This window comes from Trichoplax adhaerens, genomic scaffold, assembly GCF_000150275.1.
Source record: "Trichoplax adhaerens TRIADscaffold_28 genomic scaffold, whole genome shotgun sequence".
NCBI classification, from domain to species: Eukaryota; Metazoa; Placozoa; class Uniplacotomia; order Trichoplacea; family Trichoplacidae; genus Trichoplax; species Trichoplax adhaerens.
The window spans coordinates 550,571-612,292 of record NW_002060969.1 but is presented as its reverse complement, the minus strand read 5'-3'; the positions used below and the strand labels follow the sequence as shown (position 1 = coordinate 612,292).

At 32.7% G+C, this 61,722-nt stretch overlaps 8 protein-coding genes across 8 annotated transcripts in view; 5 read left to right on the top strand and 3 right to left on the bottom strand.

The window, feature by feature from the left end:
* Positions 1–4,709: 4,709 nt before the first annotated feature.
* Positions 4,710–13,227, top strand: TRIADDRAFT_61842 (uncharacterized protein; the record flags this gene model as incomplete). Its single annotated transcript, XM_002117776.1, has 19 exons — positions 4,710–4,847; positions 5,291–5,323; positions 5,464–5,505; positions 5,941–5,982; positions 6,173–6,214; positions 6,457–6,495; positions 6,585–6,641; positions 6,758–6,808; positions 6,903–6,959; positions 7,447–7,488; positions 7,706–7,747; positions 8,418–8,456; positions 8,652–8,681; positions 9,223–9,270; positions 12,148–12,196; positions 12,468–12,587; positions 12,747–12,834; positions 12,922–13,010; positions 13,148–13,227. The coding sequence occupies 19 exons, from the start codon at positions 4,710–4,712 to the stop codon at positions 13,225–13,227; spliced, it is 1,128 nt and encodes a 375-aa protein (XP_002117812.1).
* A 1,194-nt stretch (positions 13,228–14,421) lies between these two features.
* TRIADDRAFT_33096 (uncharacterized protein) lies at positions 14,422–15,996 on the bottom strand (the record flags this gene model as incomplete). The annotated part of the gene is made up of 4 exons (XM_002117725.1): positions 14,422–14,531; positions 14,626–14,704; positions 14,846–15,017; positions 15,869–15,996. Coding segments are annotated over 4 exons (489 nt in total), but the record flags the coding sequence as incomplete, so codon positions are not given.
* Positions 15,997–18,808: 2,812 nt separating this feature from the next.
* TRIADDRAFT_61840 (uncharacterized protein) lies at positions 18,809–23,777 on the top strand (the record flags this gene model as incomplete). The annotated part of the gene is made up of 13 exons (XM_002117775.1): positions 18,809–18,966; positions 19,226–19,318; positions 19,352–20,679; positions 20,814–20,871; positions 20,946–21,025; positions 21,115–21,178; positions 21,377–21,555; positions 21,631–21,676; positions 21,770–22,001; positions 22,091–22,183; positions 22,279–22,388; positions 22,464–23,051; positions 23,162–23,777. The coding sequence occupies 13 exons, from the start codon at positions 18,809–18,811 to the stop codon at positions 23,775–23,777; spliced, it is 3,645 nt and encodes a 1,214-aa protein (XP_002117811.1).
* A 4,146-nt stretch (positions 23,778–27,923) lies between these two features.
* On the top strand, positions 27,924–28,974 carry TRIADDRAFT_61839 (uncharacterized protein; the record flags this gene model as incomplete). Its single annotated transcript, XM_002117774.1, has 3 exons — positions 27,924–28,180; positions 28,332–28,726; positions 28,889–28,974. The coding sequence occupies 3 exons, from the start codon at positions 27,924–27,926 to the stop codon at positions 28,972–28,974; spliced, it is 738 nt and encodes a 245-aa protein (XP_002117810.1).
* Positions 28,975–30,885: 1,911 nt separating this feature from the next.
* Positions 30,886–34,820, top strand: TRIADDRAFT_33057 (uncharacterized protein; the record flags this gene model as incomplete). The annotated part of the gene is made up of 14 exons (XM_002117773.1): positions 30,886–30,991; positions 31,688–31,788; positions 32,368–32,419; positions 32,544–32,661; positions 32,914–32,992; positions 33,094–33,201; positions 33,347–33,404; positions 33,522–33,595; positions 33,781–33,867; positions 33,993–34,041; positions 34,128–34,225; positions 34,301–34,453; positions 34,584–34,686; positions 34,756–34,820. The coding sequence occupies 14 exons, from the start codon at positions 30,886–30,888 to the stop codon at positions 34,818–34,820; spliced, it is 1,251 nt and encodes a 416-aa protein (XP_002117809.1).
* An 8,768-nt stretch (positions 34,821–43,588) lies between these two features.
* On the top strand, positions 43,589–47,094 carry TRIADDRAFT_61837 (uncharacterized protein; the record flags this gene model as incomplete). Its single annotated transcript, XM_002117772.1, has 9 exons — positions 43,589–43,643; positions 43,748–43,963; positions 44,397–44,855; positions 45,399–45,575; positions 45,741–45,917; positions 46,073–46,243; positions 46,346–46,516; positions 46,582–46,749; positions 46,919–47,094. 9 exons carry the CDS (start codon positions 43,589–43,591, stop codon positions 47,092–47,094), a joined length of 1,770 nt encoding a protein of 589 aa, XP_002117808.1.
* Positions 47,095–48,304: 1,210 nt separating this feature from the next.
* On the bottom strand, positions 48,305–57,375 carry TRIADDRAFT_61836 (uncharacterized protein; the record flags this gene model as incomplete). The annotated part of the gene is made up of 32 exons (XM_002117724.1): positions 48,305–48,356; positions 48,842–48,957; positions 49,024–49,086; positions 49,205–49,244; positions 49,503–49,603; positions 49,753–49,860; positions 49,937–50,114; positions 50,219–50,364; positions 50,485–50,562; positions 50,634–50,711; positions 50,817–50,952; positions 51,033–51,138; positions 51,234–51,303; positions 51,368–51,529; positions 51,608–51,754; positions 51,998–52,269; positions 52,388–52,671; positions 52,747–52,991; positions 53,096–53,401; positions 53,486–53,542; positions 53,640–53,757; positions 53,875–53,938; positions 54,023–54,197; positions 54,327–54,491; positions 54,679–54,750; positions 54,866–54,981; positions 55,124–55,382; positions 55,466–55,751; positions 55,926–56,009; positions 56,101–56,194; positions 56,337–56,606; positions 57,213–57,375. The coding sequence occupies 32 exons, from the start codon at positions 57,373–57,375 to the stop codon at positions 48,305–48,307; spliced, it is 4,611 nt and encodes a 1,536-aa protein (XP_002117760.1).
* A 1,787-nt stretch (positions 57,376–59,162) lies between these two features.
* Positions 59,163–61,722, bottom strand: part of TRIADDRAFT_61835 (uncharacterized protein) — a gene marked incomplete at both ends in the record, with an annotated part of 5,269 nt that continues 2,709 nt past the window's right edge. The window contains 13 exons of the mRNA XM_002117723.1: positions 59,163–59,255; positions 59,363–59,680; positions 59,765–59,839; positions 59,923–60,014; positions 60,117–60,174; positions 60,259–60,358; positions 60,420–60,478; positions 60,547–60,611; positions 60,684–60,745; positions 60,848–60,924; positions 60,991–61,055; positions 61,181–61,290; positions 61,447–61,519. Coding sequence (XP_002117759.1) covers positions 59,163–59,255; positions 59,363–59,680; positions 59,765–59,839; positions 59,923–60,014; positions 60,117–60,174; positions 60,259–60,358; positions 60,420–60,478; positions 60,547–60,611; positions 60,684–60,745; positions 60,848–60,924; positions 60,991–61,055; positions 61,181–61,290; positions 61,447–61,519 — 1,247 coding nt within the window. The remainder of the gene's footprint in view (positions 59,256–59,362; positions 59,681–59,764; positions 59,840–59,922; positions 60,015–60,116; positions 60,175–60,258; positions 60,359–60,419; positions 60,479–60,546; positions 60,612–60,683; positions 60,746–60,847; positions 60,925–60,990; positions 61,056–61,180; positions 61,291–61,446; positions 61,520–61,722) is intronic.

Genomic DNA, 61,722 nt, shown 5'->3' with positions numbered 1-61,722 from the left:
ATTTTGTAACATTACACATAATTGATGAATTTTCGCGTAATAACTTAGACTGGTAAAATTTGTAGAAATTCCACGGAATATGGTGCAATTTTAAGTTAATAGAGTCTAGGTTGGCTCAGTTTGTCTATGCTCGTCTAGGTACCGGTACCGAGATCATGATTCTTCAGTCAGAAACTGCTAACAGCGTGATACCCATAAAATCTCATTAATATTATTTGATTGACTGATGATAGTCCGATTGCAGCTAGATAATTTTTGGTAATTATAAGACGAACCTAATTTGTGTAACAAAGCGAAGTTTACAAGAAACTGTAGTTCTTTTTTTATTATTTTTGAAGATACTTTAGCAAAAAGGATATTACACAAGAATATATTCGTCGTATAATAGTTTTAATTTCCAACTAGCCGATTTCGCATTGACTTTAAATCAATCATTTAGTTGTTCAAATCACTCATTAATTAGCATATCGTATCGTAAATTACAAGGTGTTAACTAAAATTTCTAGGGATAATCTTCACCTGTAGGACCGCTCTAATATTACTTGAACGATTAGCAAATGCCGATAAATATTAATAAAAAGTGTAAACTTAGTGAAGGGACCCGCTTCCTATCATAATTTAAAATTGAGTTCATATTGCTAAAATGACTATTGATATTGGCTACAGTACCTTTCATTAAAGACTTCTATGATTATTGCTAGTAATCAAATGCACTCAAGTTTATCGATTAATTGCTGAGTTTATCTTAGACACACTATAGTGCTACTACCTTTTATTTACAAATGTTAATTAAGGTTACTTTTAGTTCACATTTAATATACACCAATAATTCTGTACACTGCGCATTATTACAGAGCATCGTGTCTATAATATTTTAGATAAGTACTGATGTTATCATTTCTTTGAAGAAATCTTATATAGCTGCAAGTTATAGAATAAAAATTTTTCCTGGTTGTTATAGAATTAGAACTAGCTTCGAGAGAACTTTAAATTTACCCAAAATATGATACTATATCACTATTTATTTGATAATGTAGTTTAAGGCAGTAGTATTTCATAGATACCAAATAGGAAGCATCACTTCTGCAATTACCTTCAAAATTTATTCTACACGTGTTTTCCAAAGAAACTATTACATTGATATTATGCTGTTTTCATTTAGAATATGTCTCCTAATTTACTTTGCGGAACTAACAAAAATAGATCTATTTAGCTAAAAATAATCGTAAGTAGTGAGAATACAAGGACAATTGAATATCTTTTGATGAGACTAGTAAGCATTAATTATAAATTGGAGTATCTCAAAGTAGGAAATAATTATTGTAAGATCAATGTTTAGATAGAAGCATAAAAATATAATTATTGTATACAATTAATTATGCAATTTCCGGTCATAAATACACTTTCCAAGTATTGGACAACATCTCGCATTTCAGCGGAAAATGTGAGTTGCCAAATGATACTCAAGGCAAGGTAGAACGATACCTTCAATAATTTAGCACCGATAGATTGATCAAAACATTAACATTAAGCTATCTTACCAAAATATTTACTAAATATGGTCAATAGTATCAATATCGTTATTTAATTATTCCTAAATCAATCATTTCCTATATTAATATCATATTATTTATGTATGTAAGATATTTGATTTGCTAAAGATATTATTGCCTTACAGTTTTAAGCAAATTCATTCACAAATGGATTAAAATAGAGCAGCTGGTTACCGTTGTTAGTAAATATTTCATGTATATTTTAAGCAATAGCTTATGTCGTATATTAGATTATGATAAGCTATTAGCACAATAACAATGACTGTAATATGATAAATATCACTTGCAGATTAATTATTTATCCATCACTAACCCATACTACGCACCTTTAAAAACTTTCGACTTTTATACTCTTTGTCCGACGGATTGTACGGTGGAGTATCTGTATACACACTTTGAAGTATACCCACGTCTTTACCTACACACACACTCCGGATCTACAGAAAGTACAGTACTATACAGTGCGTCAGTGTGTCTTTAATTAACAATTTCGAGATTCGCACGCCCGTATTGGCGTTAAACAGTATATCAATCTCTTTTTATACTTAATACCGTATGGTTATAATAAACACATTGTTTCGAACGCATGCATTTGGCGTTTTACTGCATATAACTTTTTATCATATCATTAATCCTGCATAATTATAATAATTTAGCTGGTATACGGTACAGAAAGCACATTACAGTGCGCCTTTAATTAATACTTTGAGATTCGCATACCCATATTTGGCGTTATACAGTATATCACTCTCTTTTTATATTTAATACTGTATGATTATGATCTGCACTTCGTTTCGAAAGCACACATTTAGCGTTTTACTGCATTTAACCTTTTTTCATACTGTTAATACCGCCTTGCATGCCCATACTGTAATAATTAATTTAGCGGTTTTACTATGGATCAGAACACAGTATGCATGTACATATAATATACTACGGTATCGCACCGGGTATGACGTAGAGGCGTCGCTAACGCACAGTGTAGGTTATAAACGTTTTTCTAATGGATGAGAAGTTTGGTGTTACTTTGTTTAGATATAATGTTTGGGAAACATTATAACATTTGCAAATACCCTAGCGTCTTATTATACACGTATATCAATTAGCGTCAATAATGATCTTAATGCAAGATGCTGTAGGTGCTATTTATAGACATTAGTGATTAGCGTTGCCTCATTCAACTGAATTTAGCGGTACGCTGATATTTGAATGAAATACTCCAATACCAATATGTGTTGAATAATAATGTAACGACCATCTAATCTTTGGTAAACTGTTTATCAAGAAGGATGCTTGTCTTCTATAAATTGAAATTTATAATTGATAGGAGCTTTATCGGATGATACTACAATATTACAAATAAATTAATCTACTAAATAATGTGTACCGTAAGTCTGATTTAAAAGGACTTCGATTCATGTTGTTCGCTAATTTAGCATCACATTTATTACTGTAGTATTAGAAAATACTTTCGATACAGGAATAATTGGATACTAAATTTAGAATTCGTATTTCCGTATTGAAATTTTAGGTAATCAAGTAAAGTCATCTGGTATCTGGGTATTCTATTATCCGTAAGGTATTTGCTTCATTCTAAGAAATTTAAATTGTATGTAAAATCCTAGTTCAATAATAATAATTATATTTATCAAAAGCTAGCTACTGTCTTCAAATTTGCAAGGCTTGATTTATTAGATTACATACCGTAATTAATTATTTAAAATAGCAGTACTATCATCGCTTTGTTCTTGAAATGCAGAAATGCTAAAGTATGCGAATCCTGTAAATATATTTCTCTCATTAAAATAATATACATCATCAATTATAAGTTGTATTATCAACACTTCCGTTAAAAGATTATCTATCGTATTTATGAATCGTTTGTAGGGACAATGAAGGTATATATATATGTTAACTTTGCTTTGCTTTTCTAACCGAAATTATTCCCTCTGTGCGATCTTGGCGACAATTTATCATTGCAATCGTGGCGCTTTTTCAAATTTCCTTGAAGTGGAAACTTTGAATACTCGTTAAGGTTTGTACTTGTTCGAATTTTATATAGTAGCTTGTTAGAATATAGAAACAAGGGCTTTGAAATAGTGTACCGCAACAATATTGCGATGTTTCGGAAGGTTGAGAGTTTCGCATTAGTCACAATAAAGTACAATAGAATAGTTAACGGAAGAGTAATCTTTATTGAGCTAGTGTAAGAGAATAGTCGTGTAAGATTATCATGCGAGTAACGATGTGACTAGTCGAACAACTATAATGGTGTAGAATAGGTAAAGCGTGCAAGCTTACGGTGTAACTGCCAGAGCTACTAATGAAATAGGCAAAAGAAGATAGCTTTTATAATGTTAAGAGCACAGCAGGAGGAAATTACTTATAGACACGAATGATTCATAATAATATGCTACTTCTATGTAAGTGTAATGCTACGGTATAATCTAGCTAGAGTCTAAGAGATTTCCACAGTGTAAATTGTTAAATACTAGTGCAAACTCCCGTCGCTTTGCTGACGGTTTACGATAATGTGTTCATTTAACAGATAGTATTACCATTTGTCGTGGACCTGTCAGAGGTTCAGTAACTTTATACCGTGTACTTAGAAGTACACACTATAAATATGATCGTTTATTAGAATAAAGAAATGTAGATTCTGAAATTGCTTCGCTGTAATATTAGATTTAAGCGTGTTTATAGACATAATTACCGTAAAACTATAAGTTACAGGTTGATTATTTTATGCTTAACCATTTTATTATTCACGATAGATAGCGATTTAGAAATAAAACTTCGTCAGTTTCTTGACTCAACATTTGTTGAGTATATCGTCACTGTATGAGTACAATATAAGTTACGCCTCAGACTGCGTTCAAAATTCGTTTTCAAATTCAATTAGTTCAGAAATGCTACAATATATGCTTGGAATAACATGCCTGATGATTTAAAGTCTGTATTATGATCACTTTATCCTAACCGCTATCAGATTTGGTAATCTTATATAACGACCTTAAAATATTGCTTGGATATTCTTTCTCTGTTATTACTAACTCAATTGCAGCAGTAACAAATGCTCCTTCTTCTATGATAGGTATAGTAACAAAGTAAAAAATGAAATTAAGGAGAATCTTATTAATCGCAGCGGTATTCATCATGACTACTGCCTATTGCGATAATGTCAATAATGCCAAAATAATTAAAGAAAACAGGGCATCATCAATCACAAAAGGAGGCTCAAACAATAAAGATTTGCATCCAATAGTGACTAAGCTGAATGGAAAGAGCCTAGTTGTGAGTATTCTCAATTAAAGTTTCGATTTAAAAGGTAGTTACAATAGAATCAGAAATTTGCTAGAATAATTAATAGCTTATTATTGTGCATAGTGGGACCATGTAAACAATTATAATGAACGAGACAACTGATTCATTTTAAAATCTGTTGAAATTGAAGGCTTGTTTATTCAGTTTTTTAAGCAGATTGTTGCTTAAGGTTAAGAATGAAACCGATAACATTGTATATTAACGTACGCTGATGATGTTTTCACATCTAACAATGTCGGGACTAACAATAAATATTCAGATTACAATTAAAAAGAAAAATTTGTGGTACCTATTAATTAGGTTTCGTAGTCTTCAAATGATCACGATACGTTTATACAATTCTCACCAAAATCTAATAAGATGCATTATCAAAATTTTTAATAATATTTCATTAATATTAAAACTAATTTTAGAGAAGTAAGCCGCCAGTTTCTAGGAACAAAAAAGTAAGTTTTGATAAACAATATGAAAATTTTAGTGTAAAGAATTCGGATTTCCGCTCAATTTTATAGATTTATTTATGTTAAACGATACTTAGCAGATGCTTGATGGATAAATACATTATTAAAAATTATTTTTTTTGTAGAAAAAAATTTCGACTTCGCTTAGCCCTTCCATCTTCATGCGTGTGAGTGCACACTTAATAAAATAAAAATTCCATAGATACTCTACTTTAAAATCTGTGACAGAATCTATGATGAACTCCATAATAAAAAATCGAAGTTATGGCTAATACAGTGTAGGTATTCACTTAGAACTCTATTCGGTGAAAATTACTGTAGATACTTGAATCTTTATACCAATTTCGAACGCTTTATATAATCAGAATCTGTAATAATAATAGCGTTCAGTGTTCTAATGATCTTTGTTTGGTAATAGAATCTCTGACATAGATCTTTGAAACCTGCAGGCTTATTGATATGTTTGAATTCATTATATATCGTTAATACGAATATAGTATTAGTAATTTAGTATCAATGTTCTTAACGCGTTGCCAAACGCACGTACTAATAAAACGATCACCACTAATATACTATAACATTAAATAATTATTATATCTTAGAGAGATGATCCGTTGCTATGGATATTGTCCGTCTATCTAAATGTAAGTACCTGATAGATCCCAATTGAATGTAGCCCTTTGACCTTAATAGCAGATTTAATAGCTGTGCTTAATTATTCTATGTGTTTATTCCTACAACAAATTTCTATCACAAGTGTTTGTATGTTAACTATTTCGATCAAGGCTTATACTTTGAATGACACTGTTAACGTTTCGCTTAATGTTATAATAGCAAAATCGGCCACTACCACCTTTAAAACCAATCAAGTTGCGTGTAAGTACTATGGACTATACATATTAGGATTCTATCAAAATTACAGAATAAGCTTACGTTATATAGCTAAAGCTACTTTTTGATTCATAGTGGTAAGAACCGCTAACGATTTCTTTTCGTGTAAGCGCACACGCTAAGAGTCCTATGTAGCATCCTATATATGCTGACGCAATAAACTAGCTGATATAATTTCCATTAAAACTTGAATCTAACTTAACGTAATAATATGCATATTCTGATAGCAAGATCCCACTGATCCTCCTCCTCCTATTTACTTTCGGGTAGGTACGATGTGGAAGACATACTCGTCACATTATCGTACGTACAAATTTACAATCTTATAAGTTGTATCTAAAATACTTTATTACAGCAAGAGCCGACATCGCCACCTCCATCGCCTTCACAAGAAATACCTATCTACTTTAGAGTAGGTGCTAACGCTGTACTCTACATACAGTATAAAATAGTTACTTATGCTATTAGAATAAATTAGTATAATTATGCAGGTAGTGCCTCTCCTGATTATATTGTAAACTATTACAGCAAGATAATACCCCACCACCACCATCGCAACAAGTACCCATATACTTTCGTGTAAGTTTATCGCAACTGGATTGACGTTTTACTGCGTGTTAGCTATCAATTCTGGACATTATATATTTTTATTTTCATTACTATTTACGATTAGCAAGATGACTCATCTCCAGCTCTTCCATCTCCTGCATTGTCACCCTTATACTTTAATGTAAGTAAATTACATGTTACACTGATCTACTGGTTAAATACAGCATTTCTTGAAAATAATAGCAGCGCATATTAGCGAGGATCGTTCGCACTTTTAATTCATTTGCGGTACTAACATTTCGTGCAACACGATCTCAATAGCAAGCAATGCCAAATATACGGCACTCCCACAAGACTTGCTTTAAGTACTGTATTACACTTTATATACAGTAATACATTGTACGGGGGTAATTGATGGGCATCGTAGTTACGTTGTAGATAATAACAAGGTGTGAATATAAAGTAGTGATTTCTTTATCAAGCACTTACAGCTTATCATGGCTAATCGATATCAATTTGGTTTAAATTCAGAAAATGAAATATTTATAAATAAACACTATAAATATTGTGACAGTTCTTAAAGCTTATTGCTATGAAAATAGATGATAATGTTAATGTTTAATTAACTGCAAGAAAGCAAAATAAGCATATCAAACTATGTGTTACAGAGACCAAATCTACCTTCACCTTACGAGACTACGTTATTGACGGTAAGTGAACGTAAAACATAATAAATCAGTTTTATCTTGTGAATGCTTTGGCAATTATCTAGCTAGCTGGTGCACATACGGTACTTACAGACTAGGCTACATGAAAATACGAATTATGCTACTCGATAATATTCCTTGCAGTGGGTCACAATACTTTACAGACGACAGTTGATGAATACTGTCATCCTGCTATTAGTAATTTTTTAATTTATTGTAGCCAAATGAATTCCCTATACCCCTTTCGCGTGAATATTATTCGGTAAGTGTAAACTGATTTATAATCATGTAAGATACCATTACATTTTTAAGTATTGCCTAGTGGGTACTTGTCAACTAAGTGTCATCATTAAATATTCTAATTTCGGAAAATTCATTATACAGTATTATTTATATAATCATATACGTATATACGTACATAATTGTTTCGTTCCTTGCCATATTGGGGCATAAGGCTTACTAAATAAAATAATTTAAAATGCAATTCCTATTAGGCTATTTAATTTTAAGGATTGTTGAGTTACTTAGTTCTCTCTGTTGACAACCGCCTTGAATTTTACGTTGCAGACGTAAATATTGAAATAAAAATTGATGGTTATGATAACGTTAAAAATTAGTCTTCTAATAATTAGTATACATTAAATAATTAACTTTTGCCTCACTGTATTCTCTGGTTGAGTTGTAGTTGAAAGTATCCTCAAATGCTTTAGTATGTAGTATAAACTTAATATTTTTATCTTTGCCAAAAACAGAATTATTCTTCAAGTTCTATTAACGTGTATAAAGTTTCAATGAGAAGCTGGGATAAATAAGGAATTTCATAGTTATATCTATTTTATCCTGAATATTTTAATTTAATTTCATATGATCATATCACAGCCACTGGATATTCCATGTTGACATTATGTACCAATTTTTTAAAATAATTTCAGAACTTGCCCTTGCTATGGTACCTTTCGGCTAGATTTCGTGTAAGTAAAGAAAAATATTAGATACCCATGTAAATTTCGATACGTTAGTGGATATACAACTGAAACTATTTTAAAATAATACGGTATAGGTTATACACAACAGTACTCGTATTAAACAGATCAATTCATATTTATACTTTACAACTAGTAAAATTTTAATACGATGTTTTTACTGGTTTATATGTAAAATAATAGCAAGAATTTGCATTATCCTTCCTCTCTCAGGTAAGTTTTATGGTAATTTTAAGTAGAGTAAGTAGACTTGTGTTGCAGATATACATGCTTTACATACTCACATCGCTATTGTCTGAAGAGCGGCTACTGACATGGGTATTTAGACTACATATATGTTTATACACGTATTTCAGTACAGTATTCAGTATTTTTAACCTTTCAAGAGCCAATTCAATCATATCGTAAAGTTACTCTTGCTTTAAAACATATAGGAATGAGGATACTTGAGAGGGATTTTATTTACCGTAAATACTCTAGCTAAAGTTAAATAATTATGCTAGCGTGATATCATAAACTCTCGTTGCTCCTAAGAGGATTTTTTATCTTCGTTGCTGAGAGGTCGTAAGAGATTTTACCATTTTCTTGGTGAACGTACGTTAATCTAGTTATAGCAGGTATTAGGGTTTGAAGTTAGTCGTAGTGTATTTGTCGATATCTCCAGCTTTAAACTGATTATAAATAAAGAACTTATTGTCAGAAGCAGCCAAAAATTCAATCATGATAATATGTGATACTACAACTTTTGCTATAGCATTCACAACGAAAGGTACCTTCCCGATTGGTAGACAAGATAATGAAGGTTTGTTTTATTCATACTATCAGGCGTATAAAACTGTGCAGGGTAAGAAATAAATTAAGTCAGGAGGGAAGGAAGATACTTTAGATCAGTTAACCATCATATCAGACCTTTCAATGCAGTTAATATGTGCTTAAAAATTCTAATTCTATTCCAAACTCGTAATGATACTAAATTGTTAATACATAAAAACAGTAACTATCAACTGGTTAACTGTTGCCTCCCACATGCTGCATGGTCACTACAGATAAGATCGATTCCATGTTATAGATGTTTTACGTAAGCGAAAGCGATTATGATCAGATTGTTAGGCATTTGTGTACGATCGAGCTCAATGAATGTGTTTGTAAATATGAATTACAGTGAGATAAACACATCCTTAGAGCTCCATTCTACTACTGTACAAGGTAGCTCGATTATTTATAGGATTGCCTATGTGTAAACTCCATACCTATTCCTAACGCGTCATTTATATACATCTATGGTAAAGCATAGTCATTTGCGGACACTGCATGGATAATTGTTATAAATTCTTAGTATTCAGGTATATAGATGCTATAACTTACAATCTGAAATTATCAAATTTAGTAAGAGTAGTGATAATTCGTATAATTAATGAAAACTGCGGTATGTTTATGTAGTACTACTATAGCCCGTGCAGCCTTATTACATCAAAAGTTAGACTGTCATTTATGTATTTAATTCATTCTAGAATATTGAATCTATGGAACAATAAATGAATCTGAAGGTAAAACTTGAAACATAAGTTTTAATGCAAATACCATTAAGAACATTCTCATACAATTGCAGTGCTGTAACTCTTAAACGACTACAAGCAATGACTAATCATAATATCGATTTTATTGAAAACCGTATCAGAATACTGGGATCTCAAGAGTCGTGTGTACACCTTATCTGTTAAGAAGAGTTTGATATCGAATATTTCCGGCGCTATTAATATGACTTCGTAATCATGGTTCGAATAAGTAAACATAGTTATAATCAACCTCGAAACTGTATTCGTATGATACAATAACGTTATGTTAGAAATAGAGTAGCCATGCGTCCATAGATACGATGCATCATATCTACTATATATATATATATATATATATATATATATCAATATACACGTATACATTCTAATAGACATAAATTACGATAAACTTAAACGTCTCTTATACTACTAATAATATAATTAATTATTAACTAAGCAATAAATTGAGAATACGAGTAAATACCAAGATAAGCTACTTATATTGTTAAATGACGTATTTATGTAGTACAATAATCTCAATAGCAACTAAAAAGGAACTACAGCCTTTTTGTAGCAACAAATAAAGAATCATAATACGTTGTGCCAATAAAAGCACTGTATTTCCTGTGAAGATATTCAGTCCTTTTGAATATTTGGTGATCAACAGGGAAGACTATTTGAATGTATTAAGTAAATGAATGTGCCTCCGCATAATCGTACAGTATATTTCTTTCCTTATTGTTAAATCGTAGCGTGCGAATACTTCTAAACTCTCAGTAACCGATAAGAATGAATGCAAAGAATCATGCAATACAATAATATAATAGTATGCGCTAGTAAATACGTAACATAAATCCGCAACACTTATTTAAGTTCAAATATTCCGTTCAGCTTTTGCCGGTGCATGATGTAGAGATAAAAGATACGATCTGTACGTAGACTGGTATAATTTGGCATACAGCAGATGAAACTGAGCAGTGTCAGCAAGTTTCTCAGTACTAGCAGTGATAACTCAAGGGGAAGAAATAAGTTATTTTTCCCTTGAGTTGTCCCTGCTTTATTTTTCCCCTTGAGTCGTTACTGGCATTAGGTTACTAGCGGCTCTAGAGGTCCACACGACAGTGCTAGTTGTCATGTTCATTTGACATTACATGACACTTCGAATCTTAGTGGGAATAAGTATTATGGTACTGCAACACTGTAGGGAAGTAAATTTGTATAAAGACCTGGTTACAGTACAGTACAGTACTGTACTGTACTGACCAGATTATAGTACAGTACTGTACACACCACACGCTGGATCTACGGTACTGTACAGTACTGTACTCCTCAGTACCATGGAATACTAAATACTGTAATGTAATAATGTACAGTACAGTACAGTACTGTACTGTACAGCGCAGTAAATCCCGGTTTATTACAGTCCCCGACAGCATCGAGGGGCAAACAAGCAATTAAATAGCCGATTTAACGATTTAACAGATATCATGGAAAATTAATGCTAAACGACGTAACTCGGTTTGTTCCATCTACCACTGTTAGTACAGTACTGTACTGTACAGTATACCAGTGCTCCATACAATCCTATTGGGTGCAATCCATAGTCAGTGCTCATTACTGCACTATACTGTACACTGTATTGTACACTATTGTACAATGTACAGTAGACCATATGAGAATAGCAAAAGTTGTTTGAATCATTGCTTACCCCCTCTCAACTGAGATGTTAACTATTGCACACCGATAATATTTAAAAATTTTGTCAATTTACACACTTTTAGTACTCGCGCAAGACGAATTTACGTAACGTCCAACAGATATTCTAAATTCGGCCATTTGTTTTTGATGGACTGAAATACTGTACTGTACTGTACGTGCCACGTACTGTACAGTACTGTAGTATCATTGTGTACTGTTACTGTACACTCAGTGTACAGTACTGTACAGTACAGTACAGTACAGTACTGTATGTACGATAATAGTGTACAGTACATTTAGAGTGTACAGTACAGTATCGTACTGTAGATTGAACCATTTACAGATAGATAAACTACAGTAGTCAAAGCATGGCTTCCTTGACGTCTGTAAGACAACGTGTGCTGGATCTTTTCTTGCTGTAATAGGTTACCTCGCGACTTATAAGAAACGAGGAGTCGAGACGACCAATCCGAAGTAAGATCAATTAGAATTATGTTCAATGCAGCATTATGTGAATGGAACTTGATTGATTTTGGTGACAAAATTGACCAAGATACCGTTTTGTTTTCGATATGCTTCTTTTTATTTTACTATCGTTGCATCTAATATGGTATAACTCGTGAGAATTGACGAGATATATTACCCTAATTATAGTAGTCGTGGTGCTGTATCATTAAATTGGTGGATGTAATATTAGTAAAGTCACGTTCGATAATAAACTTTTGTGATCGTTTGCTCATTTTAGGCATCAATCATGTGCAATTGCTAGGAAATGTTGGAAATGATCCCGTTAAGGTGGATGATAAAAGTGTCAGATTCTCTGTTGCCACGAATAGGTCATGGTTTGTTAAAAATGAAGACTCAGGTATTATACTATAGAAAGTTTCTACTCACTTGTTCCACTTGTAAAAGGGTACTGTAGTCACCTTTCCCTTCTTGTACGTATGGTGACCTAAGAAAATGGTAACGTAATTTATATTTGAATTTGGGATAACTCTTCCTTACATTTATCTGCTTTGGGCAGGACACTTGACAACTAAAACGGAATGGCATAGCATCTTCGCTTACAAGCCTGCGTTACAGAATTATATCATGCAAACAGTAACGAAGGGGTATGAAGTTTGTAATACTACGTCCTGTATATAGATTTGCTACAGTAATAGTTAATACGCGTACATGATTTGCAATTGTATTTTCAGGCAACGGGTCTTACTTAATGGTAGATTATCATATGGGAGATTTGTAGATAGTGAAGGTAGACCGAGGTCTTCCGCATATATAGTTTTAGGTAAGCTTGCTAATCACTTACACACGCATTATTAATTTCACATTACACTTTGTTTGCAAGGTTAATATTTGCAATGGCATATTTTAATTCAAATTATTATAAGGGGTAAAAAGTTAAAAATTTATTCTTGTGCCTAGATGACCTCATAGCTTTATCCTTCCCTAAAGCCGAAAACGAAATCGAAGAAATAGCCGAGGAAGATTCATACGAAGCTTAGCGAATTAATAGCGTTAATTCCTTTCTATAAAGTAATAGTTATCCTGTTATATTAATCTAATTTATGAGCAGCAGTAAATACATGCAGCTATCCTTTTCGATATAGTGTAGTACTGAACATTGCAAAAGGCCGGAAACTGTTCAATATTCTTTATGTATACATTTCATACTATGTAATTCTATTATATCTAATTTTCGAAATCACGAAGGATTTCAATGTGGTAAAAAGGCTTGCTAGTGCTAAAGGTGTCATGGTTATCTCGTCGCTCTTCTACGTAATACAACAAAAACGATACTTATTGCGAACATCGTTAGTTTTTCCAATTCATTCGTTTTGTTTGCAGCTAATTCTGTCATATAAATAAATGTGTCATCATATACGAGTATCTTACCATACTGTTTATCGCGCAACAATTTACAGCATCGTGAAACTCTACTTCCAAATCAGAGACAGAAAAGTGTACATTGTACAGCTTCTTATGTATACGCCTGGATCAATTCGACTTGGGAGTCGATTCTACTAACACTTGATGGATTTAAGTCGAAATCGAACCGTGAATGGGTGTACTTATGTAATCCAGGATAGACACATTATTGAAACTTGCTAAAAGGACGGACACGCATTCAATTACTCTAAATTTAACCTTTAGGCAATGCATTTCTTGATCTTACAATAAGTCCAACGATAATTTCTGACTAATATCTATTTAATAAATTAGTGAGTTCCTCTAGAAATATTGCTATCTTTCCTAACGTACGACAGGTGTATTCTGCTGTACGGCCTGCACTGAGCTCATAGAAGCAGTGAAAGCTGCGTCATTTTCACTTTTATAGCATTCGATATGATAAGCTACCGCATGGATGTCCGTACAATTCGCCTATGAAAATTATCGGTAGATAATTATATGTTGCGTGCTAGTTAATGTGGACCGATATTACAGATTTTTCACTATTTTTACGTAACATTATATAATTATAAAATCTGATATTTATTATCCAGAGATATCAGTCTCAATTATTTTAGAATTAGCAAGAATCGTCCGAAGTCTTCACACGGTAAGAGTGCGGATTTACGTATATATATATATATTAAATATAGTACAAGTAACATTATATCAAGCACTACTATATGTACAAAATATGAAACAAGATGGATTATAAGTGTAGTTAATTAATTTAGTTATAAAATTATAAATTAGTGAGATCGAGCATACTCCTTTCGCAACCATTCCGAATCTTTGTAGTACCTCGGATCTCCTAGTTTTAACGCCATTCTCTTGTAGAAGTAGTAATAAAATACAGAAGCTAAAAACGAAAAATGATAAATTAACTATTACTTAAAGATTACTGGTATAGTATAGCATCCAATACTCATGAGGGTATCATCTTAAAGGCTTACCAACTCTGTGGACTACATACAGCGCCTGGTAACCAGGTTCCCAAATGTATGTACTTGAGCCTTGGCCCCACACCTTTATCTTGAGAAACAAAGTGTTTAAAATAGTGTACACCCACACGCTCAACTTTAGCGGTTTTATCAAATAGCTACAATAACTTTTTAACAAGATTAAACTGATGCGCAATTCAATAGTTAATTAATGAAATTAATTTAAACCTACCAATGTCCATACGTGAATACCCACAGAGATCAAAGCATAAATCACATTAATACAAATGGCCATCCGAAATTTTCTAACCAACAGATTCATAAGGCCAGCTTGAAAAACGTAAGTATTAAAGAAGACCAGGAATATAACAATTAAGTTGAATACCAGGCACAGGAGCTGGACTCTACATAGGTTTAAGATATAAAGAAGCAATTAAGGGATAAGGCTGTAGGTAGATTGCACCATTGCCACACTTTTTTAAATGATATCTGCAAATTTTCAATATTTGATTTTCGGATTCTGCAATTCTAGCGCTTTTGCGGTGCCACTGAAGCTTATAATGTGTAATAAAACTAAACTTCTACCGTTAGGCTTGTCCTCCTCGACATTTATCTAGCACAGTGCGAATGTATGATTCAAATAATGACGATCATCAGGAGGCCACATGCCACAACTACACAAGTTGAGTGGAAAGAGTTGTGTAATACAACTCTTTCCGGCTAAGATATGAAACCCGAATTTTATCAAAAATTAATTAATTATGCTGTGACTACTATACAGAAATATAAGTACTCCTGATATAAAATAACGTTCAATTAGAAATCAAGTATCAATCAAAAAATATTGTATGATTAGTGTTCATGACGTACGGTAGTACCATGGACTACTAGATGCTCCATATATCTAGCAGTTCCATGGTAGTACTGTATATTGCACAGTCAGGGCATGGTCATGGACTTCTAATAAAATTTTCTCTCAGAATTTAGAAGTTCCTGGCATAGTGTAGTAGCAATAGTAAATTAATTAATTAATTGGTAAAATTTAATAACAATAATTTACAGTATTGTATAGTAGAGATCTGCAATATCTGATGAACTTTTTCTCATTCCGTTAATATATATATATATATATTATACTGTATACAGTACAGTATAACATATACAGTACAGTATAGTGTATAGGTAATATAACTATTGTATATACAGTACTGTATAGATTTAAAGTACAGTACAGTACTGTACGTATGATACTTACATATAAATAACGAGTAGGATGACATCTCGATCGCTAAGAAGTGATCCAAAAGCATTGATGAAGAGATCAATAAGTAACAAGACGAACTGGCTGTAGATTATTGCGCGATATCTAGATACCAACATTATTAGATTGTTATTATACAGTATATTCGTTTTTTACGTAAAACACATTTCGTGAAGTCGGCAGTTGATTGGGAATGGGATCACTATGGTCAGACGTAATGTACTGTACTGTACACTCATGAATTTGATGACAGCGGTACCGTAGTCAGTCATACTGTACTGTACATACTGTATATTAATGGTGATACTGTACGATACAGTACTGTACAGTACTGTACTGCACAGTGTACAGTACAGGACTGTACAGTACAGTACTGTACAATACTGTATTGATCCAGATAATCAATAAAAAAAACTAACAGTAAGAAAGAAATAAGTCCAATCGAATTGATCCAAAATAAAATTAGTTTGAGTTTCTATAAACATAACAAAAACATACATAGCAAATACTGAGAAAATAAGAGAACCAACAAAAAAGTATACTGTACGGTACAGTACATTGGCTAAAGCATCAAATCAATGCACTGAACAGTACAGTACAGTACTGTAAGTTATTCGGCTGTGAGTACTGTGGTACTGTACTGTACAGTGTACAGTACTGGAAGAAGGCCTGGAATGATCAACTCCCTCAGGCAGATAGACTATTCTTACCGAATGATTCCGTAAGTATCGAAAAATGGTTACTTAGTACGGACCTTCCGTGTCCCATTTTCTAAATCACTGGTACTAACTTAGATTAAATAACATCTACGATTTTATATAACTGTTTCCAAGCAGAACTTATTAATAGATAATAACAAGATTCACTGGAAATAGTGAATTAAACATTTAACTTTGATGAACATTTGCGTTACGACTGCGCGCGCGAGTACGACATGCCTCTCATATCCATACCGTTCAACTCATAGGCTTTCTTATAAAAAAAAAAAAAATCGGAAATATACGCAACAATTTACAGAAATTTGTATGGATTTCGTTGCAACACATTCCGAACGCCCTGTACTGTACAGTACAGTAATATTACTTAATTTGGAAAAAATGGGTGCATTTAAAATCGATCGTCTGTCTCCATACTAAAGTAATGTCATAGCGAGGTGTTTGGCACAATATTTTGACGAGATGAGACCAAAAGTGTCCGTCTGTCCAAGAGTGATCAGTCCAGGTCTTCTCTTGTACAATTGTGCAACGTTCATATGAGATCCGTTTTACGCGAATAATAGCTTGGTGACGTCAATGATCTCTGTACAATGATTGGACATGGCGAATATGAACATGATTTAAAATTTAATAAAAACTGTCAGTCTACAGTATAAATAAAAAAAGAAAGTACAGTATAGTACAGTACAGTAAAACTTAAAAATATTGAATAGTGTACAGTACAGTAGTTAACAGTAACATTGTACCCGTTTCAGTACAGTAAAATACAGTACACCACACTGCAGATACAAATTTATACTGCATACTGTACGTACAGTACACCACAGTAAAAGTACAGTACTGTACTGTACAGTGTACAGCATAAGGTCGTTAGTCATGTGCATTGGCAATTACAAATTATACTGTACAGTACTGTATACTCGTATTTATTTACTACTTGCATTTGCAGTACAGTATTAGGTAAATGCTAAAATTCAACCGTAAGAAATCTTTATTGTATTATTTTGATTTTTGTTATCTACTGTACGTACATGTACTGTACAGTACAGATCATTTACAAATAAATTTTATTTTAAATTTTGTTTTATTTAATTTATAATTAATTTATATATCAATGGCCACGATTAAAGTACAAAATTACAATAAAAACGTCATAATCACGAATCATACAGTATGATATAGTGTACAGTACTATGACATTACTGACTGATTGCATGTACAGTACTGTACTGTACTGTACAGTACAGTATACTGAGTATAGTACTGTACAGTACTACTACAATACTGTGGTGTACAAATAAAATTGTAACGTTCAGATCTCATTTTTTTGAAGGTCTCAAATTTCAATCCTACCATCGGCTGCATACACACAGTACTGTACAGTACAGTACAGTACTCTACAGTATCCGCAACTACGGCTTGGCTATTAGCAAAAGCATACTAAGATACAGCACAGTACCGAATCATCCTTCTTAAGTTAATTGGGACCTGGAAGCACTGTCAAGCAGCGCGTAAAATAATAAAAGTATAAATTATTACGGTTAGTACAAACCCATACCAGTTAGTAACTTAAATAAGTTTTCTTTTTAAAACGAGATAAAGATAATGAACAGATCGTTAGTACTGTACATCTCTGGAATTTCTTTATAGTAGTTCTAAGCTCTGCATCGATCTTTCATTAACCTTATCAAGACTTTGTGGAATAATCAAGTATTTACGGTGTAGAGTCAGCTCGCAGCAAAGATCGTACGATCAGATTACTGCACTGAAGGAAATCATTCAGAATTTACAGTATTAAAGTCGCTTTAGTAGCATAATTTTCACAATCGTCGCAACGTATTTTTATTTTTCCTTGCCAAAATTTTTAGTATATTAACAGTAAAACAAATACAGTAATTTGGAAAGTGAATTAAACTTAACGATGTTTTTACTGTCTTACAAATAGTAACAACTTGGACACAAAACGGGATTTTAAATTTTAAATTTTATTGGAAAATCGTAACGGTACAATACAATCAGGTGGTTACCACACCAGCTTGGCTTCGTCATCACAATTCATTCGTTTAGTGGTGAGCCGGTACTACAGTATCTTCGATATCTTGGCATCCGGTATATTGTGCTGTCAATTTTTGGTTAACATATCTAAGCAACAATATTGCATGACAAAGTATATTTTACATCATTTACAATCAACAATTGTCAACTGCACAAGTACAGAATGAACGATTATTTCCCTCGTCAATTAATAAATTTGGCCCAAAGGTATTATAGCCAAACAACCGATTCCATAGATAAATTCTATAAAGAAGTATATCAAGAAAATCTTACCTGGCTAGAAGAGACGCTGTTGGAAGTAGCTCAAGACAAAAAGCAGAAGTAAGTACTTCCATAAGATAATTTTACTATATACGGTGCCGCTACAGTTTGTGATCGTGTCTTACTTATAGTAATCATTAGCTTTATACTGGATACAATCAAGGTACTGTATACAGTACAGTACCGTGTAGTGTTCCGTGTCCCGTACGCAGTTGCATTTACTTTACAGTATTTTGAAGCACGCACTTTAAGTTAATATACGAGTATATTTTGCTTAACTTAAATGACATTAATAAATTTTATCCGACATACGATGCAGCCTCACTCAGCTAAGAGAGCAACTGTTCTTTCGAACGGGAATCAACGCAATCTACGTAGTGTATGCAGCATCATTACTTATATTTGAAAGCCTGTAAGAATTACATAATAATTTCTATCATTATAGTGTCTCCGGAGCAGCATTGCTTCCAAAAACACCTTCAATGAAGAGGAAGCGCCAGGAAATCAGCAAGAAAACGTATTTTCAGCTAGATGTTTCCGAGTATACGATCAGCGAAGATAAGGAAGAGAATGAAACTTTACAAGAATCCCCCGTTAAGAGAGGGCGGCATAAAGTTACCCAAAATATGAATACGAATAATATCCCTCACCAAGATGAGAGGAAAAAAAACAAGAGAAAGAACAATCAGAAACAATGCCCTGAGGCAAAAGTTACGCAGAATGTTAGAATAACCAGAAGGATGGCGGCTAAAATGAAATACGATGATAGCTCCTGCACAGAGAATATTTGTAGTATATCATCCAGCACACCACAATCCGCAAATAAATTGAAAAATACTAGTATAGGAAGTGATTGCAAAGAAATTGTGATACCCTTGACCCCTACAATGAACAATATGAATCTGAATACCGAAACCAGTGTATCAGAGGATATAACTGCATTTGACTTTGGGAAAGCAGGGCTTATAACAACGACAGGGAAGCAGAATAGCAATTGCGCGGAAAATTTATCTACCATGAGTGCTGTTTCACCGCATCCTATCGCTAATGAAATCATGAATAGTTTCATTAAGTTACCAGTTAGCGCCGAATCAGTCTCAGGGGAAAAAAATACGATGAATTTATTATCGTCTCGTACTATCTCAACTCCAAGCAGGACTACGATTGTAGATTCTTCGTTGAACCGTTTCTTAGATGCAGCCTCTCGAGATACTAATATCAATAATGATAATGATTTAATTTTAGGGATGAACGAAGATGTTCACGTTTCTTTGCAAGAAACGCTAACCGTTATAGAGGGCATTACAGCAGAAGCAAATGAAAGGGATGTAAATCTAACCACAGATACGGTCACTTTCAATACGTATGAACCAATGGTAAATACTGAGCCGCTATCAAAAAACGAAAAGGTTTCCAATTGCGGATCTGAATCGATAAACGATGAAGAATCACAGGAAGAAGGTAATGAAATCATCGTAGAAAATGAACACTCATCGATTTTAGAAACGGACACGAATATTCTCGAAGAAAGTCCCAAAGATACAAATGCCAGCTTTAGTTCTGCTTCATCTTTAAAAATAAATGAAACACCTTCGGTAATGAAGGATCAAGACCCTTGTAATAGCAGAAATAATTGTAATATAAATGGCACTTCCGGCGACTTAAGAATTTCTACGGATGTTGTAAAAGACCGTAATATTTCGTATAACGGTGATACTCAAGACTGTATTACTGAAACGCGCACTCCCATGAGCATAGCTGGTGAACAATCAGGTAATGGTTATACTTTTCATCAAGTCATTGATGAAAATTGACAGATTCGTTATCCTTATTTACTAATGATAACGGGTCGTATCATACCATTTCATGTATTAAATTCTTTCTTTTTGATCTTCCTTAATTTATAGCAAATTTATCAAAAAGCTCCTCAAATAATGATGTCGTCATTTCGTTAACAAACGAAAGGTAATCGATGAATGATTTTTTTCTTTCTGTTTAATTTATGTGTATGAAGTTTGACGATAACTTCTCTACTACAGAAGTGGTATAGATGATGGTGATTTATATGACACACCTAAGGGAAGGTTAACATCATCCAATGTTAGGAGAAAAATTTCCGGTACGTGGGAATTTATATTTCTACCTCTATTATACTAGTAAACTAGATGAATAGTAATACTTACTTTCACGAGCGGCTACATTTCATAGAAGAAACATCAGTGGAATTTGTAAACACACCAGTTAATATCACTCAAACGGAGCAAATAGAAAGGTAGGCCTTGATTTGAAGAGTGAACATGCTAACATTACGTGTAGTCATATCTATTTCGAATCTTCGAAATCTTACATGCGTATTGCGGTTATAAGAGATCTTAGATGAGTGATTCTACTTTTTATTTATCGACTAAGCAAATAAGTCACATAAATAAGAACTTATTCTTAAATCATTTTTGTATGTTATCTATGGTAGCCCTATAAACGCTGACATAAACAAAGATCCTGAATGTGATAATATATGTTCAAATATTTCTGGAACAAGAGCTTTACTAGGCACCAAAACAGGTCGAAAAGGCAACGCTTCTGATCCCTGTGATATTGCTCCCATAGATATGAACGAACTTAATTCGGAGGACAAGAAAAGGAAACATAGTATGTAAATCTTGACATTTTAAAAAAAAAATCGGTCATCTTAACATGTTTTCTTCAACTTTAAACTATTAATAGATGGTAAAATTTGGAAAGATGAAGATGATGTTGTAAAGGCGAAAAGGTGCGTAACAATGAGCAGTCTGTCATTCATGTACTTGTTATCTATAGTATCGTGATATTCATTCTTCCTTACATATCCACATTACCCTTGCAGACCCAAAGCGGAGAAGGACTCAGATTTAGAAGATGTAAAGGAAACTAAAGACTGCTATGTTACACCGCCAAATAGGTTTTCTGTAGCTTTTGAAGATGCTATAGACAATGAGATTGAATTAAGTACACCGAAATTTGTTAAAACGAAAAATATTACTCCAACTACATTTAAAGTTCAAAAGGGAACGGTATCAGCCGTCGTTAACACCAGTTCCATCGCATCTCCTATCTCAGTAAGTGGCGTTAAGTTGTGATACCATGTTAGGGTGTTGAAGAAATTTACAAAGAAATATACCTATGTGTATATACTTCTGTCTTCTAGCAGCTAGCATCTTTATGCAAAACTCCAAATAATATTGCTTCCGGAGTTACATCTTTTCTGAAAAAGAAAACTGTTGTCATGCATCAAAGAGAGGTATTTACTGGCATTTGTGATTGATTTTGTAACATTTTGTTCTGGATGTCCGTCAAATTTCCAAACATAATACTTTAAATTGTAATTATACCAAGGAAAAAAAGAAAGAACTCGAGACTGCTATTAAAGCTAAGGCTGCCTTATCTCAAGAGAGAAAGCAGAGAATTGAGGAACAAAGAAGAATTAAGATGGAAGATATGAAACGGTTTGAGATGTAAAAATCTTATTTTAATGTAATACATCAGCTTATTAATTATCAACCAACCTGTATCCGTTGTAGTAAACGGGAAGAAAAGGAGCGACGTGTTGCTGAACATCGTGCTGCGAAAGCAAAAGCTGAGAAAGAAAGAAATCGTCAATTAATGCAGAAACTGACGCAAAAAACGCAGAATGATAAAAAAATCGAACGAAAGACTAGCAAAGTAGCAAAGACTAAAGGTGTAAATGAGATTAAAACCAAGCAAACTAGCAAGGATTTACCGAAGAAGCCCACAGAAGTTCCGATGAAACAATCTACTCGAGGAGCTGTGAAAACTACTTTAAAAAAGTCGAATCAACTAGACAAGAATAAGAACGCTGGCTGTTTAACACCCATGGAACAAGTGAAAGTTGACGCTACAAGCGTTCGTACTGAGGATAAGGAAAGTGACCTTGCTCATGGAATAGAAGCTCTAAGTGCAGCAAAGGAGATTAATGTAAATCACTTTAAAGCTGCTCCTGCTCAACCTATGAGCGAAATTACAGACAATTATCAGCAGCTGAGAGAGACTACCAGTCTTCAGCGGTCTTTATTTCAAGAAAAGCAAAGACATATGCAACAGCAACAGCAAAAAATGATCATGAAACTCAAGCAAGAAAAAGCCGAATTGTAAGCAATTCTAGCTAGTATTAAACAATGTCCTTGACATTTGCATTTTAGTGATAATTTTTAGATTAAATTAATAGTATGAATATTGTTGATCTTACATTGACTTATAGAGAAAAAATTCTAAAAGCTAAGGATAGCGGTAATGCTTGCCATAGAGGCAATACTGAACCAGTTATTTACAGTGAAAGTTCATCAGATAAGAATAATTCTATTAAAGGCACTTTAAGTGAAAAGAAGGAAATTCTTAATGCATTCTTCAATGATGAAAACGTATCCACCTTTAAAACACCTCCGTCTAAGACAAAGTTAAATAACACTGAAACTGAAAAAGTTAAAACTGTAATTTCACCTGCTATTATGGGAGTTTTGAAAGAAAGTAATAGAACCCAAGATAGTGTTGGAAATTCTATTTATGACAACAAAGAATTTAAGAATATTTTAAAAAAGAAAGTTTTATCAACATATGACATTAGCAACTTGAACAGTGATGATTCAACAGACGACGAAGATTCGCCTCGCAAACCTATACCGCTCTGGGCTAAAACCCCAAATTTAAAGATAGCTCTGAAGAAACAATGCTTATCAAATGTATCTAATCCGGATGAGATTTTCCCGAATGTCGTCTCCCCACCGGATCTTGGTAAGATTTTTAATCGTAAGCGGTCACGGTATAATAAGAGAACAAGTTCAGCGTACTGGGATTCCCCCATTATTAGTAAAACGTAATCATAGTTATGAGACAATGTTACTATGAAATCCTACTCACTCCCTATACACTTCTTAAAATGTCTGCTCATATAACGTAGTAATAACTCAGCAGTCGTAGAACTGATATATTTTTAAATTGGATGTTGCATATCTGTATTTAAGAAGTCCATTTCTCGTAGATTTAGTGGCAATTTTGTAATTTAAAATAAAAGTTGTTCTGTACATTTTGAGTTGTATGCTTGCGAATTGCGATACTCTTAGAAAATTATACTGAAACATGCGCAGTGTATACCTATACGCCATTGCATAATTTCAATCCTTTAATTATAAACATATACGTATGTATAAGCTACCGTATCGTACAATGATGAAAAGCGTTTGATCATAAAGTTATATGCGCATCTAATGTACTGTAGTTTATTTCAGGAACTGACTACTTCAGCTCATTTAATATCATTTATTCTTAAGATTCTAATCAAAAGTTAAGCTGTAATTCATTCATTAATATTATATTTTATATAGTATTTGTATATATACGTATGTAACGTTCTTTGACACCTTCATACATCCATTACTTGGCATTCATTCATTTTATTATCGCAAGATGAAATAAATTAATTAATTATTCTAAGCTGTCTTAAGTAATCGTATTATTGTTTCTTTCGTGAGTTAAATTATCGAGACTTATATGTGAGCCAATACGAAATATCTTTTAAGTTCTAATCTGGATAAAATAATAGGCATTGATAGTATTTGTTTAATTTATATTTTACTATATGTATAGTACTGTACGTTGATATATACTGACCGCAATATTCGCGTATACGCAATTACTCATGCATAGCTGCATCTTTATATTCAACTAAATACTTAAATATTCGTAAGCTGATATAATAAATGAATTACACACATCAATTGTAAATTACCTACTAGTTTAGTGTATTTTATATGAAGACTATTTCATGATTTAATTCAAGGCGACAATTACTCCTTTGTAAATCTTACCCTCCTGATATTGAGAAGTCTTTCGCATCAGCAGCGAGTTATGAACTCGTATTATATTATCTATATATGTTACGGCTATTCCTAAGAATAGAATCAACCCTAGTTAGGAATGAGCGAAAAATAGGCACGTACATGCAGCGTTACCAGCTTACTAATTAACACAATCATCAATTCAAAAATAAGAAAATGCAGATAAACTAAGCAATTAATATAATATAATCGGTGACGTCCTGTTCAAATTTTTACTATGCACAAATAATGGACAATTTGATGTCATCTGCTCGTCGATACAAAGTAGCTATAGTATATCAATTCCAAAGAAGTATAATTTAGATAAGAATCAAGTATGTTTTCTCCATTTATCGAAATTTAAGCATATATAGTACAGAGGGAGCGTGTAAGTCCTTGTGATTTAATCTTACGATGATTATTAAATATTTGTGAGCAAATGGAATAGCAACCGATACTGTGTCATTATCATGGCAACAATATCAAATACTTCATAAATCTATGTCATTTTCATTAATCTATTCAAATGGTGCTTCGAATGTAGTACCGTACCATACGGTATGTATCTCAAATATGGGATGTGATAGATAATTCATTGCTATTCAAAATTGTCAATTTTGAATAGCAGTGTATAATTAAATATTGCAAGACGTTATGGTTTTATGATATCATAATAATGCACATGCTGCAGTTCCGTAAATTTATTGATTGTTTGCTTTTAAGACATCCCTTGAGATAACAAATAGCCTTACAATTTAGATTTAGATACCGTAATATACGTGTCTATCGTCAGGAATAATCATAATAAACATTGTACAGAAATTAAATTAGAAAACATATACGCGTAGTTAATAAAAGTTGACATTTTCAGCATTTCATATCGTAGCTATTTGTTACTTAGTGATATATTATGCGTACGTATGTTAACTTATACTTGATATCGAATAGGATTAAATACAAGTGGTGTCTACATAATATCTAAGCAGCGACTAAATACTGCTATCTAATTTGGGAAGGATTTAAACCGCCTGAAATTACTTTGTTAATTTGTTTACAGTATATTAACCTTAGTTCATAGCAATATTAAATCGTGATCATTTCATTTAGTATTTAATCAGTTGAGGTTTGCGCAAAACTTATGGCGTTCGTTTACTGTAATTCATTTTACTCTAGAAAAAAGTAATATAACGGGGTGTAGCGTTTGCATATCTACGGAATATGCGGCGCTAAGCTGACAAGAATTACACCGTAAAGGCTAGATACTCCATACTTTAACACTTGAGTGCTAATCACACCGTAGCGATGATACAATTTCGCTATAAACGCATGCAGATGTGAGAATACCGTAACTTCAGCAAACTTCAGCGATATAACTTAATTACAACTTAACTAAATCCTCATGTAATTAATCTGTCTTTCTCTAATTGATTTGTAAGATGCAAATTTTAATCACGTATTAACTTTAAAATCAAATATCAAACTTTAGTGATTACTTCAAATTTGAGGAGCCCCATATATTCTACAAGTGTGATGAAAGTAATGGTTTTCGGCTGATTTCAATGACTGATTATAATAAGATAGTCGCTGCTAATATGTAGTGTAAATTCTGAAGTTAATAACTGATATTTAGCGGCAACATAACAAATTGGCGAAGAAAAAAATAAGTCAGTTGGTTATACAGCGCTAGATGATTTGCTAATTTTTACATTAACACAGGTATCTGTGCATGCGAATTTATATTAGCGACAGGATCAATTCCCCTGTAATTATTGCAGTTTGGGTGCTTTGAAGATATCTGAATCGCCATTGTGGAAGGTAACTTTAATAAACGGCACTCATTCCTATAAAAATGATATTCCTATTGATAACTCGGATTGAAATACCATTTTAAAGGAATTATTGCCATTTAAGTTATGTTCCTCGATACCACCTGAGGATATTGAAGTTCGCCAAAATTATGGTACTGTACGGCATACGCATATAATAGAATAATACAATCTAGATGATGTTTACTTAAGACCATCAGGCAGAGCCCTTTATTCTATGAATTTAATCTTATAATTACTTACAAACAAATATTTATAGTAGCTATCTATGATTCAAAAAAACTATTATATACACATGCATGGGGGCAACAAAGTAGCTTAGTGAAAATGGAATTTTTACTGTTTTAATATGAAACACATTACAAATTGATACGCAAATAAATATTTAAAACATGCTTTTCCTATTGTAGTCACGATAAATATAGTGTCGAGGAGTTTTACATGAAGTTGTAGGCGATCAATGATTATAATATAGCGGCTGAAGGGTTCTAAGGGAAAGCTATTAACTTCTTGTTACTAGAATATATATTTTAAAATATTTTACTACACTCATACCCGCTATTTGTCGGTAAGATTATATAATTTAGATTAATATACTAGTAAAATTTACCACCGATTTTTTCTCACACAGACGTAGATGTAGAAAATTTTTAAGGGTCATATCGCACTTGCATCAAGATTCATGAGACCATAAAGTACCCTCAACTGATATAAATATGATCTTCAGTTTTTTGGAATTAAATGATGAAGCTAAAAATTAAATTTTTTTTTTATCATATGAATAAATATATGTTAAGTGTATCGTACAGTCTGCTATTTCTCATTGCTTCAATAAGCTATACCTTAAAACATCGATGTTTTTGATGATCAACCCAAAAGTGGTTCAAATAATTTTTTATTTAGTCAATAGGTTGCTCGTGTATCTATTTCATGATTTAAAATTAGCCTTCTTTTTAGGCGTCCTTAACGCAATTAGCATATAATACGTATGACATTAGATACCTTAGCTCTCACAAAGTAGATTAATTTTATGGACAGCGGCATCTTATATTTATTAGTTATGCACATTGTAACAACTGCTTCTCTCGTTTTAAACTACTGACAGATTGCTCTGAATCAGAGATGGTCTCCAAACTTTCCAAAGCATGTATAACTTTTTATTTAATTAGTTTTATGGCTACAATTACAGGTGAGACCATCAGTACTAATCATGCACGATATCTTGGTCTATATGAAAATCATAATTTTCCTTTCTGAACAATTTACCTTACTTTATTTTTTGCTGTCGAGTTAAGAAAGCAAAACCAGATGCAATAAGCTGCCCATGAAGGTTTTGAGATCAATATCTAATGATCAAATTGGAACTGATGTCGTTGATCCGTATTTCCTACCATGGCAAGCAGTTTTTTTCTTTAAAGAGTCTCCTTTTTGTAGCGGTGCCTTGATTGCTCCTAAATGGATCGTTACTGCTGCGCATTGTCTACCTACATGGATGCCATCTAATAGTATTAAAATAAAATTAGGAATAACTGATTTGTTTCGATCTACTGAAAATCAGCAGTCGCTTAAAATTTCAAAGATGTAAGTAAATAATTCCAATTATGAATACAGTACAATACAAGTTCTCACGATTAATAATAGAGATGTAAGTGATATAAGTGTAAATATCATTTGTTACTACATTCATATAAGTATTTACGATTTTTATTTACCAATTTCGATATCTTTAAAGAACAGTTCATCCTGAATTCGACTTTCGAACTTTCTCATATGATATGGCTCTTATAGAATTGGAAAATGATGCAAAAATTAATGAATATGTAAGTCCTATTTGCATCGCAGAAGACAGTATTCATTTCTTCAATGGATACCCATGTTTAATATCAGGATGGAGTTTCTATGAGCGTAGTAATTCAAGACTGAGATCTTTACAAATCAGAACGATAGATTCTCATATATGTAACGGAAGTAATTTTTATAACGGAGCTATTTCTTCAACGATGGCTTGTGCTAGAATGTTAGATACTATGACTGATGTATGTCACGGTGATAGTGGTAGCCCATTAATTTGTCGTCAGCCTGGAAGTGACTATGCAGTGTTAAGTGGTATCGTATTTTGGGGACAAGGTCAGAGCAACAAAATCTTCAGTGTCAACAGTTTTAATTTAAGCAGAAAGTATAATACCTGCTTGCAGGAGATAGGGTTTTAACGGTACATCACATTCAGAGAGTAAAATCATAACTATAATTGCAATAGATTTAAATTTGATTCATTCTTACGTCTTTTAGGATGTGGCCCGGTAAAAGATTTTACTGTTTTCACTGATATCAGTAAATTTGTGGCCTGGCTGAAAGAAAATGCAAATATTGAATAATTGTGTATTAGACTGTTACGTTTGAATTTGATCATCTAACTCTGTCTCAATGTTAAATTTTCGAATACTCGTTCATTCTTAAATCGATTTGTTAGTATTATGGAAAGGTACGGTAGCCAGAGTTTTAATTTTAATAACTGCACAATTATCATATCACTTACAAGGTCTTGATTTTGATCATAGACAGCTAGAAAAGTTTTGATTTGACGATCTTTTTATTTTTCATTTTATTTTTCCCTTTATCAATTCTATCGTAATTCAGGTATTTGAATTAGTCCTAGTTTAAACTTCACAGTACCATGATTTCCAAAGCAATAATTAGTAAGTGATTTACACTTATTGCACATGTGAAATTAAGTAATATATTACCGTTATTACTTAAATTAATTATTAATAATGATGACATACTAATTCGCTTTGTATTGGTTCGGACGAGCTGTTAATTCAGTAATAACTACTATAGGGTGCAAACTGTACAGTATACCTTTGCTTCGTGTGAATTTATTCACATTTATGACTAGCCGAACCCCACACTATGCCATACGATTAAGAGCTTTGATATATTGATTGATGTTCTACTGTACATTCTGATCATGGCGTTTATTTGTACTGCCTATTACTACTTTATCATGTCACACCCATCATAAACGTTAAGAATTAAAGAACTGAACGTACACGAAATATTTTATCGCGCCGTAAGCTGTATTAAGAGTATAATAGTAACTCCTATGGCTCTTCCAATTCTATCGAGCCCAGCAGTTTGCAATTTTAGTGATATTATAAGATGAAATTATTCCTCGGACGAATAATAATTTCTGTGATGTTACTAACGATTCTGTGAAGTGTGAAGTACACATATAAGTCATTCTATGGGTCAACGGCTTGCAGCCGAAACTTGTAGAACTCTGCACGCTTTCCATCCTAACCCCTTATTAAATCAGTGATTTATCGCAATAGTAGTAGTCCATGACTTCACGTTTACGGTACGGCTGGAAAGTCTAGTTGCAACTCCTTCAGGATCAATTTCGCGAATGATTTTGGCTACCGTACTTCTCGGTAAATGTAAATGTTGTCGTAATCTTAGGGAATGCCATACAGTTCTATACCCTATCGACCTACCGGAACCCTGCATTTCATTTCTAATGGCATCCCTTAAATAAGTTTCATTAACGTAAGTGTGCCTTCTTAATCCAAATTCTCGTATTCGTCGTTTGAGGGTACTTAAAACTAATTGTTATACCATGCATTATTCAAGAACTGGACGATTACTTCATTCTCATATCCTAAGTGAAAGTAATATTTTATGATTTCTCGTTCCAGTTGCGTAATTTCTTACATGTTTTATGAACTTTTCTGGTAAAATTATTTGGTAACAACTATCAACGCGCATTTGCGCGTGCACCGTTGATAATGTCATTGCCGTCATTATAATTATCATTGCGTACACCGTCAATAATGTCAAATTGGCGGCATCATATATACTGTATATATATTGTCATATATATAACGTATGTATATATTATATTATTTATATATATATATATAATTAGTTATTATTAATGTTTTCGTACGCAGTTTTTATGTCAATGTTGTCAGTGTCATTGCCTTCGCACTGTACAGTACTGTACAGTGAGTATACAGTACTGTACACTACGTGCTATTTTTACCGTCACCATCTGAGCCTTCTGTGCCACCGTACAGTACTGTATTATACAGTACAATACAGTACAGTACTGTAAACCTTGATGACCTCTACTGTACAGCACTGTACTGTACTGTACAGTACTGTAAAGTAAGTACTGTACTTTTTACTTTATAGCTGTCACATCTCACTTTCTCACTAGCAGTTACCTACATCTGTTTTTCGATATCGTCCGTCGATTAAATGTGATGACAATGGCTTTAACAGCTATGAGAAGATTCGAAAATTCTAGAGCTAAATATCTTCTCTACTACAACGCATACGTAAGATTAAGACCCGAACAACAGCATCGGAAAATTGCGCTGTGTGCTGATCGTAAGTTTTCTATATTCTTGTCGTCATATTGTATTGATCCCGTAGATTGTTAAAGGCGACGGCTTGATTACCTTAACAACTTATTGATTGAATTAATGTTGCGTGTTGCCTGATACAGTACTCAACGATTCAAATTGCAATCATGCAAAGTACGTACAAACAGTGCAGTACAGTCTGTTACCACTGCACTCTGACATTTGGACAAATGTACAGTACAAAATGATTACCACTATGTACAGTATACTGTGCAATAGTCTACAAAACTTGCAGCAGTCGTAACTTCTTACGCTCAATTAATTTTCTCTACGCTATAATTGTCATTACCTTGTCATTATGAGACTAAACGGTAGCATACGTGCATGAGGTGTACTGACATTCAGTTCAGTTGCTGTCTTCAAGCCGTTTGATTAATGATGCTATAGCATGCAAGAATAATACAGTATACTGTACAATGCAGTAATAAGTTACAGCATCGTATACTGAACAGTACAGCATGCACAATTGCACATACTGTACTTTATGTTATATGCTGTATCATGTTAAGATGATACAGTATATTGTCATTGAATGTACATCACAATTTGTAGTCGATATCTAGAGATGTTCAAACGCTGTATAGTACTCAGCTTTACAAAAATATAATAGTGAACGCTCTTCGTTTCAAAAAAAATTTAACAAACTTAATCAAATCGCCAGCTTCGTCTGGACTAACCCCGGAACAAAAGGAATTGCAACGTGTCGCGCAAGATTTTGCGAAAAATGAAATGGTACCGAATCGTAAAAACTGGGATGAAAATGTAAGTTGTTCCATCATTCGTAATAGTCATACGAGCATATTATTCTTATTGCAATAATCTCCTCAATTTGTGCAGTATCCTCGCGAGACTGTAATTTATGATGCAGACTTTAGCGAAGCATACCGTACAGTAAAGTATTATTGTATTTTCGAACTTTATAGTTTAAGAACTGTAGTCATACTTTAAGAGCTATTACCATTGTTACAATAATATAATTCATCTGTTAACAGTTTACAGAGGTAATTTATATAATTTTAAAGAGAGAAGTTCGTGCTTAAGTATGCACTAAAGTACAGTACAACTAAAGTTTACACTTGCGGATGAGAAATAATGGTACAGCCTTTACTAAGTATTATTTGAACATGAAATCAGCCGTTTATTTAATATAGCCTTCCTAGCAGTACTTGCAAATTGTTCGATTTAACTGCGATATGAATGTACTGTATTTGTTATGACCTATTACACGTATGAACCTAAAGTCATATCATATTTATAATGTTAATAATGATATATAATCATCGTTGAATACACTTAACCACTATTATTGCTTTCCGTGTTGACTTGATTTTAAATTCGTAGGAGATTTTCCCTATCTCTACCATTCAAAAGGCTGGTTCTTTAGGATTTGGAGGTAAATCTGTTGCAAGCTACGCGAATCTATCTTGTTCTCGTGTAGATTTACGGACAGGGTTACAGGAATACTAGAATATCTTATTTGTTTAGAATATAATTTTCGTTATGCTTTTTATTTATAGGCATGTATTGCCGTGAAGATATTGGTGGTACTGGTTTATCGAGAGTAGATTCATCTATAGTTGCTGAGGCCCTGGCATCTGGCTGTACCTCAACTACCGCTTATATTACTATTCACAAGTAGCACTCAATTTGTAACACTCGTTAATATTCCAGTTCGATTTAATTTTAAAATTATGATACTTAGAAAATTCTTATTCACATTGACAGCATTGCAAAATGTTGCCAATCTAATCTTGTTACAATATATATGAGACCGAATCAATTCGTAAATACTTAAAAATGTTTGATAGATGCGTTTGTAAGTCACGAGTCAAATGCATGGTCGCTCTTGTTTCGAACTTTAATTTTTAATTTTCACTTTATTTGTAGTATGTGTTGTTGGATGATTGATAAATTTGGAAACCAAAAGCAAAGGGAGAGGTGGCTTCCTGACTTAACCAGTTTTCGGGTAATGTTAAGATTGGAGCGAAAAGTTATGAAGCCTTATTGTGTTAAAAATATTTCTGTCTGGTGATTACTTTAGATGTTAAATCTTTATTTTTTTTCAAGAAACGGGCCTCTTATTGTCTAACCGAACCTGGGAGTGGGAGTGATGCCGCCTCGCTAATAACTACAGCGAAATCTGACGGAGATCATTATATTATTAATGGTTCCAAGGTGTATAAATAAATCTAATATCTAGATCAAAGGAGCTTTGCTAAATAATAATCGGCATATTAGCTACTTCAAAATCTATTATGCCTCAGCGTTCTAATACTAATCGATCTCAATTTACTGCAAATAAATGACAATCTACATTTAGATGTTTATAAGTGGTGAAAGTCACTGCTATGTTGTAATGGTTAGAACTGGTCAATCAGGTAAGGTAATATTCGTATGTATTAGAAAGTTCATTTACGATATTTAAGCTAACTTGAGTTAGTCTATAAATGTATTGAACTAAATTACTTATAGATCGTATTTAAAAAATATATTAGGCTCAAAAGGGATATCATGCGTAGTGATAGAAAATGAAACCCCTGGAATTAACCTCGGCAAAAACGAAAAAAAAGTGAGTAATTAATTAGTGGTTTTAATCATTCATCTAGAAACATGTTGTCTTTGCTAGAATTTCCATTTACGAACTATAGTCGTAGATTATGAGCCTTCATAACGAATACATGACTTTGTTCCAATTGTTTTTGAGTTCCTGTTATTTATCGCGAATCACGAATTAACGATTAATATAATAAATAGCTTGGCTGGAAAACACAGCCGACTCATGCCATCATGTTCGAAGATTGTCGAGTACCTAAGAAGAACCTTATTGGACAAGAAGGACAGGTAAGAAAACTTGTAGTTCTGTGATGCTACTTATATAGTGTATGCTTGTAAGTAATATTAATCATATGTTAATACTGCTGCAATCATACAACTTCTGATTTACATCGTAAATCTTTATCGCTTAGGGATTTAATATTGCCATGCATGGACTCAATGGGGGTCGTGTTAGTATCGGTATGGTATGGCTATGTTTGCTACAGTACTAGCTGTGACCTTTCTATATATTCCTCCTAAGTGTTGTTTTGAATTGATATTTATAGCGTCTTGTTCACTGGGAGCTGCTCAAGCTACACTGGAAATGTCATTGGAGCACTTAGCCGTACGCAAGCAATTTGGAAGACCTCTAGCTAGTAACCAGGTTAATTAAAATTCCTGTAATTAGAAATATCAGTTTAGAGCACCCGTTGTGTTGATACGTATTACTGCTTGATAGTACTTGCAATTCAGGCTAGCGGAAATGGCAACTGACCTCGTAGCTTCACGGTTGATGGTACGCAATGCTGCCAGAGCACTTGACGCCGGTTCTCCAGATCTTGTGTCTTTATGTTCTATGGCTAAATTATTTGCAACGGAAAAGTGTTTTAAGGTGCCAAATTTTACGTGACCTACTATTAAGTATAGAAAAAATTCTAGTTGCCTTTTGAATTGCTTATTACCTTCTTTTCAATAGAAGCTAAATAATGTAAGCTGAAATTCTAAGATATTACTTCCTTTAGATATGCAATGATGCTATACAAATGCACGGTGGCTATGGATACTTAAATGAATATGGTGTACATCAGTTCATGCGTGACGCAAGAGTTCATACAATTTTAGAAGGTAAGACACCTTATAATCGAAGTTTTGAGTTTTGCCGCGTCTTAAACTTGTCAATTGAATGAAACTTAGGTACGAATGAAATTATGCGAATGCTAATATCTCGAGATCTTCTAAAGGAATATTGTATTCTTTGATTAAGCAATGTTTAAAGTTGAGGATATTATTATGATCTGATACTAAGTCCACCAAAAACTTTTTGATCAGTGGATTGTGTAAGATTAGATCTTGCCATGTGAAAAATTTGAATTATTTTATTGAAGCTGTGTCAAGTAGCGGTAATGACTAGTTACGAATCTTATCTATAAAATAGCTGTACACTATCCCGCATTAACTGTAAACTGCATTTAAAATATTGTAATGCTATATTTTTTGTTTATTCTTTAATGACTCTTTTCTGTCCTGCTGGGAAAATGTTTAGCTTATCAATGCAGGCATTCTAACGAAATAAATTTTGTATTTGTGAACATTTAATTGCAGTATCACATTTTAGCCTTTACAGTGTGACAGCATAGTATAGGGCCTTCTTTAAATGAAGATTAAAGTACATCCGCCAAAGCTTACATGAAATAGCTCATATTGTATTTACAATTAAATTCATTTATTAATAAAATGCTAATTCAAAAACATCAGACTTGAAAGGTTACATAAAAAATTCCTGAAATACTTTATTACGGCAAAGAGTTATTGCAATTCGAGAACGACTATGAAATCATTACATTCCCAAGTCTATTCAAGTAGTAACTCCAACATCATTTAATGACACTTGCACATTGGCCAAATGCAACTGCAGGAGTATATCTCTATCTAATAATTCTACGTCTATTTATGTCGTAGATGTTGTAAAGTATTTGAAATTTACTTTAAATTTAGAGTAATCATAATCAGAGGTGCATTTTTAGTATAAGATTGTATACTCTAGTTATACCGTAATCAGTGATTAAATTAATACATGATAGCACCCTATGCTTGGTACAGTAATGTATGCTCTAGTTAGGTATGTAAAGAGTCTACTTCACTACCCGCGAGGCCTTGTGGGAAAATAGATCGGTGTTTAAGGAGCTATAAATCTAATAAAAGCAACTTCCTAACTCGATGCACTCACGAAGTATTTTTCCGGTCATGCTAGTTTAAAGATACTCAATAATTTTATCGATCAATCATTTTCAAAATTTCCCTATAATTTTTTATTGAATTCAGTGATATGCTTATTTGTGTTCTATTAAAAATTTTAGTTCTTTGCAATGTTCACATGATATCAGTGTATTGGTATAAATTGTGCTTTGGCTAGAATTGATATTTTTGAATGTACGCATCTTCGTGCTATATTCGTCATTGCTGTAATAGGAATTACATCAAAGCTGAGTTAACTTACGTCTTCAAGCTAGTTTTTATTCACACATTTTTCTTTATGATTACAATCGTGTATAAAATCTATTTAATATGATCATGAAATGTAAGTCATGATTAAATAACTTTTAGTATGAAATCTTACATTAATCGACATTCAGTTTAAATGTATACCAAATAAAGAGGATGTAATGACAGATCGGGATAGCCTATAAACGATTAAGTATGTATTTGGTATCCAAATGTTCTCATTCTCCAATGAATTCTTTCATATCGTAACAAATTCCATTAGTAACTATGATTCATTATAAAATTGAACAATATTTTAGGATAACTGTGGTGTGCTAACGCACTAATAAAAAAAGTACAGCCTAATCAATTTTTATCGTTGTATTAGTGTCACAAACCAGCTTCGTGACAAGGATAACGTAAAACAAATCTCTATATTACTATTCTTCCGGAATTCAGTATCCCTTAACTACCTCACAAGAATTTAGATGCCTTTGATTCTACGTTAAACTCGACTAGACAATTGAGAACTGCTTTATTCAACTATCTGACGGGCTTATATACCCTTCTACAGTAGCTAACATTCACAAGTCATCTTATAAAAATACTTAGGTGAGAACATCTACTAACTAATTCTTCACAGTCGGACTACAATATGTCCATTCACAGAATCATTTTAGTGCACATTACAGCACAGCATTAAATTTACTGTAACACATTTATAATTAGAGTAATTCCTATTGTAAGTAACTAGTTGTAATATATTATCACTATAATATATTAACCAAATTTAGATAGCTATTTCTTCACGGTAGTTCGTACCGTGACAATTAGAAGACTCTAATTTTACATTTAGTATATTTTTAATGATTTAACTCGTGTAACAGTTAAATCTGGCTTACTACTAAGTCGATATTGTTAACGATGTCGTCGTAATAAAAATTTTATTCTTGATGTATCATATAGGCTGAAATGTAATGGTACAAAGAGTGCCTGTTCTTATGTATATGCCAAGGTGCATATGTCAAAATGTGCATCAAAATTTATTGTACTTGATTTACAAGCAGGAAAATTGATAGCAAAATTATAATGTTAGCATCACTTTTGAATACTTGACTGAAATATTTAGAACTTGATGGCGCTACAGGATGATTATTCATAATATACGCGTAGTCTATATTAATATTTGCTTCTATTTTATAATCCATCAGAAAAGGTTAAACATGACCAAATTTTAAAGTATCAGTATTTAGTCATCCCATTATTATAATATTTGTATATTGTTTTCTTAAATATGTTTATCAAATGAGTCCGATAATTGTTAGCAACTAACTACTCCCAGTTGGAGAACTGAATTTGTGATCAATTCATGCATACGACATGTACACAGCATTCGATCTATTTTGTTTAGATGAAAGATTATTCTGATTGGATGATGTAAAGTATATATTATGCAGAAAATTAATCCTAGCTACATGGCCAATGTTAAGTATTCTTACAGTTTACCATTAATTACGATAATAAGATAGAAGACTCACACTGTAATATTACGTATTATTTTTACTAGATTGAAAAATACCCTGATTAAAGTATAGTGACGAGTGTAACGTTTGCCGCTAGAGTGAAGAATATAGGATCATCGTGATTGTACTAAGCATTTTAAGCTTAATATGAGCATCGTAGTGGCTCGGGCCAACTAGCGCTAAAAAAACAAGAGTAGAATATAATAGCTATAGCTTTCCCTGGCAAATATTACTTTATGGTATTGTCTTGACTTGCATTACAAACTATTTTCACTCCTAAAATTGTCATTAAGCTGCCGTTGAATTAAACTTTCATGCAAGTGCATACCGGTTGTCTACCTAAATATACTCGTAATAGTTATGGTTACGACTATCTTATATTTGGGTTATTTCTATCCGCCATCCAAAATTTTGCATCTACTTTTTCTATCGTTAATCCTTAACCCTTGTCCAGCTATCTGTTTTCCAAACGGGATTCCTGATCGAGATTGTAGTCGAATACCTAATCACGGAGAGAATGTTAAGCGAACACCTGGAGACAACGGCTACAGTATAATAATTGAAAATAATCCAGGAACATATCAGGCTGATAAGATATACAACTGTAAGTTCAAAGTAAACTTGATAATTTTGGCTAATTTAATTAGTCCATTTAATCTCCTTAAAAACTATTTGGGTTCGATTTCAATATTGATCGCACACGTGTCTTACGCAAGCTAAAATTTTAAATTTTAGTAAAATCAGCTTGTTTATCAGATTAATGATATGTTACACATTGATTGAAATAGAGTAATATCTTCAATAGATAGCCAATTTAAAATTTATTAGTAAGTCTGTTATGACTCCTTACGTACTATCAAACTTATTTGTAGAGTTAATGAAAGTTTCAATTACAGTTTTCAACCATTCTGACTCTTCACTTGTCATAAATGAAGATAACATCTAATTTTAGGGACACTAAATGTCTACTCAAAAGCCTATCTTTAGTCGTTACAATCTTCAATTGGTTATATGCTGCTAAGTTAAAGACTTCGGACATTGATGTATTCGCTGTTATAACACACCGTAGTCGATTTAGTCTTACCTGCTTAGTAAAATGAATGATTGCAATTCCAGTGATGCAGTCTTAATTTAGGTAAATTACAGTGCTTTTCATGAGGTTTTTCTTTTACATTCGCATTTAACTATGATTTTGAAGGACATAAAATACTAGTATTAAAGATGGCTTGGCTCATATCCAAGAAATTTGTTATTATAAGATCATCCTGACAAATATCAGCTCCAGTTGTAATACTATGCCACAACTAAATTGTGATTCTACAGTACTGTTACCGTGCGTGGTGCATATTTTCTATGCTGTTTTTTTACTACCAATAAAACGCTTTATTTCTATAAAATACAAATTATACCTAAACATTTATAAAACTATTTTAATGTCGTATAAAAATCGGTTCTGATTATTCCTTTGGATGTATTCTATTCATTATATTAGAGTATATTTTGCGATAGACTGCTGCATCTTAGTCTTCTATCTGACCACCCTTACTATAAATGGTAAACTATGACCTTTCTAAATATTAGACTCAAAAGGGCAGCGAACCTTTACTTACTGTATTATAGATTTTTAAGCTTTCAATTAGAATTACTCTAGCTTACACGTATGCTGTCTAAAGCGATATCTTGTACTGATTCCTGTATATGTTAATTAGACAGAGTGATCGAATAAAATCCTACAATGATACCTGTACTTGCTCCCGACTAAGTTTTTGAAACGAAAAGTTGTTTTTAATATTTGATAGTCGATCTAGCTCATATATTGGTTGGAAATCGTTTTAATTTACAAGAAATAATACGTTAGTTTCACCATTTAAATGCAACACATGATTCAATTTGAATCACTTTCATTGATGTAATGTACTAAAAATACAATACTATTATATAATCTTATTGTAGTTGAAAGCATAAAATAAAAACATTTAATGATGATGTACAGTGGTACAATTCTTCAATTGATCGATTTAATAAATCTGAAAATTTTAACATTTAGCAATCATAAGGTGCTATCTTCAAAAATAGGAGATTTAAAATCACCTCTGATGCTAATTTATTTTTCACGATTATGTTTTAGATCAAGTAAATATCATTGAATGGGTTAAAGTTGAGAGTTTAGTGTACGAAAACAGTAATTTCTATTACAATACAAAAACGCCTGAAATAGTAAAGGCCATTATGCGTAAATGCTATATTCAATAATCTGCCTAATTGAGTACTTAGATCAAAATACATATATCTTCTCGCATTCCTTGTTAGACATCAAATATTTAATTTTCCAACGCTTTCACTTAGTTTCATAATAATTTTAACTGCTACATTTTTTATTTAAAATCTTTTTTTGCTGGGATTTACTGCATAAATCTTAGCTCTTAATGAATTTTTGCGTTACTAACTATGCATTTAACTAACAAAGAAAAAGTATTCTTAAAAAATTAATGTTAATTTAGGTAGTAATGAGATATTTTGCCATTTGTAAAGGTAAAGGTGGAGATATTTTAGGTTAAAAACTATACATTAAACTAACAACGAAGGAAAATTCTTTAAAAATTAATGTTAACTTAGATAGGGATGAGATATTCTGCTATTTGCAAAGGTAAAGGTGGTGATAATGTAATAGGACGTAGCTGACAAATTATAGCGTAATTTTATCACTATATATTTACATTACAGTATGCTAGGAAATATTTTAGTACATATACTTGCTAAGCCATGAAACAATTTAAATTCATCTAAGAGTCTTTAAAGGAAATTTTGAAATGGCTATTGTCTTGTCTTGGTGTACCGTACTTATAAAACTGATTGCTAGCAAATTGCATATGACTACGTAAAAATCATTTTATCACGGGATGATAAAGATTATTAGGTAATTTACACTGGTTTAAGATCTATTGAAATACATAAATTATGAAAATTCCTAGAATATCGCGTTACTATAGTATCACTTTACCTTGATACTATGTACCTATTAAAAGCAATATTATACAAGTCTTGTACATCCTAATTTATAACTATAGTAAAACATAAATAATTTCTTTCTACTAAAAGTGATGACACCAATTAGTTCTCGTAAGTACAAATTTAATACTGCATAAAGCTTGGTAAAACTTCGATCATAGTTGTGAAGGCATGATGCATGTTTCAATAAACTAATGTAGTATGAGTCAAATTATCTACCGTATTGACATCAACAATAACATAAAATTTAATTTAGTTATGATCTATAGCATTAATCAAAATTATTTCTGTTTGTATCTAATAGATAGAATTCCAATAATTGAAGGATTATATTATTAGATAATAAGATGCTTAATAGCTCTGAATTAATTAAAACAAAATATTTGCTATATTCGCGCACGGAGACAATAGTATTCGAAGGATGCTAACTTGCAGTAAATCATTATGATTATTTATAGCCTCTTCTCAGAAATTTAATACTATTTTATTATTCCCCAACGGCCTCAATTAGCTGAAAATGAAAATTTATACGACATTTTTGATCGATCAGTATAATTATTTATAAACTGATCTGATATCATATAAATCTCACCGCATCAGATACAGTCATGCTATCGAAACCCGTTATAATTCTGTATACTTGTATTTGTTATCAGATTTGAAATTTATGGTAGAGAGACGATGCAAAGCATTTTGCATTGTTGCTATTCTAAAGACGATAAATTCGTAATATGATATATGTGGAATCATGATCTTTTAAATTTATTAATCTGAGAAGTAGCTACAGCTAATTGTATAATGATATTTAATATCTAAAGTCGATATTAGCGCACTGATTCAATATTAACTACTGACGGAAATGATTATTTTGAGAGAGTGTGTTTATAAAAATTAGAACCATGAAATTTTTCGTAATTTATAAATAAGAGATGGAAAATTTGATAATCTATTATATAAATAGCGACAGCATTTGCTTCTACAATAAGTAAATCACTATTGTAAATGGTACTGGCCAGAGATAAGATATCATAAATGTATCTTTCTAGTATTCCTTATGGGTAACGGACGTACCTTTCGTGGATATGCCATTGAAGCTACCAATATAGCGGCAAATATGCCCTCAGGGGAATTGCAGCCGATTTCTGACGATGGACAATGTGCAGGCAAGAATGTCCATGGATGCATCAACTTGATTTCTCATTGCAATAACCGAGACAAATATTTCGTTAAATTTAAATGGATAGCACCTAAAAATGGGAGCGGTTGCATAATTTTTCGGTAAGAGAACTAATCGAAATATCTTTTACTCCTCAATAAGATGAGGTAGCAAAATTATTTCCGAATGCCTGATCTTATATAAATGGTATATATATATTCACATTATATATTAAACTTCGTATGAACCTGAAGTAAAGTAATAGGCTAAAAATACGTAACATGAAAGTTCGCAGACTGAAAATGCTCTAATATTAAACAACTTATACTCCATAGTGGTGTAACTAATACTTTATTTCGTTTTTTAAGTTAATATATTAAATTAAATCTTATCCCTCATTCTTTTGTAATGCAATTGCCTTCATATTCGCCCAACCTCAAGATCCATACTAGATCAGCCCGATGTTCTAAGATTATTATTTGTTTAGCATGTTGTCTTTACAAAATATCTTTAATACTCTATTTTCTATGCAAATACCAATATTGAATCTAGTTTGAGATCCTAACAAATATTGTAGTTTCAGGTGTTAATCAAATATGGCAGAACTTGCGATCATATTCTTAATGCAAATTAATGTAGCTGTGTTCTTACAAAAGACAACATAAATACAAGAAGGATTAGTTTACATGTTCTGTAATTATATTTACCCGAAAATGTACGTACATCTAGTTGTTTAACTGATGTTATGATATTGTGACATAACGATTAATGGCATATTTACCAAAAGCTTATTTTAAAAGACCGAAAATTATTTATCAACTACAAGCCTATGGTAACAATCTTAAGAGAGATTTCTAAGTAAATTGCATTACTTGGCAAGATTTATTGTATTAGCAATGCTATTAATAGTAACTATTCCAACAATTTTATAATGAAGAATAATAATAGATATTCTCATATTTAATATTACATCTTCGTTACAAAACCTTCTCTATCTAGTATCAATACGCATTAAAAGAAACTTTCCGGGTCATTATACTCTAGATAAATGCTTATAATTGTGGATAGATTTAAGCCTGATAACAAAGAACATAGCAAAGTACCAAAGATATGTCAGATTTTGCTTATTAGCAGTTTAAATCAGCCGCATATACTGCTATTTATTGATTCTGTAGTCCATGATTGATGAGCGTAAACTATAATTATAATTTTAATAAACCGATATATGAACATGATTTTATCACGAAACAGCTACGTATGTAAGAAACAACGAAAACTCTAAATCTACAAATCTTCTCCCTGAACCACGTATCAGGGCACTTAAATCTGTCTAAGAAACGCTTGGGAGCACTTATCGTTAATTCTACTAATTCTCAGTGATTTATAGGTTATAATTTCATATTAAACAATAAATTAAAGAACTAACTTTATTCTATAAAATTCCGGGCTTACATACTTTTCTACAGTTGCTAGAAGTTATAGCTGGTATTAATAGCGCCTGTAAATCAGGCGGTAGATTTATATCTAAAAAGCTAATTAATATGGCGTACGGTATTTAAGTACTCAAGTTCCGATGCCTAACACAAGATATTCAGATTTCTATATATCCATTTACAGAATCTGTCAAGTAATAACATGTAATCTAATATGAATCAGTCACAATCATATGTTAAACTACAAGACGTCTAAAATATGAACTATCTCGTAATCTATGTAAAGTTACGCTATGAAACATCACTAACTTCTTTATGGTGAAACGACACCGTAACAGATATCTATCCTATTCCCGAAATGTACTTCATACTTTACCGATACTGAAATTGTATTTTGATATAACAGGGCAACTGTCGTTCAGACTATGCCGCAGTGGTTTAAAGATGACGGTAAATTGAGATTAGAAATTTGCCAAAGAGGTAAAATTTAGTACTCAATATTTGTCTGGTCACTTTTATAAATACTATATCATTTATAAGATATACTCATATTATGATTAAATCGCTACACTTGTTTCTATCAGCTGGAACGACCTGTTGCGCCTGTGGACCTGCAACTTACTCTATGAAATTTAAAGGAATATGGAATAAAGAAACTCATCCAAAAGATTTTCCAACTCGTTCCTTTCCACGCTGGGGCAATCTAATAGGTGCTACACACTCTCAAACTTTCTACCTATATCACTACAACACCATCGTTAGTACATTTATGAAGGAGGCCGCTGAATGGGATTTTGCGGGTAAGTTTTCGAAAAAGCGTGAAAAGGGCTTATAATGCGACACTTACATTACTATCACATATTATCGGATGAACAACCACTATACTCTAATACAAGAAGATTAACATGACCTATTTGTATATCAAAAGTGCGCCATAAATTACTATCTATGACGGATTGTTATTTGTTGTCGCATTCTTGTAATACACCGAAAGGCTTCAATTCATCATTTTATTATCATTGGTAATACTGTATTTCTGTTGTAATAATAAAACCAACCGTAATTGGCTTAATAAATTTATCATCTATCGAAGGTAAGAGTAGTGAGTAGTAATTATCCCGTTGAAAGACTTCACAGTAAAATTAATGTAAAGTACAAGGTACGAACCATTTTTAGGAAAATCGATTGTTTGGTGATGTAAAAGTAATTTATTTTCTAATAATTTATTTACAGCCAAGTTGTTACGGGATATTATCAGCAATAAAAATAGGCGAGTTTTTGATTACTTCACGATTCGCAGCAACTTTGACATACATCAAACTGAAGCCGTCAGTTTTACCGTCGATCAGATGCACCACCTTGTTTCGTTTGTTCGCAAGATATCTCCAAGCCCAGATTGGTTTGTTGGAATGGACTCCTTAGACCTTTGTAAAAGTGACTGTAATTGGAGAGACAGCTTGATCGTAAACTTAACGTTACTTGACGCAGGGACTGACGATGGCATTTCTTATACTAGCCCTAATCATCCAACGGAACCACAAAAAACTGTTCAAAAAATTACTGCGCTATTCTCTAATAATTCTAGCTCGCCATTTTATGTTAATGGAGCGCATTCATCCATACCACCTTTTGCTCAAATTACTTTTGAGAAAATATCTACAGCAACTTGTACACGAACCGTTGAAATTTCAGGTAGCCTCTTTATTTACGATTAATATTGATATCATACAATATTATACTCGCACATTTAATTATTATCATTATTGTAATAACTAAGCGCAATAAATATGGTAAGAATAGCTTAGAATCTGACATACGAAAATGTAAGGCAACCAGATCCCTAAAAACTGCAATAAGATTATAACCATCTGTATTTGTCTAGTTGTAAAGTCCATAAAGATTAATTATAATTACTATTGTCATCGAAAATCTTTTGCGTATTATGAAATTATAAAAAGCTTATCACTTTTTGTATCATGTAACGGTTAAACTTCCAGTGTATATCACTATTTATTTACTACTATTTAATACAATAAATTCATATGTGTATGTGCAGTTGAACCAAGTCACTTTTAATCCCATTTTGCGATTGTGTCACAAACAATCATTCCATCATTTAGGTTGTTAGTCTGACAAATTTATTGTAAATGTAAAGTTTATACGAAACTGATGGCAATATTATGTTAATGTAGCGGAGTATATATATTTATATCATTTTTTCCCTCAATTTTTTAGTACGTGATCGCTGTACGGTGAGTCAGTGGACTAAATGGAGTTCTTGCTCTGCTTCTTGTGGTGCCGGCCAAAGAAGGCGTCACCGCCATATTATAGGAAACCCAAATTTAAATTTAAATCAATGTCCTATCTTAATTCAAACACAAAGCTGCTTAACAGCACCATGCCCAACCGAAGGTAATTACATGTAAAGTAAGGATTTAGAACATTTATCGTCCGATGACACTTAAGAATGGAAAACTAACATAGAAGATTTGTGGCTATTAGTAGCATTCTATTTTTATGAATCGAAATTTTTTATTAGTTACATTATTTAATTAAATTATTACTTTCTACAATCAGGAACTGCATGTAAAGTGACCGAATGGTCGCAGTGGACACCATGTCCAACTATATGCGATACACTAGCGCAACAGCTTAAAAGTAGAACAAGGCATATTATCAAAGCAGGACTTAAAATGAAGTGCCCGCCAACCAAAGAAATAATCCAACATAATAAAGAATGCATCGATAGGTGCTGTAAGTGATTTATCAATATGATATCATCAACAGTAAGAACAGCAAGCGTTAGTTTAAATTCTGGATAACTCTGATTGTAGTTCTACTGTAAACCATCACTGAATTAATATTACCGTACGATAAACAGTGGATGTATTCTTACTGCTACTATAAAGCAATTAAAGATTGTGTCGTATCAGAATGGACAGAATGGTCTCCTTGCTCTTGCAACACGACACATACTACAAGAAAGAGAGCAATTTTACAACAGCCTCAAAATAATGGAAAAAAATGTCCTAATCTTGAAGAGAGCAAAGCATTCGATGAAGCATGTCTAGATAAATGTAGTAAGTTATCCTCAACCAAAAGGTTATTCTTAAAAAACAGCTTATTAGGTAAATCGAATTTTAGTAGTATTCATATTTCCTACCTACCAATATCACCTTCAGAGCCAGTAAAATGCATAGTCTCAGAATGGGGAACCTGGAGCAGTTGTCCTCGAATTTGCAATGCAAATTTTAATAAAACCAGGACGAGAACCGTAGAGCGACCAGCTAGTAATGGCGGTAAACCTTGTCCGGCGTTAAAACAGACTAAACGATGCAAATATAAATGTCCAGGTATAGTATAATATAAATCCGAGTCCTTTATTTGATTATTTTTAATACATCTTTATAAACAACAGAAGAACTAATTAATTGTATGCAATGGAGTCCATGGTCGGAATGTACAAGAACTTGCGGCAAAGGATATAAATATAGATTTCGGAATCAAAAACCAAACGCCAATGGACGTCCGCCGTGCCCTGTTTTAGATCAAAGAAAGCTTTGTAAATTGCCTGAATGCGGAAAAGGTAGAATCATCTTTACTGATATTACTACGGATAAAAAAATAATTAATTTAAAAAGTTCTGTAATCTCATATATACATATGGTCGTTAAATGTATAATAGAGGTCTCTCTTTATCGTATCCTTGCTTGTATAACCACGGTATTAAATGAAGACATCTATTCAATTTATAGTTAAATGTCAAGTTAATGAATGGACAACATGGAGCACATGCAGTAAAACTTGTGGTAGAGGTTTCCGGACTAGAAAAAGAGATATCGTAGTAATGCCACCTGAAGGCGAATCGAGATGTCCAATTGTAGTCGAAGTGGAACCCTGTAACTCTCAGAATTGTCCTATAGTAAAATGAGTCGAATTCCGTGATCGTGATAAATACGAAATGTTATAGATATCGTGTTTATGAAAAACTTAACGCTCGTCAGGTAATTGATTACACTGCAGTCTTGGTCTTTGAAAGATTATCTTTTCTTTTTTCACTGTCAACGCATTACTAGCTAAGCAGCATACAACACAGAATAGCGTGTTTACAACTTGGTTAATTAATTATAATTGAAATTATTTACATTTATTGGTTTATATTGCTGTTCATATGGTTGACGAATACTTTTAGATTATTAGGATTGTAGTCAATTCAAAACTTGCAACATTCGTCCATCATGCCACCGATTGTATTGTTCGTTGTTTCCTGCCAAATTAATTTCCTCTTAATAATATTTATTTGTGCCAGGATAATAGTACAGTAATGTATAGTATGATAGAAGGTGGTAACGATGTGGAAGTTATTGTACAGCATCATGTATTGTAAGGAATTAACTATTTGATATTAAAATAAGCATTATCGTAATACTATTCATAAATCGTTCTAGCGCGCATATTTGAAAACATATTTGTAAGAAGCGATGAAGTGATAATGACCTTAATCACTAGCTATTGTTATAACTTCTAGATATCATAGGTTTATCTACAAAGAATATCAATCACATTAGCCCATCACGTTCCAAACCATAGCCTAGCCAGTTATTCATTTACGATTACATTATATAAAATCATCGCTTAGTAGCATTTCAGAATCGGAAATTAGACTTATCTTTCGGTCCTTAATCTGAAGAAATGTAGTTATTTATAAGTAAATATATCATGCACGCTCGTGTTTTACAGTATCAAATCAGGTAAACTATTAAACGGTAGAGGTTGAAGAGAATGAATTGAATTTTCGTGACAACTACTCTCGAGTGTAGTGTAGTTGAGACTCTTATCTAAGACATGAACATACTGTGTATTGCCGAATTAGTTAAATCTAAATTTAATGAAAACGTTACGTGCGCGGTATGAAATTAATTTAACGCAAAGTTTAAAGACGTGAATTAAGACTGCCAAAGGATTGCATGTTAAATTCTTTCAATAAATGTGAAACTATTTACTAGCTGTTTCGGAATAAAACATTTTTTATTATATTTCCATCACTTTGGTCTGCGCAAACTTTACAAATGAAATACAATTAGTTTCAACGACTGTGAAACTATTTATAGCTTGGCAGATCGCATTATTGATAAAACTACTCAATTATGTGTATTTCCCATGTCTTGATAGATTCGCTTAAAGCCAAATTGGCTGATATGATGATCGCAAAAATTTAGACTTCGTGAAGAAACGAGCTGTTATGTTTTCAGTGAAACGTTTTAAATTATGTATTCCGTAGATGCCAAGCTAAATTTTTCTTGCTACATCCTACAGCAGCCATAATTGATATAATCTGATTATCCATAGTATGAAATGATTTCTTCATTGGTTGTTGAAAATAGCAAGCAGTCAAATCATTAATATAAATATTTCACGGAATCACTGACTAAGTTTCACCTGAATTAATAAAATTATTAAAGATTAGTAGCTTCAAAATTATTATATAAATTAATTTTATGAAGATTCAATTATTGAACTAGAACACTCTCCGTTATGGGCAGTGGACGGTAGTGCATAATATCATTTTATATCAGGTGGTTATTGATCTGCAACGGAAATGAAGATAACAAATTGAAAAATTGGGAAAAGACCGTAGATATTAGAACAATCGTCAGGACTGTAGTAGTTTTGCTTACTTCAGTAAGCTGTAGGTTGTATTTAAATCTCCTAAGCAAACGCCATGATGTTTACACTTTTCGATAGCATCTTCAATAGCCTGAAAATTCTCGTGTTGTACCTCGAACTGTATGTACTACAACAAGTAAAACAAGATAGAAAGTCACCTTCTTCCTTGCAAAAAAGAGCTTTTCATGTATACCTCTCTCCAGAGTATTGCCGATAAAGGTACTGCTTCAGTGGCTTGTTGATATAACCATCGCGCCTAAAGATGCACGAAACTGTCAGCATTAGTCATGGTAGAGTAATAAGTCCATACCGCTTAAGCCAATACGATAGGTATAAATACATTATTTTAGAAATAACTAGAACTAATTGTAGACCTGATTAACGCGACCATGTTGAACTTCAAATGTAATAATTCTGCAACAGAAAATAACTTTACTTTACAACTAAAGACATGAATGATTTCCTAACATTAAGTACGATATATGTACATTCGCCACACTGGTAAACATTCCGGATTTTTAAGCAGCAAAGATGTAAGGATAGTTTTATCCAGAAGATGCGATTTTGCTAACTCTAGTTCCTTTAATAACCTTTTTACACAAGCGTCAGTGCAAAGCATCACAAGATCATCGTTAGGCATCAATAACGAAACTGTGTATGTATATTGCTAACCTGATTACTAAACCAGCATTTTGTGGCATGGTGGAAAGAAACCTTTCCACACAATGCGTGAACAAGGAATTCGGTAAACAGATAATCAGCAAAGATAAAATCTAGTAATGTAATAGTTTAACAATTACTCCTAAAGCTAAAATTATTTCGCACTTCAAATTACTTACAGAATAAAGAATACATTACTATATATACAGTACATCAATAATCTTATCTGATTAAATGGCAGACGCTGTAAAGTGATTAATACCCGATTACAAAAACGAAAGTCGTTCCACTTTGAACCATTTCGATAAGGTGAAGAGCGAGAATGTGGACAAGAAACTACAACACATCGCCAGCACTTCTTGATCATATCCTAGAAAAAGATGATATACAGTATAATCCTTAATCACATATTACTCAGGGATAAATAACCTGACGGTAATCCTTACCTTCAAACGTTTACCAAAATCTTCTTCGCTTGAACATTTAGATAGCGATCGCATAAGAAAGTACATATATTCCAACCATAATTCTTTCTTGTTTTCGAGAGCCATAGTTTTTACGATAGAATCCTCAAAAACGTCGCATATATATTGATCTTCAACAGATTCAATTTCTAACAAGAGGCTAAACAAGACAGGATACATAATATTTAATAATTTAATAATACTTGCAATGATTAAGAGTACTTAATGAATACAGAAACGTTAAACTCATCTAATGTACTGTACCAGTAACAAAGCCAAATATATAGTAAGTCATTTTGGGTATCTGGATTTTCAATTTTCATTGCAGAATCTGGAAGACGATAGTTGTATGGCAAAGGTAGTCCAAGCAGCTTTTTATAAAGCGCATGAACATCCAAGACATCACACGACTGAAAAAAGACTGGTATTAATAAGAATACTGAAAGCGTTTAGATCAAGGAGGCAATGACATTACAACGAAATATCAATACATCTTGAAAAGTTAAAGATTCAGGTCCTGAGGATCATACCGATTCGTTCGAATTATTTACAGTATATTTCGATACAGCGCACAATCGAAGATATCTTAGTGCCTCGCTCAAATTTTTCTAAAAATTTCGATCAAGGGGTATAAGAAAAGGTTCATAATGTAGTAAACCCTAAATATGTAATCTTGTACCTGCATAAAATAAAACTTTCCTAGTATGTAATATATCTTTGAGTGACCAGGCATAGCTTTACTAGCTCTATTAAATACCTGGATGATTTAAAAATGTAAGAGATCAACACTATTAAAAGAATAGATAAAGTTCATCATTGTTAATATTATACAATACCAATACTAGGGTAACTACTTATTTACCTGGTTTACGTAAAAAGACGTTTCAACATCAGAAAGGTTCTTCATTCGAAGTAAGTACAGATAAACATGCCATAGATCAAGCACGCTTTCATTTGATTCTAGTAGACGCCAACACAGCTGGAGTGCTTTGTCAACCCTAACATTTGATTAAAGAGAAAAATCTTTGAGACGTATGCGAGAATTAAAAGAGAATATTGCAAGTCGATTTTAGCGTACCTATTGCATGAATACAGAAAATACAGAAGGTTAATATGTAACGGAAGGCAAGTAGAAGCGTCACGTGAAACTTTATTTAAATCATTAGAAGAAGCCTTAAGGCCCACTAAAAGATTGATTAAATACGTGAAGGGGTAAATTTTGTTAGTAACGTTAAGAATTAGCACTATAGAGCAATGGAGCACATCCTCACATCCATACTTTGAAAAAGTTTCAAAACAGATTCATAGTCAATATCCACAATATTTCGCCACGGAATATAAAAGCAGTCCTAGAAGCGAATTTGCAAGAAATATTCACTTATATATCAAAAAAATTTTACGCTGATAACATACCTTGCACACTAATTCACCAGGAACTCCATTCAATGTACCAAAAATTGATGAAGGAAGGGTTTTAATGTATTGCAAATAAATAAAGCAGAGCCAAATGAAGCATCGATCATTCGGTGTCAGAAAGTGTATAATAGTATCATCACCATCCCGATTAATAAAGGCCTAGGTTAAAAAGTTAAATATATAAATTACATTAATTAATATTTAACGATCTGACATTATAGTACTCTAGCATTATACCTTCAGTAATTTCCCTGCTCCTGTTCTACCCGTTAAAATTTCTAATTGAATCCGATACAGAATACTTTCGACAAAACGATGTGAACGGACAGATTTATCACTGGTATCAGATTTTAAAAAGAGCATGATATCATCTAATACTTTCAACTTTAAATCGTAAGATGAAGATATACGTAAACATTGCCACATTATATTATAAGATAAGCAATATTCGGTAGTTCTATTAAATAAATTAATCAGTTGCATCGAAGATAGAGCATTCTGCGCTTGCTTTAATCTCGTATGAACTCTCAGATAGCGAATCCATAGCTCCTATACGATCATAAATTAGTCCATTAAAGGCCTACATTAGTTTTCTAGGCGAAGTATAATTAGTGATTGCAATACTACCTCAGACTCTTTATAAGCTTCTAAGCCATGGCTTAAAACATTTTGGCAACCTTCTAAATCATTTTTTTTTAATTTTAAGTCGGCTAAGCATATCCAATCATCAATACGTCTTTCAGCTGGAGTCTTGACGTTCTCTGTAAGTGCTGATATTGGAAAATATCGTACATTTTGCAGATTATCAAAATCCTCACTTTTGTAAGTAATCGGAAAAATGGAGCTTGTAGAATGCAGCATCCTCCGAACAAATTTGGTGTAATCTGAGGCTACATTCCCTACAGCACAACAATAGTAGTTTACTAAATTGATACAGAAAATAGATAGTAGATGATTCGCAAATCTACTGCATGGCACATAAAAAAAGAACTTTTGTTATAAAATAGAAGTTAAAACCTTGGATCACCCTAAAGCCGCTGATAGGATTCCAAGCACGTTCATGGAAAGAAATATGGTATAATGTCTTTCTCCTGGATTCATTAATTCGATTGATCAAAAGTAAACATTTTTCTTCTGTATTTAGGACTTTGTACTTTTGTGACCAATCAGAAACGAATCTGCTAATGCTATCGGTAGTAGTAATAGTGTCTTCCATAATATTTTTAGTTAAAGATGAGCAATATGAAGCTAAATCCATTAAAATTTCTCGTTCCGATAAAGTAGAAGTAGAAAGGTGTTGCCTAGTTGAAAAGATAAAACAAATGATTCTTTCGTAGCGAATCCTTTATATAACAGTAAGAGTAAAGAACGATTACCATTTGCATTGGTCATCGTTGCAAACACCTTGAAGGTCAAAGGGACAGATGATTCGACTCGGATCAATTTTGTGTGAAATAGACTCCGACATAACAGATAACTTGCTCTGAGTACGAAAATAAGGACTAAATCTATACGATCTAAAGCATTTTAGAGAGCTTCTATACGGGCTTTTCTTGATAAATGCTATACGAGTAGGTGCAGCGATTGCGATTTCTTCGACATTTAACATGTCAACTAATGTCTAAAATTAATCGAGAAAAAGTGAAAAACCAAGCAAAACATACAATTACACAATAATGATATTTTAGTATTTATTTATTACGTGATCAAATTCTTCGCTATTACCTCAAGAGGTCGGTCAAATATTTCAAAAATAGGTAACTTCAACTGAACGAATGAGAATTCTACATCAATTTGGCGCAACCAATGTATATTGACAATTTCATTTGCTTCGTCTAAGAGACTCGTAAGTCTACTACAGTATTCACTAGCTAGCGGGGTAATACCCGCTTTATTATTGGATCCAACTTCCACTCCAGCAGTTACGCGACTATTACCCTTGTTCAAATCTTCTGCTACTTTAGGTTGCTTTGATTCAAGTGATTTAATCAATTCCATATATTTTATAGAAAAGTTTTGAATTCGTTCTAACTATAAATATTTATTCGTCATATTAGGAATTAAGTAGTCATTCAAAAATATCGCATTTCACATTACCAAACAATAAATGTATACCTTCACATTTTTTTCAAGTATTTCCTTTTCATGTTGCTTAATAGCCGCTTGTAATTGCTAATGTTATAGTCCAAGGCTTAGAATCTCTTATGTATGCTACTGCATTGTTATAATAAAGTCTTTTTGCAGTATATAAATACTATAGCGATCTTACTGTCTGTTTTTCAATAAGCTTGTTCGATTTTGCTTCTTTAATTTTCACTGAGCTCTGCAATCTTTGAATCTCATGCTTGATTTTTGTTTCTAAACGCTGATAAGCAAGACGATCTTTCCTATAATTAATTAATTGACGATTGACAATTAACTTCATGGAGTGGACCATACATTAATGGTAAAATACTAATATCAATTGATTAAATTATCCTTTGCAAAAGTTAAAATTTATACACCTATATCTGTCAATCATTTTCAACTTATCATTACTGCTTTTGGTTTCAATACCGAACAAGCCCTCTACAATAAAACATTCAAAATATTAGTTTAAAAGTTATACTATTCAGGTTGAAACGTATTTGGTAATCCTATGATTAAAATTACTTTTAGATTGACCATATTCCGAGAGCGGTTTTTTCGCCATTTCTCGCCTAGCAATTTCCGCCTTTAACTTGTAATATTCAGAAAGTTTTTCTGGATTTAAATTTTTTATTTGCTCCGGCGTATGAATAGCTTCAGTATCAGCGTAATTTTCCACCCTTGCTTTATCTTTTATTATCTGAAATACAATACATACTGAAAGTACGGAACGAATTGCCTACCTGCGTTCTATTGATTAAGATTAACGTTCAAACTGTAAATGAAGGTAGGTAAATTTTGCTCTACAACTTTGATTCTTGATACTCACGTCCGTAGCATTTCTAGCCTTTTTAATCATGGCATCCAAGCTTAATTGAAAGGCCTTCCTATCCTTAGAAACTGAAGTTTCTAAGCTCGTTGATTTAACCTCTGATTCTGAATAACTGTCGCTATCACTGTCCATTAGAGGAATGATGATAGGATTAACAGTTTCCTGGTGATATGGAGATTTTGGCTATACAAACATAAAACCTTCGTATACTCAGCTTCAATCATTTTGTAAAACATCGATAAATTTATATATCTAACTATTGACTAAGGAAATCGCGATCCATAGTATAGACTTTTTAGTCTTTGTTACTACCTCATAGTGACCGAATCCACAGTAAAGAAAGGCTTACCGCTATAGCAGTTATATTGCTACTGTCGCTAGATTCACTTTTACTGTTGCATTTGGTATTTTCAGTAATTTTCTGTATAAATTTCGAAGCAAATGAAACTCATAAATTTTTGACTTTGAGCGTATGTAAATCAAATAGAGTTGTAACATTAGTACTAGCGTTCAACACAGATAGTAAAAGTTATTACAGCAGACGCAACCAAAGATTTAGTTTTCATTGTTTCTAAGACTGCATTCCTTAAAGCAACGATGCTCTCTTCATCATCTTCCTGGATATCTATTAAGAAAAACGTCATAGATTCTCCTTTATTAAAATATCAAATCAGTATTAAAATCAAAGAGATAACAGTTATAGCGCCAAATAAAAATAACATATTGTGACTACGAAGTAATTCTATTCATAAATAACCGTGACCAGCTACTAGCTGAGATTCATCAACATTTACCATCTGCTAATTTGGTATCAGCTGGTCTATCACTTTCAGCAGTACCACTGTTTCTATCGTTAATCGCTTTCTCCATCAGTAACGTATCTTGAAATTTTGAACCGATATGAGATTTATTTTTAATAAGTGAGATATCGTCACTGATCTCCGAGTTCGAATCCACATCCATAGGAACTTGGACATAGTTGTCAATGGTTGGAGAATTTATCATTCTAGCTTTCTCTTTAAATATGTCTTGATCAACATCTCGGTTAATTTTCTATAAGTTTTTAAGAATGCAGGCAAGCAGTCAGTACCAATCAACAAACTAAAAGTAATATTGCATACGAACATATTACTTACAACAGGAACTAAGTGCGATCCAGGAATTTTATTTCCATTCTTATTTTTTCGCTGCGCTCTTGCTATTTTTCTCGTTAATTGCCTTTTCTTAAGATTTTTCAATTTATTTCTAAGATTTGTATCCCTACTACCACACTCTGATGAGATTCTGTAGGTATCACCCTTGTAAACGGGATCAGCTACAGCACCCTTGTACCTTTGCTTCTGATCTAATCGATCTTGATCCAACTGTACTATTTGTTGCTGTATATTTTCTGGAGTTTTGCACGTGCTTCTCATATTATACCTGTAGAAGGCAGAAGAAATATTATAAGTTACTTAATTTATCATTTGTATATTTCGATGACAACCAAAAGGATCTGAGATCACCAATTCTATTGTAAATGTATAATTGTGTATGGTGCCCGTATATGAAATATTCGTAACATACCCTTACTTTACTTTATATGCGTAAACTTACTTATTTTGTGGATGTTTCATCGATATCTCCGAGGGCTCGAGAATTGACGCTGATTCTTCACCCGCTTTACTTCCATTATTGAGTCTATAATAGAATATAGACGCATACAATAGGAAAACTTAACAAATCATTCAAACACTGCGTTACGAATTAGTAATATCAATTGCCAGGCTACCGAACAGATTGATCTGAAATATACTGATCTTTAACGCTTGATCCGGCTGATATATCAGTGATTAGAGGGTGGTTTGCTTTCTCAATGGTTGAAGCTAGAATAATTATTTTAGCAAATACAAAAGCATGATAAATTGTAAAGGTTACATATAATTCAAATATTATTAAACGCAACATGTAAAGGTGTGTAACACAAGTCATAATTTTTTGTATTAATTTTATTTTACTAGTAGTTACATGCATGTAATCTTGCTTTATTTTTAAAATTAGTTTCTTCAGTTTTAACTCTTTCTTTTTTTACTTCCGCCTGTAGTTGCTGTTGCAATAATTCTTTCTTAAGCAACAGTTCTTCAAATGTTACATCCTCTGTGTCGTGCTCATTTAGTGGGCTGAAATTTTTCTTCTGTAATGATTTCTTCCTTCGATTTATTCCGCTCTTGCTAAATCGTGGCCTGGTCGATCCATCGGGTACCAAATTTACTACTCTAGTTCTACGAACTAAATTCGCTGGTGTTGAACGAAATTACCGATATTAAGGCTACAAACTGGACCATTAAATTGACAAGTACACTACATAAATTAGCTAATAGACTATGAAAAATTCAGAATTACCTATTGATATCGTGATGGATAAATAGTAAATATATGACTTACTACGAGAGACCAGAAGATTGTAATTGTGCAATATATGTATGTACTTAGATGACAACTGTATTTACTGATCTTAGAAATAAAGTATGTGCACGTTTACAGCTTGCAAGCCTTACATCACACTATAATACTTAAATTGGCGTACTGTAGTAACTGCTCACTTTTACTTCTTAGTAGAACTACCATTAACGATTTATTACGTAAAATATATTTTAGACATTGTCTAACTTCAAGAACCAGAATCTGACCATATCAGTATAATAATCTTACTTATAAATTAATAATATAATAGAAAGATACGAGACATCGGCAAAAGATTTGGCCTTGGAGCGCTTGATGGCATTCCGTAGCTAGTACGTTCTTGGAATCGTCGGAATGATGTGTTCGGTTCCCTACAAAAACTAGGATAACTTCCATGTCCATAGTCCACTATACGCCTGGTTCTTGGTCGATCGGTATTACTTGTGCTATAATTCTTGCCAATAGAAAGATGTGAATTCGAGATTAAATGAGGCATTTGCACTGGCCATACTGGATTTGCCTCTTCAAGAGATCTGTTAGGCTGCTTTATCGGTAAGTCCTGTGAATCATCGATAATTTCACCTTCTTCTATCTCCTCTTCCATTAATTAATTTTATTATTGTTATATACTTGAGTAGCAGATAGTTAACAACTATTGATATTAAGCATTGTCGCATAGATAAACTCTTCTTCTTACAAATTCACTTGGCAATACTCTGGTACTATTTAAAATCGTTAAATATGATGCTTTACTTTTATAAAGTTCAATAAGTAAAATGTGCATGGATCGTAATCTTTACAATAATTTCAAAGATCAAGATTACGGTACAGTACTGTACTGTACTGTATGTTTGCAGGTATTTTACTATACTGTACTGTACAGTACCGTACAGTACTGTACACTCAGTGAGTTAGTGTACTGTACAGTACAGTACGGTACAGTACAATCAGTGAGTCAGTGTACTGTACTGTACAATACCGTAGAAAAACTGCTACAGTACTGCCCACGAGTAATGTACCACAGTTGGTTTTTTCGGGTTCAGAGTGGGTTAGGTTTTATTTAAAAAGAAGCAATGTCAATTTTTTCGAGAATTGAGTTCTTTGACTACAGTATAATTACTTTTTAAGCTGTAATCTAACTGCAGACATGTAATGGCCGAGTAATAGTCTTTTACTATTAAAGTACTGTTTGTCTTATGAAGTCCCTATTACTACCGTATCGTAAATATTATCAGACCACTGAATACACTACTTTACATTACAATGTATAGTACTGTACTTGCAGAACGAGTCCAGGACAATTCGACGCGGACAATTTACCGCTGTACAGTACAGTACTGTACAGTGTAGTAGTACTGTACTGTACACTGTACAGTATAGGATGGAAACAATATCAATATAGATTTGATATAACGAGGATGAATTGAATACTTCGCTACATTCAATCCTATACACCGTAAAATTAATCTAATGCAGTAAAATATCTGTTTTGATATTACGAGGGTGGATTGAATATTTTACAGCATTCAATCCTATACTGGATAAAATTAATTTAATGCGGTAAATTATCCGGATTCGTGCAGAACTGTAATTTATCAACATTCAATATTGTACACTGTACTGTACAGCTGTAGTTCCGTAGTAATGGATTACTGTACCGAACCTTTCTCACGTTTAATGGTAGTGTAAAGCAGTGTTAATTTGAACATTTCGTACTTTCTCGTATCCTCCTGTTTCTTGACTAGAAAGAAAGTAGCGTAAAGCATAACCAGCGATAGGGTAATCATTTCAATGGATAGAGATCATATTGGATACAATTGCAGTCTTACTATGTCAGTAACATAATTTATTTTTTAATTAGCTTCGAGCCATGTTTGGTGCGCCTATTACATCCATTGCTGCTATTATTTGTAGATTTTCTTAATCGTAAATACCAGTATGATATGACGTACTTAGAATAGGGATAAATTGCCCGGAGTACTTTAACTTTCATACGCGTACGTGAATTGTTCATAATGTTCTGATAGTGATATAAAGTTTTATATCGTGGATAAAAGCAAGACATCTGTAGAAAAGCTGTAGAAGAAACTATAAAATGCATCATAAGATCCTGTTGCGCTTGTTTATATTAATTATTATAGAGAAATAAGATTGTAAATATTATAGCAAATCAAATAATAATAATAAATCTCTGTTTAATCTCAAAACGCTATCCCAAGTTTGTGATTTAAGGATATGACACTCAACCACAACGAAATATGAGTAACTGAACTGGATATCAATGACATGATCAGTTTTGTCACAAATACAGTATATCAAGCGATTCGGACACTACAATCAACAATCTACGAACTGAACTATTTTGTAAATTTATCCGATTTACGAGCCAATTCAAATTTTCACTTTAGGTTTCCTAATTAGTTCATTTAAGGGTTTTTCCTTTTTGCTTTTACTTTTGCGGCGAAGTAGATTGTGCTTGATTGTCTATGAAATAAATATTTTACGATATAGTAATTGCTAACGTTTGCAATTTCTAATATAATTATAAAATTATGTAGACCAATAAGAAGCAAATATTAGTGCGTCTTCACCTTTCTAGAATGATCATAAGTTCTCTTCTTGTTTGAAAACTTAGATACTCTGGCATCTGCACTAGCTCCAGACGAGAATGATCCACCGATATTATGACGGTCGTTAATATTAACATTAACATCAGATGTTGACGGTAAGACCTGGTTGATAAAAGAACTTTCATCTTTTAAGCCTTTGAAATTCGGCCTTGTTTTTAACTTTGTCTGATTCTCGATTTTATTCGCTGATATCCTCAGATTTACTCTCTCATTGTTGCCATAATTATCAGTTTCAATATTTGTCGGTATGCGGTGGTTTTGTCTCACTTGCAGCTTTGTCTACATCCCCAATGCAATAATATGAATATCATATAAGCATGGTGCCTTTACAATAGTTCTGATAGACACTAGTATCTGTTTTACCTTGCTCCTTTCCTGCCTTAATTTCTTCTTTTGAAGTGCCCTTTGGTTTTCTATTGCAAATCCTACAATTAGTCGCTGTAAATATTCACCAAAATTACAATAAAATTAACGAAGCGAAACCATGTCCGGAAAATTATAACGTGCAAGTGGATGGAAACCTTTTCAGATCCAAAAATATGAGGATTATTATTAATTGCTCGTAAAATTTTCAGTGCGTCATCGTGATTTAAAAGTTCCATAAAACCAAAACCTTAAGATTGAAAAGAAGCAAAGTTTGGTCACTGGTAAAAACTTTTAAACTCTGATTACTGTGAATAATCAAACACTATACTGTATGACTACTCCCACAAACCTCTAGATTTCGCGATTCCGTGGCTGTTAATCCGATTACGATCACGCATTATCGTTACCTAAATCCAGATAATACATATACCATACCCAATGAATTAACCACAAATAGGTTAAAAGAGAAAACATTTCTCAAAAATATTTACTTTCTTTATTCTAACAGGCCTCTTCTCATCTACTGAAGATATGATTACTTTCTTGAGATCAGCATCACTAACTTGAATTGGAATATTGCGAATACACAACCTTTGGCAAAGTTTCAGCATTAGCAAGTTTTATCACCATCAAGATTAAAACACTTATTTACCTTGTTTTCGATACAAAATAGTTAGGGTTCTTTAACTTGGCTTTGTTCTTCATTTCCGTCTTTGAAGTAGATAGAGTTAGGAAGAAGTATGATTATCAAGATATGCAAAAGATAAATACAGTTTTACCATGGCACGTTTCTTTAAATCTGATTTGGATAATCCTCCAGCAGCAGCGCTATCAGCTGTGATAACTAAACATATCAGCGTAGCGTTTCAAGTCCTTGAAAAAATAAATGATTGACTGATTGATAGCAAAATATCACCTCCTTCACTAGCTAGATATAAATTTCTTTTATCTTGATCTTTGGATGGCTTTGTTACTGAACTAGATTACGCAACGAAAGTAGAATTGTATATCAAATGCTAAATATTACTATGGGTATAACAAGTTCAATAAAATATAATTAGTCAACAAGAACATTAATACAAATTGCAAGCATCGGTCCGTGATACGGCGCGGCAGATGATAAGTTTCCTGTCATGTAAAGTAAAGTCGTAATCGCCCTACAGCAAAGTAAAAACGGAGAATAAATAAAAGATATCATATATATTGTTTAAGTTATTTCTTACGTTGTTGTAACTTTCCAGGCATTTGTCAGCACTTCCTTTTTCAACATATTTCACAAATGCTACACCTGTAATCAATGAATCCTATCAGTGCTTTAGACTCATTAAAAATACAGCTGCTCGCAGATGAAGTTAAAATAATTCTTCACTACATAGACTCTATGTGATTTTTATACATAAATAACCTAGCTACCTCGAGAATAATCATTAGCCCGATCAATAACAATCTTGCAATATCGAATCTTGCCAAATTTCGAGAAGAATTCCTTTAATTCGTCTTCTTTACAGTCAAATGAAAGGTTCCTAAGAATATACAGTAATATCTCTTAATTAAAAGTGTATCAATTGATACCAATTAATCTTGCTAACTCAGAATTCGAGCCATAAAAGGGGTCAATTGAATGTTCTGTTTAACTCAATTGGTTAGCCTTATGAACTGGTATAAAAATTTCTATTAACCGTATAAATAACGTTTTCCCTTCCTGGACATCCTCCTTAATTTCATGTCTGTTGCGTTTAGTTTCTTCCTCAGCTTCAGTATCGTTTTATAGTTAATAAATATTCGCATATTAAAAAAATATGTACACTATAAGTTATCTCATCTATTAACTTTTAAGACACATGCAGGCATTACGATCACATAATATGAATTGCGATGTGGTTTTATGCCCCTATCGCTAAAACATTTAATACAGCTCGAAATATCAGAAATACCGTATCTTGCAGTACTTTTAA